The sequence below is a fragment of the Nicotiana sylvestris genome, chromosome 11, assembly GCF_000393655.2.
Source record: "Nicotiana sylvestris chromosome 11, ASM39365v2, whole genome shotgun sequence".
Taxonomy (NCBI): domain Eukaryota; kingdom Viridiplantae; phylum Streptophyta; class Magnoliopsida; order Solanales; family Solanaceae; genus Nicotiana; species Nicotiana sylvestris.
In genome coordinates this window covers 95,861,101-95,933,189 of record NC_091067.1, presented here as the reverse complement: position 1 = coordinate 95,933,189, position 72,089 = coordinate 95,861,101, and the positions used below count along the sequence as shown (strand labels likewise).

The 72,089-nt window shown below is 37.4% G+C and overlaps 3 protein-coding genes across 6 annotated transcripts; 1 reads left to right on the top strand and 2 right to left on the bottom strand.

Annotated features, from left to right (window-relative positions):
- Window positions 1-41,340: 41,340 nt before the first annotated feature.
- On the top strand, window positions 41,341-48,183 carry LOC104241745 (serine/threonine-protein phosphatase PP2A-2 catalytic subunit). The gene is made up of 6 exons (XM_070162422.1): window positions 41,341-41,799; window positions 43,998-44,112; window positions 46,353-46,461; window positions 46,543-46,620; window positions 47,251-47,442; window positions 47,569-48,183. The coding sequence occupies exons 1-6, from the start codon at window positions 41,547-41,549 to the stop codon at window positions 47,740-47,742; spliced, it is 921 nt and encodes a 306-aa protein (XP_070018523.1). The 5' UTR covers window positions 41,341-41,546; the 3' UTR covers window positions 47,743-48,183.
- A 391-nt stretch (window positions 48,184-48,574) lies between these two features.
- On the bottom strand, window positions 48,575-63,755 carry LOC104241730 (uncharacterized). Of its 4 annotated transcripts, none has more exons than XM_070162280.1 (9): window positions 63,380-63,601; window positions 62,598-63,283; window positions 54,807-54,906; window positions 54,532-54,588; window positions 52,927-53,044; window positions 51,009-51,088; window positions 49,557-49,618; window positions 49,376-49,472; window positions 48,575-49,156 (listed from the first exon to the last, which is right to left on the bottom strand). In XM_070162280.1, the coding sequence occupies exons 2-9, from the start codon at window positions 62,957-62,959 to the stop codon at window positions 49,100-49,102; spliced, it is 933 nt and encodes a 310-aa protein (XP_070018381.1). In that variant the 5' UTR covers window positions 62,960-63,283; window positions 63,380-63,601; the 3' UTR covers window positions 48,575-49,099. The 4 variants fall into 4 exon arrangements, with proteins under 4 accessions (XP_070018381.1, XP_070018383.1, XP_070018380.1 ...); XM_070162282.1 differs by lacking the exon at window positions 63,380-63,601 and adding an exon at window positions 63,646-63,755 and having other exon boundaries at window positions 49,125-49,286; window positions 62,598-62,943; XM_070162279.1 differs by having other exon boundaries at window positions 49,125-49,286.
- A 6,519-nt stretch (window positions 63,756-70,274) lies between these two features.
- On the bottom strand, window positions 70,275-70,721 carry LOC104218906 (uncharacterized). The gene has a single exon (XM_009769507.1). The coding sequence runs from the start codon at window positions 70,719-70,721 to the stop codon at window positions 70,275-70,277; it is 447 nt and encodes a 148-aa protein (XP_009767809.1).
- Window positions 70,722-72,089: the final 1,368 nt, after the last annotated feature.

Genomic DNA, 72,089 nt, shown 5'->3' with positions numbered 1-72,089 from the left:
TGGGATGTGCAAATTAGAATTACCAACCATTCCGTCCTTTCCTGTAGATAATGAGTTTCCCGATGCTTTTCCCAATGAGCTTCTAGGTCTTCTGCTAGAGCGAGAAATTGAGTTTGTTATTGGCCTACTACCAGATACTCATCCAATATATATATTCCCCCCCCCCCATAGAATGGCCCCTGCAGGGCTGTAAGAAATAAAGGAACAACTAAGAGACTTGCTTGAAAAAGGTTTTATCAGATCTAGTACTTCACCGTGGGGAGCACCTATTTTGTTTGTAAGAAAGAAAGATGGTTCTTTACAAATGTGTATTAATTATAGGTAGTTGAATAAGGTGACGATCAATAATAAGTACCTGCTCCCGAGAATTGATGATTTATTTGATCAATTGCAAGGTGCCAAGTGTTTTTCAAAGGTAGACTTGAGGTCCAGGTACCAGTAGGTAAGGGTTAAGGATGAAGATATTCCTAAGACAGCATTCAGGACAAGATATGGGTACTTTGAGTTTTGGGTTATGTCGTTCGGTCTGACCAATGCCCCAGCAGTATTCATGGATTTAATAAACCGTGTATTTAGGACTTTTTTAGATCTATTCATAATTGTATTTATTGACGATATATTGGTATATTCTCATTCAGAGGCTGAGTATGCAGATCATTTGCGTAATGTGCTCAGAGTTCTACAAGAAGGGAAGTTGTATGCAAAATTTTCTAAATATGAATTTTGGTTGAACTCTATAGCTTTCCTTGGGAATATTATTTTGGGTAAAGACATCGGAGTGGATACACAAGAGACTAAGGCAGTGAAGACTTTTGCTATACCCACAACACCAATGAAGGTTCGTAGCTTCTCCGTTGACATGTTATTACAGAAACTTGTAACGAAATTTTCTTCTCTTCTAAGCACCTTTGACCAAAGTGGTATGTGGTGTCTTGCTTGATGTTCCAGAATAACATAAGGAAATCTATGGTGCAAGCAAGTTAAAGAAAGGTTGCGAATAAGTATAAATAGATATGTGTAAGTAGCAAGCTAAAGTATGGTAGAGCGACAAAGTTCTAGGAAGACAGGAGGAAGGATAAGAAAAGATGAGTAAAAACGTAACAAGATTGGATGTGTCCTTGGGAATAAGTTCATTAGAAAACTGATGATTTCTCTAAGTTACAGAAGGCTCAATATAGCCTGAAAGAACTTAAAGGAGTCTAAGACTAGTAACGTTTAGAATAGATGAAATACTACCCTAATAGTGGTATAAGGGCGCAATTGTGAGGGATAAAAGATGAAGTTTGGGCCTCCGAAGAGGGGAATTTCCTGAATTGTACAAGATTAGGATAACCATGTAAGTTAACTCAGAAGGGAACTAGGTTTCAATAGACCGACGCTTGCGAACGGAGTTTTTCAGGCCTTAAAGCACAGATTAACTTCAACACCAGTTCTAACGCTTCTAGAGGGGACCGATGGTTACATTATCTATTGTGACGCTTCACGCATTGGGTTGTGTGTTGATGCAGCATGGTAAGGTTGTGGCTTATGCTTCTAGACAACTAAGAAAGCACGAGAAGAACTACCCGACCCACAATTTAGAGTTATCCGCGGTGATTCATGCACTAAATATATGGAGGCACTACTTGTATGGCATTTATATTGATATCTATACGGATCATAAGAGCCTCCATTACATCTTCAAGCAGAAGGAATTGAATCTACATCAAAGGAGATGGTTGGAGCTACTTAAAGATTATGACATTGATATTTTATACCATCCGGGGATGGCGAACGTAGTAGCCGACACCCTCAGTCGTAGATCTATGGGTAGCCTGTCGTATTTATAGCCAGAAAAGAGGAGAATATCCCATGAGGTTCATAAGCTAGCTAGTCTTGGAGTTCGATTACTGGACTCAAGTGACGTTGGTATTACTCTTCAGGATACGGCAATATCCTCTTTAGAAACTAAAGTAAAGGAACGCCAGTACAAAGATCATGTGTTAATTCATTATAAGGATACCACCCTTCAGAAGGAGAAGATGTCGTTTGAAATTACAAAAGATGGGGTCCTCAGATATCGAGGACGATTATGTGTGCCTAATGTTGTAGGGCTACGTCGGTAGGTTATTAGAGAAACTCATTATTCTCGTTATTCTATCCATCCAGGAGCAACAAAGATGTATCATGATATCAGGGAAGTGTATTGGTGGGATGGAATGAAAAAGGATATTGCAGAATTTGTTGCCCGGTGTCCTAACTATCAGCAGGTTAAGATTGAGCATCAAAAACCCGGAGGATTATTGCAGGCTATGGAGATTCCGACTTGGAAATGGGAAATAATCAATATGGACTTCATCATAGGCTTACCTCATACCCAGCGTAAGTTTGATTCGATATGGGTGATTGTTGATAGGCTTACAAAGTCAGCCCATTTTCTTCCCGTTAGAACTACATAATCCTCAGAGGACTATGCGAGGCTTTATATCAAGGAGATAGTACGACTGCATGGTGTTCCTGTGTCTATCATCTCGGATAGAGGAGCTCAATTCATAGCTAACTTGTGGAGGTCCTTCCTAAAAGGATTGGGGACTCAAGTAAGTCTTAGTACAATATTTCATCCCCAGATAGATAGACAGGCTGAGCGTACTATTCAAACACTGAAGGATATGTTACGAGCTTGTGTAATAAATTTCAAAGGTAGCTAGGATGATCATCTGTCGCTTATTGAATTCGCATATAATAATAGTTACCATTCCAGTATTCAGATGGCTACATACGAATCTCCTCATGGACGGAAGTGTAGGTCACCTATAGGGTGGTTCGATGTTGGGGAAACTACGTTAGTAGGACCAGAATTAGTACAGCAGGCAATCGAGAGAATTAAGCTTATATAGGAAAGGTTATTGGCAGCTCAAAGCCGTTAGAAGGCTTATGCGGATAATCGACGACGAGACTCGGAATTTCAGGTGGACGACTGGGTATTACAAAAAGGTATCATCGATGAAAGTTGTCATGAGGTTCAGAAAGGAAGGAAAACTTAACCCACGATATATTGGGCCTTATAGGATCATTCGGAGAGTGGGCCAAGTAGCTTATGAGTTAGAATTGCCCTCAGAATTTGAGCTTGTCCATCAGATTTTTCACATATCTATGTTACGGAAGTGCATTGGCGATCCTACCCGAGTGGTGCCCAAGGATGATGTACAGATTATAGAAAACTTATCATACGAGGAAATTCTGGTTGCCATTCTAGACCAACAAATCTGCAAGCTACGAAATAAGGAGGTAACCTCCGTGAAAGTACTTTGGAGGAACAACAATGTGAAAGAAATGACTTGGGAGGCCAAGGAATACATGAAATCTAGATATCCCTACTTATATCCTCCTCCAGAGAAGGGTCCGACTGAGACGTCATAACCTCAAGGTGCATGTACGAATTCTTGTGCTAGCTATTGTTATTGGTCGTATGAGGCCATCATCGTTATTAATGATTGTGGTCCTATGTGGCGTTAAATTACCGGGTTTCTACAAGAAAAGTTGGTAGTAGCATTGTTACAAGGGCGACTCTACCAAGGTTATATAAATCCCGGAGAGTTAAACATTCGAGGACGAATGTTTCTAAGGGGGGAAGGATGTTACATCTCACGTTTTCGTAAGTTAAAATTTCGTTTTCAGTCAACCGACGTAGACTCAGGGATGAGATCATCTTGATGTTAACATACTTATGTTATTTATAACAAGCGATAAATAAGTGTTATGAAGGATAAAGGGGTACACAGATTAAATAAAACGAGTTTCGTTAAAAGTGGCCAATTTGGAATAAAATATGGGTCGAGTTATAATACCCGATAATTAAGAACTAGTACCATGCAAGGTACCATATGACCACGGTAGTATAATGTATAAAGCATATATAAAGAATATAAAAAATAAGTTAAATTTTAAGTAATTTAGGAAAAACTTCACATTCTTGAATTCTTGTCATGCGAATCTGTTGATTCTAGTACTAAACTTTTGTAATTTTGTTCTCTCACAGATGGTGAGGACACGCCCTACCGGTCAGGACGGACAACCACTAGTACTACCAGTTGGGACCACTAGAGGTCGAGGTCACAGTCGAGGTCGTGGTAGGGGTAGGGGTGTAGCCCACATAGCAGTTAGGGCAACACCTGCAGATCCACCAGCCGCCCCAGTTCATGATCAGGCTCCAGCGGAAGATGCTCCAGCAGTGTCAGTTCAGGCACCGACTGTGCCTATTGTTATTCCGGTTCTCTAGGAGACCTTGGCTCAAATCTTGACCGTGCGCACTAGTCTCGCTTAGGCGGTTGCAGTTTCTACTATAGCAGCTACTTCTCAGGCCAGGGGAGGCACTCAGACCCCCGCCGCTCGTACACTCGAGCAGGTTATGCAGGGACTCCAGACACCGGAGGCACCACCAGCCCAGCCGGTTGCACCTGCTCAATATTATATGGTTCCAGTTATGCCTGATGATGAGTAGTGTCGATTGGAGAGGTTTGGTAGACTTCAGCATCTGACTTTCAGTGGTGCGGAGGGTGAGGATGCCCAGGGTTTCTTGGACAAGTGTCAGAGGATGTTACGTACATCGGGTATTCTAGAGACTAGTGGGGTCTCATTTACTACTTTTTAGTTTTCTAGAGCTGTTTTTACTTGGTGGGAGGTTTATGAGAGGCGTAGACCTATTGGTGCAGCGCCCCTTACCTGGCAGCAGTTCTCTGCTCTCTTCTTGGAGAAGTATGTGTCACAGTCCCGTAGAGAGGAGCTGCGCAGACAGTTCGAGCAGTTGTGTCAAGATGATATGATTGTGATGCAGTATGAGATGAGGTTCTCTAAGTTAGCCCGTCATGTTGTTTGGTTGGTACTTATAGACAGGGAGAGGATCAGGAGATTTGTGGATGGCCTCTCTCATCAGCTACGGATTCTTATGACCAGAGAGTGGGTGTGTGGTGCTTCTTTTGAGGAGGTGGTCGACATTGCTCGAGAGATAAAGTCGGTTCACCGCCAGGAGCGAGTTGAGAAGGAGACCAAGAGGCCTCAGGGATCTGGTAGTTTTGGTGGTGTTCCTTGGGGGTTAGTTTTAGCACGGCAGAGGCCGTCCATTCAGACATGCTCAGCTAGCCCGTTCGGGCCACCATGGTGGATCATCTGGCCATGGCTCTCACAGTTCACAGTAGGGTCACTCGTCTCTCAGTGCCTTTCCAAATCAAAGTTCGACTCAAGCACCATCAGTTCAGGGCTAATCTATGCCTGGTTCTTTTAGTGAACATCCTGGTGCGCGGGGATCCCTTCAGTCCCCATCGTCATTTGTCGAGAGAGTTTGCGTCGAGTGTGGAGATTTGAGTCATATTAAGAGGTTTTGTCCCCATCTTATGGGAGGTTCATCTTAGCAGAGGAGTCAGCCTTCGACTTCAGCACCAGTTACTTCCCCACCCGCTCAGTCAGCTCGGGTGGAGGTCAGTCTGCTAGGGGTCGCTGTAGAGGGGGAGGTTGATCAGGTGGTGGTCAAGCCCGTTTCTATGCCCTCCTAGCCAGACCAGATATTATTGCTTCAGATGCTATGATTACAGGTATTGTCTCAGTCTGCCATAGAGATGGCTTTGTATTATTTGATCCTGGTTCCATATTTTCATATGTGTCATCATATTTTGCTCATTATCTAGATACGTCCCGCAAGTCTCTTGTTTCATCTGTTCATGTATCTATTCTAGTGGGCGATACTATTGTTGTGGACCGTGTATATTGATTGTATGTAGTGACTATTAGGGGTTTGGATACCCGAGTGGATCTCTTGTTGCTTAGTATGGTTGATTTTGATGTGATATTCGGCACAGGGTTGCCACGGATTGAGTGGTGAGGTTCGACTGATTGGTAATTCTCAGAATGTTTTATCTCTGTGTTTTCAGGACTTTTGTGCAGAAATATGCTGATGATTGTGTGTGTGTGTATGAGTGAGTGCTTTTCTTTTTATAGAGTGTACAAAAAGGCATAAAAATGGAATATTCTAACCTAAATTCTGAAATCCAGAATAGTACAACATCTTTTTACAGCTGTTTGTCCTTTTCCCACCCAATTTCAACATATTTTGATAAAAATGAGGACAACTGTCCTAAGACCTAGAACCTTCTAATATTTAACCTATTTAAAAACCCCAATTTTACCCTTAGAATTACTGACTATTTAACTTTGACTTATATTCTGACTCCAATTCAATTCCAACAATTTTAGGACCATCTGGAAACAGCCAAGTGATTAGGTTGCCTAGGTTATTGCATTTTATTTTTCTGAAATTAAACTAAAGTTTAGGCTTCAATTTAGAGGTTTAAACCTAAAAGAAAATTTAGCCAACTAATCCTAAACAACTAATAAATGCAGAATGCTCGATGCAAAGAAAACCTAGAAATTATCCTAATTATCTTCAATTAAACATATTAAACAGACTAACGCTAAGGTTGTCACGACCCAAAATTCACTAAGGACCGTGATGGTGCCGGACACCATTTTCAGGCAAGCCAACACTAAATAACTAGTAGTTTCTCGTTCTATATATATTTCTGAATTCACTTCTTTTATACATTTAAACAATAAGGAATAAATTTTCACTGAATAAATAATGATATCTTTAACAATTTTCAAAATACTGACTACTTCCATAGACATTCCAGAACCCGGTGTCATGAGTGCATGAGCATTTACTAGGGAATGGAATAAAATACAGTAACTGTCCGGGATACAAGTGGACAGAAATGAAAATACAGTACAATAGTCTGAAGAAGACTCTGTTGGCTACGATCGTCTTGATAAATACAAATCACCTAAGTCTCTGAATCAACCATGCTTCTATGCCACTAAGCCACTAGCCATATATGAACCTGTGCAACGAAAATGCACAGCAAGTGTAGTATGAGTACGAAAACAACGTGTACCCAATGAGTATCCCGTCTAATCTCAAAGAAGTAGAGATGAGAGGTCGACTTCGACACTTACTAGTGGTCCAATGATAATATAGTAAAAATGTGAGGAGATCAGGGAATTTTATTAAAACAACAATTATAATTCATAAAGCCAGATAGCAGGTAAACAACTTCCCAAATAACAATGGATTTCCAAAGATTTACTTTTTATTATCTTTATCAATTTATCTCCGGTCAGGAAAGGCAAATGTAAACATTTATAAATCTCAAGCAACAATACAAACATGCACACATCATGCCGAGGTCGTACGGCCCGATCCAACATAAATGTAAAATGTGCACTGCCGAGGGTCGAACATCGTGAACCGTAGATACATCTATTACCCCGCTCGCGAGTCATCCATGTGATGCGGTCAACATAAAATAAACAAACACCCTGCTCGCGAATCATACATGCGACGCAGGTGCACATAGAATCACATATTCAAATAGTTAATCAAGACTTCATTAGGGAACAACTATCCAAGGAAAATCCAAATTCTCCTTTTAACGATTTAAGAAAAAATGAAGTTTAATCCTTTTAGAAATTCATTTACCAATTCGATATAATTTAAGAAATTTAAACCATCAATAGGATTACAAATATTTCCAAGTACAGCATGTTTTTGGGTCCTAGACTACCCGGACAATAGCACAATAGTAGCTACTCACGGACCCTCGTCACCTCATGTGTACGTAGCCCCCACAAATAGGAGCACATAACCAATTATTTCACCTATGGGGACAATTCCCTCTTACAAGGTTAGAAAGGAGACTCACTTCGCTCGGAAGATCCATAACAAGCATTTCACGCCCTTCCGAAGACTCGAACCGATGCACAGTGCTCCAAAACTAGCCAATAATTATGTAGATCCATTAATATATGTTCAATTACTCATTACAATCCAATTTATAACAATTCCTAACCCCGATCGAAAAGTTGACAAAATTGCCCTCGGGCCCACATGCCCGGATTCTGAAATTTTTTGAAGATAAAGTTTACCCATGAACTCACGAACTCAACTATATGATTTTCTCTTAATTTCATACCCAAAATCGTGGTCAAAATCCAAGAATATCAATTTTCTAAGTTTTCCCTCAAACCCCAAGTTTCTACAAATTTTCCTGCTCAAATCCGTAACAAAACCATGTATTTTACGTCTAATGAGTGGGAACAACTTACCTTGACATAGATGAAGAAAATCTCTCTTCCGAAAGCTCCAAATTCGTCCAACCCGAAGTGAAAATGGGTGGAAATGAACTAAAACTCGATTTTTAAAAGAGCTCACTACCTTCGATCCTTTTGCACCTACGGTCTCTTGACCGCTTCTGCGGTCCCGCAGGTGCGGACCAATTGTCGCTTCTGCGGTATGGGGCTCCCAGCCCCTTTTCCTCTTCTGCGCTCCTTCTTTCGCAGGTGCGGTCCCGCTTCTGCGGTGACCTGACCGCATCTGCGATCCCAACCTTCACCCTTCACCACCGCATTTGCGCCCTTTTGGCCACTTCTGCGGCTCTGCACCTGCGGCCAAAACTTCGCAGGTGCGGTTATACCAGATATCAGCTGCTTCAGCTATTCTTTCCAACCCCAATTCAATCCGTTAACCACCTGAAATTCACCTGAGGCCCTCGGGCCCCCAACCAATCATACCAACCAGTCCCAAATTACATTAAGGACTTGCTCGAGGCCTCAAATCATATCAAACAACGCTAAAATCATGAATCGACCCCCAATCCAAGCTTAAGGAACTTTAGAATTTCAAACTTCTACATTTGATGATGAAACCTATCAAATCGCGTCCGATTGACCTCAATTGCACATAAGTCATATTTGACATTACATACCTACTCCAACTTCCGGAATTGGATTCCGGCCCTGATATCAAAAAGCCAACTCTCGATCAAACTTCCCAAAAACCTTCAAATTTCTATATTTAGCCAAATAATCCCAAAATGACCTACGGACCTCCGAATTTACTTCCGATCGCACTCCCAATACCATAATCACCATACGGAGCTATTCCCAGACTCGGAATCTCAAATGGACATTGATAACCCCGAAATGAACTTCGATCCAAACTTATAAGATTCTTCCAAAAATGCTAACTTCCACAATAGGCGCCGAAACATTCCCGGGTCTTCCAAAACCCAGTCCAGACATACGTCCAAGTCTGAAATCATTATACGAACCTGCTGAAACCTTTGAATCTTGATTCCGAGGTCGTTTACTCAAAAATCCAACCTTCTAAATAATCTGAGTCTGATGCAATCGAGACTGAGCTTCCAAAAGATTTAGCATGCTTATGCAAAGAGAACAAGAAATCAAAACTAACTTATTTTAACTAAACGAAATTGAATCAATGCTAAAGCTAAAACAATCAGGAATTAGCTAAAATAGGCAATTAATTAACCTTTAATCCTATCCTAATTACCCTAATTGATACTGAAAACAAACTGCCAAGAAGAACAAACATGAAAGGAAAAAAAATCAAAACAAACAGATTATCAGAAACTAAAATGCTAAACCTAGGCAATTAATTCCTAATGATGAAATCTAATACATGCAATTGATGAAACTAATAGTCGAAGAAAAGAAGAGAGAACCCAAATCAAGCGGCTAAATCAGAAACAATTAACATGAAGGGGAATCAACCAAAAAGAGGGAAAAATAAAGAAAAAGGTAAAAGAAGTTACCTATATTCGTTTTTTTAAAACCAAACAGGACCAATCTAGACGAATCTTGACCAAGCTTCGAAAAAAGGGTAAGATGAACATTGAACTAACATTAACCGACTGGTCTCAACAAGAATAGTCAGTTAATGAAAGTTTGGGGTTCAAATGACCAAACTTTGACAAGAAAACCAACAAAACGGAGAAGGGTACAAGATTAACGTTCAAAAGATTTCAGATCGGAAGAAATTGGCTAGGATTTTCGGGACCTTGATTGTAGTTTAGGGTTCAGAGGGGTGTGAGGGATGTAGGGTGTGATTTTGGGATCGTTTGGGTGATTTAGGGTTTTGGGATTCCGAATTTAGATCTAAAATTCGAAGCTTTTGGTAAAGATTTGGAGGCGATGGCTTGGAGATTTGGAAAGGGTAGGGAAAGGGGATTATAGGGTGTAATTTTGGTGGGGTTTGGGGTGTCACCACCGCCGTAGGCAATTTCCGGCGGCGGTTTAGGGTGGAGGTGAGAGATGTGATATAGACAAAGAGTGAGAGGGCTTTTGGGGGGTAGGGGGTCTGTCTTCGGACAGTTACAAGGTAATGGGGTAGGGAGTTCATGGCCATTGGATTGGAAAATAATTGAGGGCTGAGATTGATCTAAAATAAAACGTCGTTGTTTCATATAAGTGGGGATGGACAGGGTAAGGCTATTTCGGGCCTGGATCTGGGTGAATTTTGGAGAAAATTGGGTCGATTTTAGTATAAACATTAACCCAAATTCATATTAAAACCCTTTTCTTCAATTACCCCTTTTATTCCTTTTTTCTTTGTTTTTCTTTTTCTTTTTCTTTAATTAAAAATCCTAAATTAAATTCCTAAACTAACCTAAATTGTAAAATTAAGCCAAATATCTAATTATTAATTTTAAACAATTACGTGATCCTAAACTAAAATAGAAAAATCACTAATCTAAGAATTAAAAATAAAAATATAAAAATGAGTTATTTTTTGTGATTTTTATTTTTAATAAAATAAATAATTAACTAATTATTCCTAAAAATGTAAAAATAAAACCTAAATGCAATGCATGGTATTTTTGACATTTTTTCATGATTTTAATAAAAATTAAACGTGCACAACAATGCAAGCAATTAATAAAAAAACCTACAAAAATCCTATAAAATGGAAAATAATTGGAAAAAATCTATCTTCTTGGATTTTATAGGAGTATTTCATATAGGGCAAAAATCACATGCTCACAAAAATGATAGTAATAACTCAATGAAATCTCATAATCAATTCGTACATAGTATAGAAATATAGACATGCTTTTCAGTTTAACAGTTTAAGCTCAATACTTATAAAATATGCCAAATATAATGGATATAAGGAATGTTATATCTCTATGTCTACATGTCAAATGTGCATGTCACATGTAATGCATCACAGATAAACTCATGTACTCACACTTTCAAAGTACTCAATCTCATTGTCTCACACTTCCCATTCATCACTCTCAATCACTCAGCATTATACTGTACCTGCGCTCACTGCTGGTATGTCAGACTCTGGAGGGGCGGATCCTGCCCAAGCACTAATAAAACCTGTTGTGGCGTGCAGCCCGATCCCATCATGAATTAATAAAACCTGTTGGGACGTGCAGCTCGATCCCATTATGAATCAATAAAACATGTTGCATCGTGCAGCCCGATCCCATCATGAATCAATAAAATCTACTGCGTTGTGCAGCCCGATCACATAAATATCATTTATAATCTGGCCATCAGGGCCCAACTCAGTCATCAATCTCTCCAGTCTCTCGGGCTCACAAATCTCATGTCAATCAGCCCAAACAGTGATAACATGATGTAACAATAAATGTCAACAGAGACTGAGATATGATATGCAATGATAAATGTGACTGAGTATAAAATTGCAGTTTAAGCAAATAATCCAGTAGCAGAAATAACCTCAGCGGATCCCAGCAGAATAAGCATTTAGGCTAAACATGATTTCTAACATAGATTGCAGCTCAATTACTCTAACACGTAGGTATTAATGAATAGCAACAAGGTTTGATAACAGCACAGTATCACGGAATTAACCGAGTCATAATTTTCACGGTGCACATCCATATGCCCGTCACCTAGCACGTAATTCACCTCAACACCAACCACATAACACGTATTTCAGGGATTTATACCCTCAGTACCAAGTTTAGAAGTGTTACTTACCTCAAATCGCACAAATCCCTACTACAACAAGCCCTTGACTTGAGAATCGGCCTCCGGGCGACTAGAATCTAGCCATAAACAACTTAATACAATCAATACAAGCTATAAAAATCGATTCCATACGATAAAGCTAAGTTCTTTAACCAAAGTCAAAAAGTCAACCCCGAGCCCACGTCTCAAAATCCGATAAAATTCATAAAATATGAACACTCATTTAATAACAAGTCGAACCATACCAAAATCATCCAATTCCGACCTCAAAATCGCCTTTCAAATCCTCAAAACATAGCTTATGAAGTTTCCATAATTTTTTCCAAATTTTCCAACCCAGAACACTAATTAAATGGTAAAAACACTTATAGATTCATGTATTTTAATCAAATCCAAGTTAGAATCACTTACTCCAGTCAACACTTTGAAAATCGTCAAAACCCTTGATTTTGAAATAGTATACTGTTGCCCAGTTGTCCTTCATCGTGAACGCGAAAAGTGCCTCGCGTTTGCGAAGCACAAAATCCTCAGCTGCCCAATATCCTCTTACGTAAATGCGAGACCTCCCTCGGGATCGCGATGACGAATGAACACATGCATATGCGTACGTGAACCAACTCCCACGAACGCGAAGGCTTACAGGCCTGGTGCCCCACCTGCATCATCCTTCTACGCGAACGCGAGTCCTCTCTCGCGATCGTGATGCACAAACCCCCTATACATTCGCGAACGCGTGGCCTTCTTCGCGAATGCATAGAACAAACTTCACCAGTCATCCAGATACACTTCGCGAATGTGAGACCTATCTCACGAACGCGAACAAGGAAACTAGACACCAGAAATTATGCAGTCCAACAATCTACAATCAATCTGAATCTCACCCGAGGCCCCCGAGACCCCATCCAAACATACCAACACATCCTAAAACATCATACGAACTTAGTCGAGTCCTCAAATCACATCAAACAACATCGAAAATATAAATCACACCCCAATTCAAGCCTAATGAACTATTGAACATCCAACTTCTAAAACCAATGCCGAAACACACCAAATTAACTCCGATTTACCTTAAATTTTGCACACAAATCATAAATAATACAACGAATCTATTTCAACTTCCGAAATCAAAACCCGAGCCCAAAAATAACAAAGTCAACTCTTGGTCAAATTTTTCAACTTTCCAACTTTCGCCAATTCAAGCCAAAATGACATACGGACCTCCAAATCAACATTCGAACATGCTCCTAAGTCCAAATTCACCATACGAAGCTATCGAAACCATCAAAACTTCATTCCGGAATAGTTTACTCATAAGTCAATATCTGGTCAACTCTTTCAATTTAGGCTTCCAATTTTGGGACTAAGTGTCCCATTTCATTCTAAAATATTCCCGGAACCAAACCAACTACCCCAGCAAATCACATAACAACAAATGAACATAGAATAAGAAATAAATGAAAAAAAAAAAAAGAATACAATATTCAAAATGACCGGCCGGATCGTTACAAAAAAAATATCCCAACAAACGTGGGACTCAAGGTAGATGTAAACTGAATTTGAAGTTTTGAACTTTGTGAACTTTTGTAAACAAAAAAATGCACAATGAAAATCTGGAAGCTTTAAACTTTGTGAACTGTTTTTAACAAATAAAAATAAACCGCACAAGAAACATGGGACTCACATGTTAAACTGCATTAGCATATTTTTAAATTTTTATTTTAAATTATTTTTGAACCTTCAAATTAGTTGGAGGTTTGTCCTAAAATTGGACACATGTTTAATTTCTTTTTTGACATTTAGCACAATAACGTGAATTTGCTTCTCCTATTCTATATAGATAGATAGATTATTTGTAAAATCTATGTATGTAAGGTTATATAAACAAAACTTTAAAAACGGCCAATTCCAAATATGGGAGTCAATTCCAGATGTGGATCAAAGTAATTTTTTATTAACTTTCTAGTTTAACAAATTAAAAAAAAAACATCCCAACAAACGTGGAACTCAAGGTAGATGTAACTGAATTGGATGTTTTAGATTTTGCGAACTTCTGTAAATAAAACAAAAATGCACCACAAACATCTGGAAGTTTTAAACTTTGTGAAATTCTTTTACCAAATAAAAAAAATCGCACAAGAAACATGGGACTCTGGTGTAAATTATTTTAACATTCAAATTAGTTGGAGGTTTGTCTTAAAATTGGACACATATTTCAGTTCTGTTTTGACACTTTGGCACAATAATATGAATTTTCTTCTCCTATTTTATATATATAAAATACAAATTTTATATATATATATATATTGTCACGACCTAAAAATCGATCCGGTCGTGATGGCGCCTATCGTGAAACTAGGCCAGCCGATACAACTCTCGAACCAACTTTTTTCCAATAAAAGTTATTTTTATACCATTTATAAATCAATAATGTCATAATGAAATTTAAAAGAAAAATGCGGAATAATTACACAAGCCCGACATCGGGGTGTCACTAGTCATGAGCATCTACCAAGTTCTAAATACAACAAGAGTCTAAAAATATACTAACTACAGTAATGAAAATGAGGGGAAGGAAAACAGTGATGCGAACGTCGTGCAACCACCTTGCTAACTCCGATGACTCCGCCTCTGAGCAATCAACACCCGCTACCGGGTTTCGAAATACCTGAATCTGCACACGAGGTGCAGGAGTAATGTGAGTACTCCAACCCAGTAAGTAATAAGAGTAAATAAAGACTGAGCAGTAAGAAAACATGTCAACCACGTCATAGCACCACAGTGATTACAACATGTTCCCAAATCAGGATACCATTCAAATCGTTTCCTTAAACTCCCAACTTCAGTAAAATCCTTTAAAAATTATCTTCCTAACCTTTTCAATATAGGTTTAATGAAATTTATATATATATAGTGAAAGTGATGAAAATCATAATCGGTCCCTCGGGCAAAACATAGTTCGTATAAAGCCTCTCGGCAAAACAGAAATCCATACCTATTTCATAACTTAAAACTTCAGTTTAAATGAAAGTCCTTTAAAGCATTTGTTCAACATTTTCAATAGAGGCTCGGTCTAAAGATGAGTAAAAGCAATAATTAAATCAACACATTCGATAGAAACTCACTTTAAGGAGGAGTGAAAAACACTAAGTTCATAACCAAGCCTCTCAGGCAAGCATCACTCGTGTACATGTATATATATAGCCCCTCGCGCAAGCCTCTTAGTCACTCGTGACGCAACTCTTACCAATCAGCGTTCACACTCAGCACTCACACTCAATAGGTACTATGTAGTAATCGTTGCAGCGTGCAGCCCGATCCATATATCGCTGCGGAGTGCAACCCGATCCATATATATAGTCGACTGCGCTCACTGGGGATATGCAGACTCCGGAGGGGCTTCTACAGCCCAAGCACTATATCGCTCCTACAGACTCCGAAGGGGCTCCTACAACCCGATCCCTAAATATATAATCCTCACAACCTGGCCCTCGGCCTCTCTCAGTCATTAACCTCACAATCAGACCCTCGGTCTATCTCAGTCATCAACCTCACAATCAGACCCTCGGTATATCTTAGTCATCAACCTCACGATTACTCGGACCATTCGTAAAACAGGGAACTCAGCCCAAACAGTTTTCACATTTTAAGAAGTAAAGTGATAAAACCAGATTTAAATAATAAACAGGTAAAACATTACTGAGGATATGCTTTCAACACAAATAGATTGAGGAAAAAATAGTGAAAGTACCCCTAAGGGTCTCAACAGGTCGGCACAAGGCCCTAAACATAGCATACAACCCAAAATATAATATCAATCTCTAAAATATGGATATCATAAGATTTCAAATCAAATACGTGACTTAACAGACGTACGGGACGGACCAAGCCACAATCCCCGACGGTGCACGACTCCACGCTCGTCATTTAGCGTGTGCGTCACCTCAAAGTAGCACAACAATGTGAAATCTGGGGTTTCAAACCCTCAGGACAGCATTTACAATCATTACTTACCTCGATCTGATCCAAACTCTAGCCTGCGATGCCTTTGCCCTCAAAAATTGACCTCCGGATGCTCCAAGTCTAGCCACAATCAGTACATAACCATTAAAATATGCTAAGGGAACAAATCCACTCGAAAATATCCAATTTACATCAAAAATTTCGAAATTACTCAAACCCGGCCCTCGAGCCCACGACTCAGAATCCAACAAGAATTACATCGATAGAATACTCATCCTCGCACGAGTCTATGCATATCAAGAACATCAAAATCGGACCTCAAATGGCCCTTCAAATCCCAAATCATAAGTCTCTAATTACAAACCCTAGTTCTTTAATATTAGGCATAACATCCATGATTAATTAGGTAGAATTCACATAAGAATTGAGTATAAAGTCCATGAATCTTACCTCCAAGTGTTCCCTTGATTCCCTCTTCAATTCTCTTCAAGAAGCTTCAAAATTGCCCCAAAATGGAGTAACATAGCCTCAAAATTGCAAAAATGAGCTTTTAAAACATTCTGCCCAGCACTTATAATTCCTTAATCGCGATCGCGGGAAATCTGTCACAATCGCGAAGCACAAACTCTGCTGGCCCAAAATTTCCTCTGCGCGATCGCGTATATACCCACACGAACATGATGCTCATGGTCTTATACCTACACGATCGCGAATGAGCCCACGCGATCGCGACACACAGAAACATACACTTATGCAATCGCAACCCTCTCTACGCGAACGCGAAGAATAACCTGGATCCCCCCTGAGATAGCTCTATGCGGTCGTGAGCCTCCCCACGTGATTGCGATGAAGAAAAGACTTGCAACTTTTAACATGCAATTTGATCCGTTCAACCACCCGAAACTCACCTGAGGCCCTCGGGACCTCAACCAAACATGCCAACATATCCCATAACATCATTCAAACTTGTTCCAACCTTCGGAACGCTCAAAACAACATTAAAACACCAAATTTGTATCGAATTCAAGCCTAAGAATTCCAAAATCTTCCGAATTACGCTTTTGATCAAAAATCCAACCAAACCACATCCGATGACCTGAAACTTTATACATGCATCCCAAATAACACAATGTAACTATTGCAACTCTCGGAATTCAATTCCGACCCCTATATCAAAATCTCACCTATCAACTGGAAAACGCTAAAATCTCAATTCGCCAATTCAAGCCTAAACCTTCCACGGACTTCCAAAATGCATTCCGATCACGCACCTAAGTCCCAAGTCACCTAACGGAACTAACCAAATCATAAAAATTTCAATCCGAGGTCATCTACTAACAAGTCAAAACTTGGTCAAATCTTTCAAATTTTAAGCTTCAAATTGAGAATTGTTCTTCCAAATTCATTCTGATTACCCTGAAAATCAAAACCAACTATTTACATAAGTCATAATACATCACACGGGGCAAGTCATGCCCGAGAACCAGCGAGCGGAGTGCAAAAGCTCAAAACGACTGGTCAGGTCATTATATATATATATTTATGATTATATTTTTTTCTTTTTCTTGTTCCATATTTTTTGTAATTGTATTTTTAAGTATTTTATCATATGATTATTTGGCTGAATAAATCATTTTGAAATTCCTAAAAATAAAAAATCAATGGTTAATAAAAATATTAAATTAGAAAAGAAAAATAAAGCGATAACACATAAAAGTAATGCCCGGAATATTAAACCATTTACAAAAGCTTTACTAAATCATACCTTAATTATTGCGGCCTCAACATTGACCCCAAAATCAATATCTGAGGGGGGATTTGTATCTATACCCGCTTTTTTTATCACGTTTTAACTTGTGCCCGCTTTGCAAAAACAATTACAAGCGTACTTACTTTTTCACATAACTTCAGCATACGGGGCTGAAGTAGCAAAGGCAATCACGCAAAACTTCAGCATTCTAGTAGAGCAAGTGTGGTGAACCAAGTGTGCTGAAGTTTTTATTTGTAATTGCTGAACTTAAGCATAGTAGCTGAAGTTTTATTCTCTATTTGCTGGAGTTTTTGTTTGTAATTGTCACGACCCAAAATCCTCTAAGGGTCGTGATGGCGCCGGACACCACTGTCCGGCAAGCCAACACCAAGAAGTTAACTAAATTCCCATATTGAAATCATTTCTTTAATACATTAACCAATAAATAATGAAATTCACTGAAATAAAAATGATGTTTTTAACAAACTTAATATTGAATAATCACATAATCATCCCAGAACCCAGTGTCATAAGTGCATGACAATTTCTAGGATTTAAAATAAAATACAATACGATAACTGTCCGAAATACAATTGGACAGAAAAGAAAATACAATACAGTACTTTGAAGGAGACTCTACTGGTTGTGGGTCGTCTCGAGGAGTGCATCTCACCTAAGTCTTTGCATCGACCATGCCGCTGCGCCAAACTAGGCCACTAGACATACATGAGTTTGTGCAACAAAAATGCACAACAAGTGTAGCATGAGTACGAAAATAATGTGCACCCAGTAAGTATCCCACCTAATCTCGAAGAAGTAGAGATGAGAGGTCGACTTCGACACTTGCTAGTGGTCCAATAATGACATACCAATAATATAATAAATCGAGAATTTTATAAAAAAATAGTTGTCACTCAATAACATGAAGCAAGTAAACAGTTCTTTCATTAATAGGGAATTTCTCAATTTATTTTTCAAATTCGTTTTCATCATTTATACATTTATTTCAAGCCAAGGAGGCAATATCATTATTTACAACTTGCAAGTCAAGCAAATACAAGCATGTGCAAATCATGCCGAGGTCGTACGGCCCGATCCAATAATATTTAAACTGTGCACTGCCAGAGGGTCGAATGGCTTGAACCATAGATGCATCTATTTAATCTACCAAGGCGTTCGGCCCATTCCACAATAGATAAACACATTCAAATAGTCAAATCAAGAATTCATCAAGGAGCAATTATTCAGGAAAATGCAAGCTTCTCTTTTAAAAGTCAAGAAATGATGTCTAGCCTTTTAGAAATTTATTATACGTTCGTATGTTTTAAACATTTTTAAGTTGACAACAAGGTTGCAATATTACAAGTAAAGCATGCTTTTGGGCCCTAGACTACCCGGACTTAAGCATAATAGTAGCTACGCACGGACTCTCGTCACCTCGTGCGTACATAGCCCCCACAAATAGGAGCACATATCTAATTAATTCACCTATGGGGACAATTCCCTCTTACAAGGTTAGAAAGGAGACTCACCTCGCTCCGAAGTCCAATAACCGGCTTCTAAGCCCCTTCCGACGACTCAAATCGATGCTCCAACGCTCCAAAACTAGCCAAATAACGGGCAAACCAATGAAAATACACCCTAATACTCATAACAATTCAATTTATATAAAATCCCAACTCTGCTCGAAAAGTTGACAAAATCGCCTTTGGGCCCACGTGCCCGGATTCTGAATTTTTTCAAAGATAAATTTTGCCCATAATCCCACAAACTCAAATATATAATTTGCTCTCAATTTCATGCCAAAAATCATGGTTAAAATCCAAGAATACCAAATTTTTAGGTTTTCCTTAAAATCCCAAATTCCTACAAATTTCCATGTCCAAATCCGTATATAATCATCTATTTAACTCAAAACTAGCATAAATTACTTACCTCATACTTGGTGGTGAAAATGACACCTCAAAGTTGCTCCAAAATCGGCTCCAATGGAAGAAATGAGGTTGAAATGAACTCAACTCCGGATTTAAAAACACCTCACTGCCTCCAACATTTCCGCACCTGCGGTCACTTGACCGCTTTTGCGGTTCCGCAGGTGCGACCTACCATCCGCTTCTGCGGTCCACCTCCAAGCCCTCAAATTCCGCATCTGCGCTTCTCCCTCCGCAAGTGCGGTCCCACATCTGCGGTCCCAGCCTAGCCGATCCATTTCTGCTTCTACGACACAAAGGCTGCTTCTGCAGCTCCGCACCTGCGGCCCAAGCCTCGCAAGTGCGGTTACACCAGAAGGTAGCTGCTTCATTTCTTCTTTAAATTCCAAATTTGATATGTTAACCATCTGAAACACACGCGAGACCCCTGGAACCCCATCCAATCACACCAACCAGTCCCATAACATATTACGGACTTGCTCGAGACCTCAAACCACATCAAACCACGTTAAATCATGAATCACCTTGCAATCCAAGCTTAATGAACTTTAGAATTTCAAACTTCTATATTCAATGTCGAAACCTATCAAATCACGTCAGATTGACCTCAAATTTTGTACACAAGTCACATTCGACATTACAGACCTATTGCAACTTCCGGAATTGGATTCTGACCACGATATCAAAAAGTCCAATTCCGGTCAAACTCCTCAAAAACCTTCAAATAATATATATATATTAGTCAAATGACTCCAAAATGACCTACAGACCTCCGAATTCACTTTCGATCACGCTCCCAATACCAGAATCACCATACGAAGTTATTCCCAGATTCAAAATCCTCAAACGGACATTGACAACACTGGGATGCACTTTAACCCAAACTTATAAAATTCTTCCAAATATGCTAACTTCCACAATAGGTGTCGAAACGTTTCCGGGTCTTCCAAAACCCGATCCGGACATATGTCCAAGTCCGAAATCATCATACGAACCTGCTGGAACCTTCGAATCCTGATTCCGAGGTCGTTTACTCAAAAATTCAATCTTAGTTAATTCTTTCAACTTAAAGCTTCCGAAATGAGAATTCTCTTTCTAAATCAACTTCGAACATTCCCGTAATTCAATTCCAACCACGTGTATAAGTCATAATACCTGAAGTGAAAATGCTCATTGCCTTCAACTATCGAACGATGCGCTAGAGCTCAAAACGACCGGTCGGGTCATTACAGTAATTGCTGAACTTAACCATAGTAGCTGAAGTTTTGTTCTCTATTTGCTGAAGTTTTTGTTTGTAATTGTTGTACTTAAGCATAGTAGCTGAAGTTTTATTTTCTATTTGCTGAAGTTTTTGTAAGTAATTGCACTAAATAAGCTGAAGTTTTTTTGTCCTGGATTTATTAGTTTTGTCATTAAGCTTTTTCAAAAACTTCAACAGAAGATGCTGAAGTTATTTAGTTCATTTATAAAAACTTCAGCACTAAATAAGCTAAAGTTTTTTTGTCCTGGATAAGCTTTTTCAAAAACTTTAGCAGAAGATGCTAAAGTTATTTAGTTCATTTGTAAAAACTTCAGCACTAAATAAGCTGAAGTTTTTTGTCTTGGATTCATTAGTTTTGTCATAAAGTTTTTTCAAAAACTTCAGCAGAAGATGCTGAAGTTATTTAGTTCATTTGTAAAAACTTTAGCACTATATAAGCTGAAGTTTTTGAAAAAGCTTTCTAACATACTAGATAAATAATCACCTTATTCTTTCATAGTATATTACTACTATAAAATAATCAGATTTCCAACAGTATCTAAATCATAAATTTTGGAAATAATAAACTTGAAAAGAACAGAATTACGTGGAAATATTCATAAATTATTGTCTAATAACTTACGTAATTATTTATAATTTATTTTTAAATAATCTGATAAACATACTTATGGCAATCATCCCATGAACTGAAGTTTCATAGCAACACCAACTGCAGCATAAGAAAGAAGAAGAAGAAGAAGAAGAAGAAGAAGAAAAAGAAAAAACATAAAATAGGAAAAAAAATCATAAACTATCTCAATATAAAATAATAAAAAAATAACAACCAGTGTTACCTTAGTAATGGAAAGAGAACTAAAATCCTCATTATCATTAATAATTGATGCGTCATCTTCAAACGAAATACAAAAGAACATAAATTGTAAAAAATATAAATTAGTGAAGTTGCTCATTGCCTCAAACTATCGAACGATGCGCTAGAGCTCAAAACGGCCGGTCGGGTTGTTACAGTAATTGCTGAACTTAAGCACAGTAGCTGAAGTTTTGTTCTCTATTTGCTGAAGTTTTTGTTTGTAATTGTTGAACTTAAGCATAGTAACTGAAGTTTTATTCTCTATTACTGAAGTTTTTGTTCGTAATTGCAGTAAATAAGTTGAAGTTTTTTGTCCTGGATTCATTTGTTCTGTCATTAAGCTTTTTCAAAAAGTTCAACAGAAGATGCTGAAGTTATTTAGTTCATTTATAAAAACTTCAGCACTAAATAAGCTGAAGATTTTTGTCCTGGATAAGCTTTTTCAAAAACATCAGCAGAAGATGCTGAAGTTATTTAGTTCATTTGTAAAAACTTCAGCACTAAATAAGCTGAAGTTTTTTGTCCTGGATTCATTAGTTTTGTCATAAAGCTTTTTCAAAAACTTCAGCAGAAGATGCTGAAGTTATTTAGTTCATTTGTAAAAATTTCAGCACTATATAAGCTGAAGTTTTTGAAAAAGTTTTCTAACATACTAGATAAATAATCACCTTATTCTTTCATAGTGTATTACTACTATAAAATAATCAGATTGCCAACAGTATCTAAATCATAAATTTTGGAAATAATAAACGTGAAAACAACAGAATTACGTGGAAATATCCACAAATTATTGTCTAATAACTTACGTAATTATTTATAATTTATTTTTAAATAATCTGATAAACATACTTATGGCAATCATCCCATGAACTGAAGTTTCATAGCAGCACCAATCGCAGTAGAAGAAAGAAGAAGAAAGAAGAAGAAAGAAGAAGAAGAAGAAGAAGAAGAAGAAGAAGAAGAAGAAGAAGAAGAAGGAGAAGAAGAAGAAGGAGAAGAAGAAGAAGAAGAAGGAGAAGAAGGAGGAGGAGGAGGAGGAGAAGGAGGAGGAGAAAGATGGCTAAAGTTGTTTAAAAGTGGGTACAAGTTAAAACTTTTTAAGAAAATGGGTATAGGTTAAATGGGGGCGACAAAATAGGGTGCCCCGTGCCATTTTTACTATCTGATGAGACTCTAAATTTCTAAAAATTGCAACAAAAACATAAAATAAGAAAAAAAATCATAAACTATCTCAATATAAAATAATAAAAAAATAACAACCAATGTTACCTTAGTAATGGAAGGAGAACTAAAATCCTCATTATCATTAATAATTGATGCGTCATCTTCAAACGAAATACAAAAGAACATAAATTGTAAAAAAATATAAATTATAACATAAAAATCTGATAACTTCTTTAGAAACGATTAAAGAAGAAGAATATGTAATTAATGTAACCTACATTTTTCTGAAAATAAAAGAGGCAAAAATGTGTTTTATTAGATTTAAATATTTTAAACGTTGAGATAAGAGAAAATGGTGCAAACATTTCGGAACTCTCACAACCAAACAACTGATTTTGAATTTGAATTTAAAAATAATTAAATAATTAATTTAACTAGTTTTGTCCTAAAACTATTACATGTCTTTCTCCTGCGCTGCCATTTGTCATAATTCAACGTTAGACTTTCAAAATTACTACATTTACTTGTCATAATTATAGGCTAGACTTTCTTCCTTTTAATAATAATAATAAATAATAATAACAGATAATTTTTTACTACTTCACACTATATATTTTCATTCTCTTAGTTAGGACTCAAGATAAATTGCCAAAGGCAAAAAAAGGATCAAGCCATTTATGGGACCCATGATTTGCGCATGATTCATTCTATTTATATAAGTGATTACTCTCGTTAGAGTAGACTAGACGTATATTGCTTTAAAAACATAACATATGTTAATATTTTACCTTCACGACACGGATTTCTCATCCTCGGGAGTCGTGATGGTGCATATTAATGTGAGCTAGGCAAGCCAATTATTGAACATATTACATTTATCCATTTTTATACCCTTTTAGCATTTATAAAGCAATAATGTGAAAAACAGCGAAAATTTTATTAAGCGGAAGAAATGTAATAAAATATCTGAAATATGAATCTAATACAACTTTTTAAGCCTTAATCACCCAGAACTGGTATCACAGTACCACAAACGATCTAAGAGTGCTAAATACAAAGTCTGAAAATAAAGATACACTGTTTCCGAATCAAAGAAAAGAAATAGGAAATAAAGGAAAGGTAGGAGGTGACCCCAAGGCCCGCGGACGCCTGCAGGACTACCTCGGGTCGCTTATCGAACTGAAGGCAGCAACCTCACTGCGGTCCGAAGTCTACAACACTAGGATCTGCACAAAAGAGTGCAGATTGTAGTATCAGCACAACCGACCCCATGTGCTGGTAAGTGTCTAGCCTAACCTCGGCGAAGTAGTGATGAGGCTAGGACCATACTACCAAATAAACTTGTGCAGTTATATCATAAACAGCGGAAATAGAAACAGATAATTGCAATTAAAATTGGGTTGGGGAAACATGCTTTGGAGAATAACAGATAACAACTGAATATCAAGAGAATATAAAGAAACCAAAATCCAATTACCAACACGGATAGAGAAAATAAATGCAGAGTTCACTTTCATTTCACATCTCGTTGTAGGCGTGCAACCCGGTCCCATTTCATGTATCTCGTTGCAATCGTGCAACCCGATTCCATTTCATATATCTCGTTTCATGCGTGCAACTCGCTCCCATTTCACATATCTCGTTGCAGGCGTGCAACCCGCTCCCATTTCACATATCTCGTTGCATGCATGCAACCCGGCTCCCATTTCACATATCTTGTTGCTAGCATGCAACTCTCTCCCATTTCTCTTATCAATACCAATCACAAAAAAGGTTCCGGCAAGAGAACAATAATATCAAAATAAACATCCCGACAAGGGAACAATAATATGACAATAACATTCTGTCAAGGGAACAATAATGATAATAATATCCCGGCAATGGAACAGTAATGATAATAACATTTTGGCAAGGGAACAATAATGATAATAACATCCCGGCAAGGAAACAATAATGATAATAACATGTGAAGCATAATAAACCACATCGGAGTCATAATAATTACAATACAAGACTCACGGTCATGCTTGACACCAACGTATAGATACTCATCACCATGCCTATACGTCGTACTCCACAATTAACACGTAGCAAATAAGACACCACTCCTAATCCCTCAAGCTAAGGTTATACCAAACACTTACCTCGATGCCACGAACACAATTCACGTCTCAACTATCGCTTTACCCGTTGATTCCATCACTAATTCGCTCGAATCTAGCCACAAGTTACTTAATTACATCAATAAAGTCAAAAATCGCCCCCGGGTCCACATGATCAAAACTCGAGGTCCGAACCAAAACCTGATTACCCATTCCCCCCACAAACCCAAATATATAATTTGTTTTGAAATCGGACCTCAAATCGAGGTCCAAATCCCCAATTTTTGAAAAACCTAGGTTCTACTCAAAACACTCAATTTTCCCCATGAAAATCATTGATTTTGAGTTGAAATCATGTTAAAAGATGTTAATGATTGAAGAAAATGAGTAAAATTGACTTACAATCGATTAGGAAGAAGAGTTGTTCTTGAAAAATCACCCTAGAGAGTTTGTGTTTTGAAAAGAGGTGAAAAATGGTTGATTTTCGGCTAAGTATAAAAAGTTGCAGGTTGTAGGTATGGGAATTGCGAACAGGGTTCGCAATTGCGAACACCGACCCCTACTATATTTGCATTTGCGATGGGGGTTTTCGCATTTGCAAGGTGGGAAATGTGAATGATGCATCGCAATTGCGACGACTGGCTTAAAGGGAAGGAATCGCATTTGCGATAGAATCCTCGCAATTGCGAGGATAGGCTGGCCTGGGCCTCTTTCACATTTGCGACATGCCTCTCACATTTACGATCTCGCATTTGCGAGCCAGGCTTCGCAAATGCGAAGCCTACAGGCCTGCAATACATCAGTTCAAAATCTGCAACATCCTAAGTCAAAATTTCACTCCGTCGCCTATCCAAAACTCACCCGAGCCCTCGGGGATCCAAACCAACCATGCACACCAACTTAAAAACATCATACGGACTTGCTCGTGCAATCAAATCGCTAAAATAACATAAAAACTATGAATTTAGCATCAAAATCATGAAATTTCTTAAGAACTTCAAACTTGCCAAATTTCTCAAATAAGGTCCGATTCACATCATTTCAAATCCGTTTCTTACTAATTTTCACAGGCTCGACTCAAATCATATATAAGATCTGTACCGGGCTTCGAAACCAAAATACGGGCCCGATACAAATGGTTTCAAACACATTTCTCTTTCAAAAACTCATAATTAATTCAACAAAACAATTTCTTTCAAAAATTCATTTCTCAGGTTTGGGTTCTCAGAATTCGATTCCGGGCATACGCCCAAGTCCCATATTTTCCTAGGGACCCTTCGGGACCGTCAAATTACGGGCTCGAGTCTGTATACCCAAAATATTGACCGAAGTCGAATTAATTCATTTTAAAGTTAAAATTCATCATTTTTCACAGATTTTCACATAATGGCTTTCCGGCTACGCGTCTAGACTGCGCACGCAAATTGAGGTGAGTCATCACCTCAATGCAGAATTCATTTTAAAAATAAGTGGGTCATCACATTCTCCACCTCTAAAACAATTGTTCGTCCTCGAATGGACATAAGAAAGAAGTACCTGAGTCGGGGAAAAAATGGGGATAACGGCTCCGCATATCAGACTCGGACTCCCAAGTCGATGCCTCAGTGGGCTGACTTCTCCACTGAACACGAACAGAAGGAAAACTCTTCGATCTCAACTAACGAACCTTCCGGTCTAGAATAACTACCAGCTCTTCCTCGTAAGACAAGTCCTCGTCCAACTGGACAGTGCTGAAATCTAACACGTGGGATGGATCGCCGTGATATTTCTGAATCATGGGCACATGAAACACTGGATGCACGACTGATAAGCTCGGTGGCAACGCAAGTTTGTAAGCCACCTCTCCCACTCGATCAAGAATCTCAAACAAACCAATAAACCTAGGGCTAAGCTTGCCTTTTTTCCCAAATCTCATCACGCCCTTCATAGGCGACACCCGAAGCAATACCCGCTCACCGACCATGAATGCTAAATCTTGAACCTTACGGTTGGCATAACTCTTTTGCCTGGATTGAGCTGTACTAAACCTATCCTGAATAATCCTGACCTTGTCCAAGGCATCCTGAACCAGATCTGTACCCAACAACCGAGCCTCTCCCGGCTCAAACCATCCAACTGGCGATCGACACCGCCTACCATACAAAGCCTCATAAGGAGTCATCTGGATACTCGACTGGTAGCTGTAGTTGTAGGAAAACTCTGTTAAAGGCGAAAACTGATCCCACGAGCCTCCAAAGTCAATGACACAAGCCCGGAGCATATCTTCCAAAATCTGAATGGTCCGCTCGGACTGCCTGTCTGTCTGAGGATGAAACGCTGTGCTCAACTCAACCCATGTACCCAACTCTCGCTGAACTGCTCTCTAGAAATTAGAGGTAAATTGCGTACCTCGGGCACACCATAAAGGCGAACTATCTCCCGGATATAGATCTCAGCTAACCTCTCGGAAGAGTAGGAGACTGCCACAAGAATGAAATGTGCTGACTTGGTCAGCCTATCAACAATAACCCACACTGCGTCGAACTTCCTCCGAGTCTGTGGGAGTCCAACGACGAAATCCATAGTGATTCGCTCCCACTTACACTCGAGAAGCTCAATCCTCTTAAACAAACCACCAGGTCTCTGATGCTCGTACTTAACCTACTGACAATTCAAACACCGAGCCACATACGCAACGATATCCTTTTTCATTCTCCTCCACCAATAATGTTGCCGCAAATCCTGATACATCTTAGCGGCGCCCGAATGAATAGAGTAACGAGAACTATGGGCCTCCTCTAAAATCAACTCTCGGAGTCCATCCATAACAGGTACATAAACTTGACCCTGCAATCTCAAAACTCCATCATCACCTAAGGTAACCTGCTTGGCACCACCGTGTTGCACCGTATCTCTAAGGGCACATAAATGGGGATCATCATCATACTGCCGATCACGGATACGCTCCAATAAGGAGAATAAGCAACTGTGCAAGCTAACACACGGCTGGGCTCAGAAACGTCCAACCTCACGAACTGATTGGCCAAAGCCTGAACATCCAAGGCAAGCGGTCTCTCACTGACCGGAATATAAGCAAGACTGCCCATGCTGACTGACTTCCTACTCAAAGCGTCGGCCATCACATTGGCCTTTCCCGGATGATATAAGATGGTGATATCATAGTTCTTTAATAGCTCCAATCACCTTCTCTGCCTCAAATTTAGCTCCTTCTGCTTGAACAAATACTGCAGACTCTTGTTATCCGTGAACACCTCACATGCCACGCCATACAGATAATGCCTCCAAATCTTCAACGCGCGAACGATGGTTGCTAACTCTAAATCATGAACTGGATAGTTCTTCTCATGAATCTTCAACTGCCGTGAAGCATAGGCAATGACCTTGCCGTCCTGCATCAACACCGCACCAAGTCCAAGACGAGATGCATTACAATAAATTGTATAAGGCCCTAAACCTGTGGGCAAAACCAACACCGGTGCCGTAGTCAAAGCTGTCTTGAGCTTCTGAAAGCTCGCCTCACACTCGTCCGACCATCTGAACTGGGCACCCTTCTGGGTCAACCTGGTCATCGGGGCTGCGATAGATGAAAACTCATCCACAAACCAATGATAGTAGCCTGCCAATCCCAAGAAACTTCGGATCTCTATAGCTGATGCTGGTCTAGGCCAGTTCTTGACTGCGTCAATCTTCTTTAGATCAACCTGAATACCCTCTGTTGATACAACATAACCCAGGAATGCAACTGAACTCAACTAGAACTCACATTTTGAAAACTTGGCATACAACTGACTATCCCTCAAAGTCTGAAGAACCACTCTAAGATGTTGCTCGTGCTCCTCCCGGCTATGGGAATATATCAAAATATCATCAATGAAGACTATCACGAACGAATCCAAGTAAGGCTTGAACACTCGGTTCATCAAATCCATAAAAGTTGTTGGGGCATTTGTCAACCCGAATGATATCACTAGGAATTTATAATGCCCGTACCGAGTGCGGAAAGCTGTCTTAGGGACATCGGATGCCCTAATTCTCAACTGAGCTTAGCCAGATCTCAAGTCAATCTTCGAAAATATCTTAGCACCCTGAAGCTGATCAAACAAATCATCAATCCTCGGCAATGGATATTTATTCTTGATTGTAACCCTGTTCAACTGTCGGTAATCAATACACATTCTCATCGATCCGTCCTTCTTCTTAACAAACAACACTAGCGCACCCCAAGGCGAAACACTAGGTCTAATGAAACCTTTCTCAAGCAAGTCTTGCAACTGCTCCTTCAACTCTTTCAACTCAGGCGGGGCCATACGATACGACATAATAGAAATGGGCTGGGTGCCCGAAGCCAAATTAATGCAAAAGTCAATATCCCTGTCGGGTGGCATACTCGGCAGGTCTGAAGGGAATACCTCAGGAAACTCACGAACAATGGGCACAGAATCAATAGAAGGGACCTCAGTATTAGAATCATGAACATAGGCCAAATAGGCCAAACACCCCTTCTCGACCATACGCCGAGCCTTCATATAAGAGATAACACTACAGATAGAATGACTAGGAGTCCCTCTCCACTCTAAATGAGGTAAACCCAGCAAGGCTAAGGTCACAGTCTTGGCATGACAGTCCAAGATAGCGTGATAAGGTGATAACCAATCCATCCCTAATATGGCACCGAAATCAACCATGTCCAGAAAAAGCAAATCTACACGAGTCTCAAAACCCCCAATCACAACTATATAAGAATGATAGACTCGATCTACCACAATAGAATCACCTACCGGTGTAGACACATAAATAGGAGCACTTAAAGAATCACTAAGCATGACCAGATACGGTGCAAAATAAGATGACACATAGGAGTACGTAGATCTTGGATCAAATAAAACTGAAGCATCTCTGCTACAAACTAGAACAGTACCTGTAATAACCACATCGGAAGCCTCAGCCTCGGGCCTGGCTGGAAGAGCATAACATCAGGCCCGGGCCCCACCACCCTAAACTACATCTCTAGGATGGCCTACTACTAGCTAGCCTCCACCTCTAGCGGTCTGAGCTCTACCTCTAATACCTCTACCTCCACCTCTAACACCTCTACCCCCACCTCTATCTGGTTGCACGGGCTGTGGAACACTCAGTGCCTGAACCATGGCACGAGAACCCTGCTGCTAAGAACTGCTTGGTGCTCGAGGGCAATATTTAGCAATGTGCCTCGTGTCGCCACAAGTAAAACAAGCCCTCGGTTGCTGGGGCTGACGACCATGGAAACTCTGAAGCGGCGGTGCACTAATAGGAGTTGGTGGTGCACTATAGGTCTGCTGATCAGAATACTGCATATGAGAACCACGGCTACCTAAAGCACCATGAGAAACCTGAAGTACTGACTGAAACCTCTACCATACGAATCTCTGCCTCCAGACGAGGTACCACTGAATCGGCCTGAATGACGAGGCCTCTTGTCAGACCCCTGACCACCTCCCTACGATAGAACTATCTCAACTCTCCTAGCCACATTGGCCGCCTCCTGGAAAGAAATCTCACTCCCAGTCTCCTTGGCTATCTGAAGTCGAATCAGCTGAATAAGTCCCTCGATAAACCTCCTCACCCTCTCTCTCTCTCGGTGGGAAGTATGATAAGAGCATGACGGGCCAAGTTGATGAATCTGTCTCATACTGAGTAACTGTCATGGAACCCTGCTGGAGAGACTCAAACAACCTCCGATAGATCTCTCTCTGAGTAATAGGGAGAAACTTCTCCAGAAATAGCTGAGTAAACTGCTCCCAAGTCAAAGCTGGTGATCCGGCTGGTCTAGCCAAGCAATAATCTCTCCACCAAGTCTTGGCGGATCCAGACAAACGAAAAGTATCAAAATCGACCCCATTGGTCTCAACTATCCCCATGTTCCTGAGAACCTTGTGACAGCTGTCTAGATAATCCTGGGGATCCTCAGAAGATGCACCGCTGAAAGTAGTAATGAAGAGCTTGGTGAACCTTTCCATTCTCCACAAAGCATCGGCAGACATAGCTGCTCCATCACCGGTCTGAGCCACCACACCCGGCTGAACTGCTCCAACTGGCTGAACTGCTGGAGTCTGAAACTGGGGAGCTACCTGCTCCGGAGTGCGAGTAGCAGGAGTCTGGGCTCCCCCTCCAGTCTAAGAGACGTCTGGTGCTACAGGGAGCAAGCTTGCTCGGGTGACACTCTCCATAAGGCCTACTAGGCGGACCAAAGCATCCTAGAGTATGGAGGTAACAATAAACCCCTCTGGGACCTGAGATGGGCCCATCGGAACTGTCTGGGCCGGAACCTCATCATCAAAGTCAACCTGAGGCTCTGCCGCTAGTGCTGCTACTCTAGGCTGAGCTCTGCCCCTACCTCGGCCTCGACCTCGCCCTCTGTCCCTCGTAGGAGCTGCTGTTGGGGGCTCAGGCTACTGGTCAGTAGATGAGGAAGCACGTGTTCTCGCCATCTGCGAAAGAACAGAGTAGAAATTCAATCAACATTGAGAAACCAAACTGTAGGACAAGAAGGAATAAATGTGAAGTTTTTCCTAACTCTGTAGCCTCTGGGGGATAATACAGACGTCTCCGTACCGATCCCTCAGACTCTACTAAGCTTGTCTATGAACTATGAGACCCATGTAACCTAGAGCTCTGATACCAACTTGTCATGGCCTGGATTTCCCACCCTCCGGAGTCATGATGACGCCTACTAATGTGAGCTAGGCAAGCCAATTATTGAACAAATTACGTTTATTCATTTTTATACCCTTTTAGCATTTATAAAGCAATAATGTGAAAAACGGAGGAAATTTCATTAAGCGAAAGAAATGTAGTAAAATATCTGAAATACGAATCTAATACAACTCTTTAAGCCTTAATCACCTAGAACTGGTGTCACAGTACCACAGACGATCTAAGAGTGCTAAATACAAAGTCTGAAAATAAAGATACACTGTTTCCGAATCAAAGAAAAGAAACGGGAAATAAAGGAAAGGTAGGAGGTGAAACATACTTTGGGGAATAACGAATAACAACAAAATATCAAGAGAATATAAAGAAACCAAAATCCAATTACTAACACGGATAGGGAAAACAAAAGCTGAGTTCGCTTTCATTTCACATCTTGTTACATGCGTGCAACCCAATCCCATTTCATGTATCTCCTTGCAGGCGTGCAACCCGATCCCATTTCATATATCTCGTTGCAGGCGTGAAACCCGCTCCCATTTCACATATCTCGTTGCAGGCGTGCAACCCGCTCCCATTTTACATATCTCGTTGCAGGCATGCAACCCGCTCCCATTTCTTTTATCAACACCAACCACAAAAGGGCCCCGACAAGGGAACAATAATATCAAAACAAACATCCCGGCAAGAGAACAATAATATGACAATAACATTCCGGCAAGGGAACAATAATGATAATAATATCCCGGTAAGGGAACAGTAATGATAATAACATCTCGGCAAGGGAATAATAATGATAATAACATCCCTGGAAGGGAACAATAATGATAATAACATGTGAAGCGCATTAAACTACAACGGAGTCATAATAATTACAATACAAGACTCACGGGCACGCTTGACATCAACGTATAGATACTCGTCACCATGCCTATACGTCGTACTCCACAATTAACACGTAGCAAATAAGACACGACTCATAATCCCTCAAGCTAAGGTTAGACCAAACACTTACCTCGATGCCACGAACACAATTCACGTCTCAACTATCACTTTACCCCTTGATTCCACCACCAATTCACTCGAATCTAGTCACAAGTTACTTAATTACATCAATAAACGCTAAATGAATCAACTCCAATGCATGAAAATGAGTTTTTCCAATTTTTACCCAAAAGTCAAAAATTGCCTCGGGGCCCACGTGGTCAAAACCCGAGGTTCGAACCAAAACCCAATTACCCATTCCCCCACGAACCCAAATATATAATTTGTTTTGAAATCGGACCTCAAATCGAGGTCCAAATCCCTAATTTTTGAAAAAACTAGATTCTACCCAAAATAACCAATTTCCCCTATGAAAATCATTGATTTTGAGTTGAAATCACGTTAAAAGATGTTAATGATCGAAGAAAACGAGTTAAAATTGACTTACAATCGATTTGGAAGAAGAGTTGTTCTTGAAAAATCGCCCTAGGGAGTTTGTGTTTTGAAAAGAGGTGAAAAATGGTCGATTTTCGGCTAAGTATAAAAAGTTGTAGGTTGCAGGTATGGAATTTCGAATTGCGAACCCCGACCCTTGCTATGTTCGCATTTGCGATGGGGGTTTTCGCATTTGCGAGGGGGGAAATGCGAAGGATGCGTCGCAATTGCGACGACTGGCTTAAAGGGAGGGAATCGCATTTGCGATAGAATCCTCGCAATTGCGAGGATAGGCTGGCCTAGGCCTCTTTCGCATTTGCGAAGCCTACAGGTCTGCAATACATCAGTTCAAAATCTGCAACATCCTAAGTCAAAATTCCACTCCTTGGCCTATGCAAAACTCACCCGAGCCCTCGGGGCTCCAAACCAACCATGCACACCAACCTAAAAACATCATACGGACTTGCTCGTGTATTCAAATCGCTAAAATAACATCAACAACTATGAATTTAGCATCAAAATCATGAAATTTCTTAAGCACTTCAAACTTGCCAAATTCTCAAATAAGGTCCGATTCACATCATTTCAAATCTGTTTCTTACCAATTTTCACAAGCTCGACTCAAATGTACCGGGCTCCGGAACCAAAATACGGACCCGATACTGATGGTTTCAAACACATTTCTCTTTCAAAAACTCATAATTAATTCAGCAAAACAATTTCTTTCAAAAATTCATTTCTGAGGCTTGGGATCTCGGAATTCGATTCCGAGCATACGCCCAAGTCCCATATTTTTCTACGGACCCTCTGGCACCGTCAAATCACGGGTCCGGGTCCGTTTACCCAAAATATTGACCGAAGTCAAATTAATTCATTTTAAAGTCAAAATTCATCATTTTTCACAGATTTTCACATAATGGCTTTCCGGCTACGCGCCCGGACTGTGCAAGCAAATCGAGGTGATACAGAAAGAAATTTTTAAGGTCTTGAAAAGCAAAATTCATTTTAAAAACAAATGATGACCTTTAGGTCATCACATTTCAATTGATAATAGTAAAAAACGAATCAGTCCATCAATGAGACACATGATTTGGTCGTGATTTAATCTGTTTGTATAAGTGGAATATTGTTAGATTAAACTGGATTTATATCACTTTTAAGAACATAAAATCTATTACTACTTCGCCTTATATATTAACATTCTCTTAGTTACGATTCAAGATCAATGCAAAAAAAAAAAAAAAAAAAAAACAATCAAGTCATTTATGAGACACGTGATTTGCACGTGATTCAATCTATTTATATTAGAGTGTTAATCTAATTAGATTAGAGGATTCAAGATCTATTAAGAATAGCAAAAGAACAATCACGTCATTTATGGGACACATGATTTGTACGTAAATTAATCTGTTTATATTAATGGCTAATCTTGTCAGGTTAGATTGCATATTATCACTTTTCAAAAAAGAAAAATTATTACTATTTCACCTTATATGTTAGAATTCTCTTATTTAATTGATAATAGTAAAAAACGGATCAGGCCATCTATGGGTCACGTGATTCGGCTGTGATTAAATCTGTTTATGTAAGTGATAATCTTGTTATATTAGACTGGATTTACATCGGTTTTAAGAACATAAAATCTATTGCTGTTTCACCTTATATATCAGTAACATTTTCTTAATTACGATTCAAGATCAATTGAGACTAGCTAAAAAAAATTTAAATCATTTATGGGACACGTATTTGCACGTGACTCAATCTGTTTATATAAGAGATTATTCTTGTAAGACTGGAGGATTCAAAATATATATTAAGAATAGCAAAAGAACAATTATGCCATTTATGAGATATTGTGATTTGCACGTAATTCAATATATTTACATAAATGACTAATTAGATCGCATATTATCACTTTTCAAAACATAAAAATTATTACTACTTCACTTTATTATACTATATATTATAGCCATCATTTTAAAATTATTTCGAGTTTTTCTCAAACTTAGTATGGGAGGACAAAAAAATTTCACAAGCTACAAAACAAAGATACAACTTACAAGACATATAATCTTATCGTCAAGCCTTATAATCTAATGATATTGGTAAGAATTTTCAGAATAGGTCCAGGTTCGATTCGACTTTTCCCATTGCCTTCTCATTCCCAACCCCTATGTAATGGAAAAAAGTAAAAACTTACAATAAAATAAAAATAAAAAAATTATAAAAATAATTTAAGAAAAGCACATACAAAACCCCAGTTATCTTGTTTGTGTTATGAAATAAAGATTATAAAGTAAAGACAAGTATAGAGAGAAACTGATATATTATTCGAATTCAAACTCATGTACATAATGAACTGAAATCTCTTCTATTTATAGAAGAAAGGAAGCTGCTCTGTAAGCTGCTACTACAAGCTGCAGTGTAAGCTACTATAAGCTGCTGTGTAAGCTACTACTACAAGCTGCTACAAGCTGCTGTGTAAGCTGCTGCTGTACCAGATATGGATAATCTTCTACTGAGAGCAATATTTATCCATAACGGAGTACTTAATGGATAAGCTTATTATATCCGGTATGGATAATCTTCTACCGGGGGTAATGTTTATCCATAACCGGGTACTGAAAAGATAAACTTATTATACCCGATATGGATAAACTTCTACTGGGGGTAATGTTTATCCATAACCGGGTACCGAAGTGATAAGCTTCTTCAGGAAACTTATTTCCAATATAGTACTAAATAGATAAATATATTTACGGTGGAGTCCCATATGGATAAGCTTCTTCAGGAAGCTTATTTACAATAGAGTACTAAATGAACATCCATAATATAATATATTTATAACACTCCCCTTGGATGTTCATTAAAAGATAATGTGTCTCATTAAAACCTCACTAGGAAAAACCACGTGGGAAAAAAAATCTAGTGAAGGAAAAAGAGTACACATATTTAGTAATACGCATTGTTAGGTGCCTCATTAAAAACCTTATAAGGAAAACCCCATGGGAAAAAACCTTAGTAAGGGAAAAAGAGTGCATTGCGTATTTTACTCCTCCTGATGAAAACCTTGTTTCAAATATTTGAGTCTCCGCATTCCAATCTTGTATACCATCTTCTCAAAAGTTGAAGTTGGCAAAGATTTAGTGAATAAATCTGCTGGATTATCACTTGAACGGATTTGTTGCACATCAATGTCACCATTTTTCTGAAGATCGTGTGTGTAGAATAATTTTGGTGAAATGTGCTTCGTTCTATCTCCTTTTATAAATCCTCCCTTCAATTGGGCTATGCATGCAGCATTGTCTTCGTATAAAATTGTGGGTCTTTTCTCACATTCCAAACCACATTTTTCTCGAATAAAATGAATTATTGATCTCAACCATACGCACTCCCTACTTGCTTCATGAATAGCTATTATCTCAGCGTGATTTGAAGAAGTAGCAACAATAGATTGCTTTGTGGAGCGCCATGATATGATAGTACCTCCATATGTAAATACGTAGCCGGTTTGAGATCGAGCTTTATGGGGATCAGATAAATAACCTGCATCTGCATAACCAACAAGGTCTGCACTATCTTTGTTAGCATAAAACAAACCCATATCAAGAGTTCCCTTTAAATATCGCAATATATGCTTAATCCCGTTCCAATGTCTCCGTGTAGGAGAAGAACTATATCTTGCTAGTAAATTAACAGAGAATGCTATGTCAGGCCTTGTAGCATTAGCAAGATACATTAGTGCACCAATTGCACTGAGATAGGGTACTTCGGGACCAAGGAGTTCCTCGTCCTCTTCTGGAGGTCGGAACAAATCCTTATTCACTTCAAGTGATCGAACAACCATTGGTGTACTCAATGGGTGCGCTTTGTCCATGTAAAAGCGTTTTAAGACCCTTTCTGTATAGGCAGATTGATGGATAAAGATCCCGTCTGCTAAATGTTCAATTTGCAGACCAAGACAAAGTTTTGTCTTTCCAAGATCTTTCATCTCAAATTCTTTCTTAAGATATTCAATTGCCTTTTGGAGCTCTTCTGGAGTTCCAACAAGATTTATGTCATCAACATAAACAGCAAGTATAACAAATTCTGATGTCATTTTCTTTATAAAAATACATGGACAAATAACATCATTTATGTAACCTTCTTTCAGCAAATATTCACTAAGGCGATTATACCACATGCGCCCAGATTGCTTTAAACCGTACAAAGATCTTTGTAATCTGATTGAATACATTTCCTGAGATTTTGCTTCAGGCATTTTAAATCCTTCAGGAATTTTCATATAAATTTCATTATCAAGTGAACCGTACAGATAAGCTGTAACTACATCCATTAGATGTATTTCAAGCTTTTCATGTAGTGCTAAACTGATGAGATATCGAAATGTTATGGCATCCATAACAGGTGAATATGTTTCATCAAAATCGACTCCAGGTCGTTGTGAGAATCCTTGTGCAACAAGGCGAGCTTTGTATCTTTCAACTTCATTTTTATCATTCCTTTTTCGCACAAAAACCCATTTATGACCAACTGGTTTTATACCAGCAGGTGTTTGGACTACTGGTCCAAAGACCTCTCTTTTAGCAAGTGACTTCAATTCCGATTGAATTGCCTCTTGCCATTTTGGCCAATCAGATCTTTGTCGACATTCTTCGACAGATCGAGGTTCAAGATCCTCACTATCTTGCATAATATTAAGTGCAACATTATATGCAAAAATATTATCCACCACTATTTCAAATCGATTTAAATTAATCCCATCACCGTTCGAACTTATTAAAAGTTCCTCACTCACATGAGCTTCAGGTTCATTGATTTCTTCAGGAATCTCAGAACTAATCAGATTTTGGGTCTCTTCAGGGGATCCCTTCATAGTATCGTTTTGATCATTTGTCGATTTTCTTTTTCGAGGATTTCGATCCTTAGAACCCAAAGGCCTACCACGCTTCAGGCGTGCTTTAGGTTCACTAGCTCTCATGCTAGTAGATGGTCCTACTGGGACATCAATTCGGATAGGCACATTCTCTGCTGGGATATGTGACTTAGTTATCCTTTTCAAATCAGTAAATGCGTCTGGCATTTGATTTGCTATATTCTGTAAATGGATGATCTTCTGGACCTCCTGATTACATATAGGGGTACGGGGATCAAAGTGAGATAATGATGAAACTTTCCACACAATTTCTCTTTTGATTTCCTTTTTCTCTCCCCCTAATTGTGGGAAATTTGTTTCATCAAACCGACAATCTGCAAATCGAGCAGTAAATAAATCTCCTGTCAATGGTTCAAGATAGCGAATAATAGAGGGTGATTCAAACCCAACATATATTCCTATCCTTCTCTGTGGTCCCATCTTACTACGTTGTGGTGGTGCTACTGGCACATATACAGCACATCCGAAAATTCGTAGATGGGCAATATTTGGTTCATGACCAAAAACTAATTGTGATGGAGAATATTTATTATAATGTGTCGGTCTAAGACGGATAAGTGATGCTGCATGCAAGATAGCATGGCCCCAAACAGTAGTGGGCAATTTTGTTTTCATAAGTAGTGGTCTTGCTATCAATTGCAAGCGTTTAATAAATGACTCTGCAAGGCCATTTTGAGTATGAACATAAGCTACAGGATGTTCAACTTTTATCCCAACGGATAGACAATAATCATCAAAAGCTTGAGATGAGAATTCTCCAGCATTATCAAGGCGAATAGCCTTTATAGGATAATCTGGGAATTGTGCCCTTAATCGAATTATTTGGGCTAATAGCTTTGCAAACGCCAGGTTGCGAGATGATAGTAGACACACATGAGACCATCTTGAAGATGCATCTATTAGGACCATAAAATATCTAAACAACCCACTTGGTGGGTGAATAGGTCCACATATATCCCCATGTATACGCTCTAAAAAGGCAGGGGATTCAATATCAACCTTCATTGGTGATGGTCTAGTGATCATTTTTCCTTGATAACAAGCATCACAAGAAAATTCGTCATTTGTAAGAATCTTCAGGTTCTTTAATGGATGCCCACTCGAATTTTCAGTAATTCGTCTCATCATTATTGATCCGGGATGGCCCAAACGGCCATGCCAAAGCACAAAAGTATTTGAATCCGTAAACTTCTGGTTTACGATAGAGTGTGCTTCAATTGTACTAATTTTTGAATAGTATAAGCCAGAAGATAAAGTTGGTAACTTTTCTACAATGCATTTCTGGCCAGAAATATTCTTTGTAATACAAAGATATTCCCTGTTCATTTCATCTATTGTCTCTACATGATACCCATTTCGGCGGATATCTATAAAACTCAACAAGTTTCTTCGGGACTTGGAGGAGAACAATGCATTGTCTATAATAAGTTTTGTTCCCTTAGACAGAAATATTATGGCTCTTCCGGAGCCTTCAATCAAACTTATATTACCAGAAATTGTTGAAACATTTGCTTTTTCCTTATGCAAATAAGAAAAGTATTTCTGATCGTTGAATATGGCATGTGTTGTTCCACTATCAATAACACACATATCTTCATGATTTGTCTTTGATCCAAACATAATTTGAGGGTTATCCATATTCTTCAAAATAACATAAATAAAATATATTATAGTAAATATCATTATCAAAACATAACTTTTATTTATGTACAATAATTACATAACCATACTATTTATTACAAACAACAAAAATTAAAATATTTACATTTCTACAGATTCACTACCGATTACATGACTTATTTCTCCTTCTGGGAGTGCAAAGTAATCAGCTACATCCAAATGCATGAAGTCTAAATTATCTTCAGAAATAAAATTTGCTTCAGCATTTTTCTCTGTCTTCTTCAGGGAGGCTTGATAAAGCTCAACCAGGTGCTTTGGCGTACGACAAGTACGTGACCAGTGCCCTTTTCCTCCACATCTATAGCATGCATTTTCTGCATTTGGCGCTTGCACCGCTTCATGCTTTTGTTCCTTCCTTTTCCACTGCTGGTGGTGAGGAGGCTTCTTTGGTGCATTATTATTACCATGATTGGGGTTTCTTCCCCGACCACGGCCATGACCACGACTGGGGCCACGACCTCTTCCACGTTTAGCTTGGTGGAAGTTCGTCTCATTCACTTCAGGGAATGGACAAGAACCAATAGGTCGACTTTCATGATTTTTCATTAATAGCCCATTATGTTGCTCTGCTATAAGAAGATGTGAGATAAGTTCAGAATACTTTTTAAATCCCATCTCTCGATATTGCTGCTGCAGGAGCATATTCGAGGCATGAAAAGTGGTGAAAGTTTTCTCCAACATATCATGATCAGTAATATTATCACCACATAATTTTAATTGGGAAATAATTCTGAACATAGCAGAATTATACTCACTGATAGATTTAAAATCTTGTAGCCTTAGATGAGTCCAATCATAACGTGCCTGTGGAAGAACGACCATCTTCAGGTGGTCATATCTATCTTTCAAATTATTCCACAGTATGACTGGATCTTTAATAGTGAGATATTCCATTTTCAGGCCCTCATCAAGGTGATGGCGTAGGAATATCATTGCTTTGGCACGGTCTTGGTTTGATGCCTGATTTTTATCCTTGATGGTGTCTGCCAGACCCATCGCATCAAGATGAATTTCAGCATCAAGCACCCAAGACATGTAGCTTTTGCCCGATATATCCAGGGCTACAAATTCAAGTTTAGAAAGATTTGACATTATTTAGGAAAAGAAAGTTCTTACCTTAGATACTTTCAAAATATTTGCTCGAGATGGTAGAGCTTCGTGCTGATAACGTGTTATGAAATAAAGACTATAAAGTAAAGACAAGTATAGAGAGAAACTGATATATTATTCGAATTCAAACTGATGTACATAATGAACTGAAATCTCTTCTATTTATAGAAGAAAGGAAGCTGCTCTGTAAGCTGCTACTACAAGCTGCTGTGTAAGCTGCTACTACAAGCTGCAACTACAAGCTGCTGTGTAAGCTGCTACAAGCTGCTGTGTAAGCTGCTGCTGTACCAGATATGGATAATCTTCTACTGAGAGCAATATTTATCCATAACGGAGTACTGAATGGATAAGCTTATTATATCCGGTATGGATAATCTTCTACCGGGGGTAATGTTTATCCATAACCGGGTACTGAAAAGATAAGCTTATTATACCCGGTATGGATAAACTTCTACTGGGGGTAATGTTTATCCATAACCGGGTACCGAAGTGATAAGCTTCTTCAGGAAGCTTATTTCCAATATAGTACTAAATAGATAAACATATTTACGGTGGAGTCCCATATGGATAAGCTTCTTCAGGAAGCTTATTTACAACGGAGTACTAAATGAACATCCATAATATAATATATTTATAACACTCCCCCTTGGATGTTTTCCACTTTTATCGATATTCAATCTCTTTGTATTTTAGTTTTTTTCCTGCTTAATTTTAATTTTCGCTACGTATTTTTCATTTGATTGATATCAGCTGGATATTCAATCTTCGATCGGTTCGATTCTCTGATCGGTCGGCGTGAGAGTTTCAGATCGGAGACGAAAGCTCTTTATAAATCTCTAGAAAATTCTAGAGCAAAAAATGCCGTCGCATGGAGATCTAGATCGGCAAATCGCACAATTGATGGAGTGCAAGCCGCTATCAGAAGCGGAGGTGAAAACGCTGTGTGATCAAGCGAGGGCTATACTTGTAGAGGAATGGAATGTTCAGCCGGTGAAATGTCCGGTAACTGTTTGCGGCGATATTCATGGACAGTTTTACGATCTCATTGAGCTCTTTCGGATTGGCGGCAACGCTCCTGATACTAATTATCTCTTCATGGGCGATTATGTTGGTATGTTTTTCGATATAGATTTTAGTTATATGCTTTGACAGTGTAATGAATTTTCTTACCTTATATGTGTTATTTAACATGTTATAATTGGTTACTTACAATTTATTGAATATTACCTATCAATGCTATTAAATAGAGTTACCTACAATTGCCTTTTAATTGACTCGATTATGTAAAAAAAAAAAATATTGCGTCAGTGCATAGAACTTAAACTCTTTGGATATTTGTTTCTGCATTGGGGGATTTTGTGGTTTGTTGCATTTATTCGGGCTTTGGATTCTCTAGACATGAATTGGATTGTACAAGTAATTTTTTGTGGTATAATTTTTGTTTAAATTGCAGTTGCTAATCGTGCCTTAGATTTCCTATTGAAATGTTCATGTTTGTATGTCTCTAGAAAATTAGAGAACCTTAAGTGATAGAGCTCATAATTGAAATTAAAGTATGAAACACGTATTGGGATGAAACGAGTCCAAATAGGGCGGAATAGATTTTGAGGATTCATATAATTGATAGTTTGGGACAGAGGTGTAGTTGTTGTTGTGTTATCATTTGGGATGGACAGAGATGGGATGTATGGTATTGGTAACAAGTACTAATGAGAATTCCATTAATGTGAATGGTGGTTAGTCTTGTAACATTGTATATGAGATTGTGAACGATACCTTTTATGCTGAACACCTATGGTTTGTTGCCAGCTCTAATAGTCATGTGAGTGGTTTTGCAAAGAGTAAGGTTGCCTCAAAGGAAGCCACGTGGGGGCTGTTCATTTGTTATTTCAGGAAGTGGACGACACATGATTGTCCGTTCATTAATGTGGTGGAGTTATTATGGTGGTCCGTTTTTTATTTTGGCAATTAACACTGAAAACATCTTTGTTATGACAGGCTTTAGTTTGAACTGTTCATTGTTTAGCTTCGAAGTGATGAATTATTGTTTCGATGCAAAGTTGAAATGTACTTTTGGTTGGGATTGGTCAAAAGTAAGATAATGCCCTTGATGGCCACAGGTGGTACAGAAGTTCATTTGGCAAACTTCGTTGGCCAAGATATTTGTACTTGTCAAAAGTTGCTTGGTTAAATATCCTGTCAACACATGCAGGGTGCTAATTGGGGAACAGTAGTTTAGCCAACCAAAACGATGAGTGACTAAACTTAGTTTTTAGTTATTATTTACTTTATCTGACAATATTGTTGCTTGTCGTCTGTGTATTGTCCTTTTGTTAAGCTTGCTCAAGTGCGAGAGGACAGGGCTGGATGGGGTGAGTGTTGGGTTGTTGGATTTACTTTCGCTTGTTGTCCACGTAGATTGTCCTTTAGTTAAGCTAATTTAAGTGTGAGAAGATAGGGCTTTCAGGAAAGTGAGTGCTGGCGTGTTTGATTTTATTTCCTGTCTCATAAATTCGGTAAAAAAATGTGCTAAGATTTATTACCTGTGATAAAGTGTTCTGTTCTGGCTTTTCTTTTACAAAACATTTTTGTAAGTAGAAGTGTCTCTCATCCTATGTTGCTCGGACTCGGGTGCGGTTATCCGATCTAGGTGCGGATCTAGAGGTCGAATCCTTCATAATATGAATTTTAAGATTCGGGGGTACGGATCTAGGTGCGGATGCGGGAATTCGGCTAAAAATAATTCAAAATTCTAAAAATAAATCTATAAAGATATCCTAAAGTATGCGAGATATTCTGTGAAAAACTAATAGGTTATGGAGTGCAGCAAATAATTCAATCTTTCATTTTGAGAATTTCTCAAGTTGTAGGCAGTAGGCACTACGCATAGCAGGCAGCAGCTAAAATTCAATTTTTCATTTTTCCTCAAATTTGTCCGGGGATTGCGGTCAAAGTACCCGATCTCGATTGACCACACCCGGTACGAACCCATTCCCTTATCAGTACAAGTGTCGTGTCGACACGGGTGCGTAGGCTAAACTGAAGAGTCCGTGCAATACAGCTCTCGTCACCGCTTTGTACTCTTTATGTAAAATATGTAAAAAAAAGATTCATTTTAGCCTAGTGGAATACAACACAAGAAGTGTTGTCACGCTGTCAACTGACACCGACTCATCCCAAACTTTTATGAAAACTTTTGCCTGCCCAAGGTTGTCTTTAATTTTTTTAATAACTTGCACTTTATCAGTTCTTGTGTTGGTCAAGTATTTTATAGTTGTTTATCGTTGTATAATTGTTTAATCAATGCAGACCGTGGATACTATTCGGTGGAGACTGTCACACTTTTGGTTGCTCTCAAAGTCCGTTATAGAGACAGAATCACAATTCTTAGGGGAAATCATGAAAGCCGGCAAATCACTCAAGTGTAAGTCTTTTTAATATTTCTTTGAGTAATATTGTTAGTTTAATTTGGGGTGCTTAGAGATGGTTTATCTTTCGCAGAGGTTAGATTCAAAGAGCTATCCTTTTCATAGTTCGATCATTTGGTTTATAGATGGGCCTGTGGACTTTTTAGTGCGTCTGTTATGATATTTTTCTCGCCTCTTTGTATTTAGCTATATGAGATTATATGGCAGTAGAAAAATATGGAGGTCTAGTACTTCCTATTTTTCTTCCTATTATTTTTATTGCACAATATGGGCTTTTAACTTAATTGGAGGTCAGTGAGGATTCAAATAGCCAACCCCAACTTACTTGGAATCGAGGCATAGTTGTTTGTTGTTGTAGTCTCCTTTGTGTTTAGTTTTTAAATGTAGCTCGGCTGCTGTATGCTCTGATTTTTGTTTTTGTACATGCCCAGAGTCGATGCAAACACGGTTAGAAGAATGTTTAAAACCTTCTTAATCTACTCTGCCATGAAGTCCATGGAACATGTTTCATGAACTGACCAGAGAGTCTTAAACTGCCACTTGGCAAAGAAATTATTTCCATTCTAGTTTTGCTTCAAAAACAGTTCTTTTCTCTTTAATGAGTTATTGATACGCAATCAGCCCATATCCCTTTGCTCTTCTCGTCATTCCAGTTTTAGAAAATGATCTTGAAATAAATTAATCACTGGTTCTCTACCTTCTTCTATTTTTGTCATTATATTAAGGTAGGATTCAGGATAGACTATGTAGCATGATGCACTTGTGTGTGTGTGTGTGTGTATTATCATTTACTTTATCAGGTTAAGGAACGACATTGTGCTTGTTTGGACTCACTTTGTTGTCTTCCCACATGAGAAATGCCCAAAAAATGAGGTGGGGTTAAAAATTTCTACAGGAAAAGGTGGAAGATCTCTATTTTCTCTGGACAGTTGGAGTTTAAAATGGAAGAATAAGAAAATCTGCATGTTTATGGGAATATATTCTACTATTAATAGTTTGTTAACATGATTTTTATATCCAGAAATTGTATTAGTACAGGAGGGAGGATGAACGTTGTTCCTGAGGCTACGGAGAAAAAGGAGTTTATTCATTTTTTTCCCCTTTTTTTTCAGGGGGTTGGGTGGGAATGGTTCCCAAAATTTATGAATGATGAGGAACTTCAGGACAATTCAAATAAGGATGTCCCACAGTTTGTTCTTCTTTTGGAGTAATGAGGCCAAATATAATTTGATGTTATTCTATTTTAGAAAACAATGCATTTGTTATATTTAATCAAACCCCCAATGAGATATTAGCCACGAAGTTGTTTTTCTTCTATGAAGTAAGTTGTTTCATTAGTGGCATCAAGAAGATGTGATGGTTGCAAAAGAAGTATTGTTAGCTCCAGTGCATTTGTCTATGTCTAAGGAATGGCTTTAACATTTATACACTAACAGTATGAAGACATTATCAAGTTGCTTAAAAGCCAATTACGGGTAATTGTCTGTAGTAAATGTGAGTTAATGTGTAAAAATTGGTAAGTAACCTCTACCATTGCTTAAGCGTTAAACTACACTATAATGTAAAAAATCTTTACACTGTTTGGGATGTAATTTAAATCAGGAAACTGGGCTTTATCTGGAAAGAGTTGTACAACAACCCAGTAAAATCCCATAAGTGGGAAAGAACTATCTGGAAAGATATATATATATATATATATATATATATATATATATATATATATATATATTGGAGAAAATTTTCATTCAAGTGAAGCAAAGTCTTGGTACATGATCTCCGTGAAACTTGCTCTCTGAAATTACTGACCCTTATATAGCCTGAAAACAAGCTTCAAAACCTTTGTCATGCCTGGACAAACTTCAATCATATACTATACTAAAGAAGGATATGTATGGAGTATGAAGATGATGTCATTTGGAAGCTTGGTTGTTAAGTTGCTACATCTTTAAGAAGTCTTCCTTCTTGCACTGGCCTTGGTAATACTGTGTGATTGAATACTTCCCCACTTGTGCGTGGTATTTTGGACTGTACTAGGCTGCTAGCTGCACCTCAATGTTTTGCTCCTTAACTACTCCTACTAGATAAAGTTCAATTACCTATCAACAAGAATTCTCCTTTTTGGGGATGAGCTATTTATGCAATTGATAGTCCACGCCCCTCAGCTTTGGTTTATGAAGGACCATATGACTGATCAAGTCATGGATGGAGTAATTTGATATACCTCTTTTCCTTCCAGGTATGGATTTTATGATGAATGCTTGAGGAAATATGGCAATGCGAACATTTGGAAGTATTTCACCGATCTTTTTGATTATCTACCACTGACAGCACTTATTGAGAGTCAGGTTTGAGCTCTTACTGTACTGACTTTTCATGTGAACAGAACTGCTGGCTGATATTACGTGCATTTTATCAATTTATTGTAGATATTCTGTTTGCATGGAGGACTCTCGCCTTCTCTGGATACACTGGATAATATCCGAGCGCTGGACCGCATACAAGAGGTACATAAATGGTTGTGAGATTTAAGCATTTGTATTTCGATGATATGTAACATAGTCTCTTTAGTATTTTGTCACTAGTGGCTCCCCTCCTGCTTGATCAATCTGACTCCTGCAGTTTTTTCCCTCCAAATTTTAGTGGCTGTCCTCGAAGAGATAGATCCTACAGCAACGAAGTTTAATTTCCTGTTTTACCTTCCAAAAAGTTTACCTCTTTGGTGCAACGACTTTCTTCCCATGACTCTGTTAACAGTAGTTCTGCAGAAATATCCAGTAGGACTACAAAGTCGGATCTGGAGATAGCAGTTATGACAGTTTGATCTACGGCTACCTCTATGTATATATACAGCAGCATTAATAACCTTTTGCTGCTATGCTATGCATTGGTATATCTATTCTGCTTAGAGACTTAGAGACGGCAATTAGTACCTTTTATCATCTGATATCTCCCTGTTTCTCATTCTGATGAAGTCTGATATCTCAGTTTTCTTATAGCTGCTCTGTTAACTTTTTGCTGAACCGTGCATATTTGCATCAGTGGTTTCCGTTTTCTCTTATGTCTCATGATATCAATTCTATGCACGTTAATGTTGCTGCCCTCATTGCTTATGCCTCTTATTTGGTGGTTATTAGGTTCCACATGAAGGTCCAATGTGCGATCTCTTGTGGTCTGATCCAGATGATCGGTGTGGTTGGGGAATATCACCTCGAGGGGCTGGTTACACCTTTGGACAGGATATAGCATCTCAATTCAATCACACCAATGGTCTGACACTGATTTCTAGAGCTCATCAGCTAGTCATGGAGGGTTTTAATTGGTGTCAGGTTTGTGGACCGAAACTGACGCACCACCTGCCATCCCCCTTTTGTTAGTTCTGTGGAACTTGATTTTAGAAAGCAGTTTGTGTTTTTTATTTTTTAACATGCTATTTGGTGGTGTAACTTTGGCAGGATAAGAATGTTGTGACAGTATTTAGTGCTCCAAACTATTGTTACCGGTGTGGTAATATGGCTGCCATCCTAGAAATAGGCGAAAATATGGAGCAGAATTTCCTTCAGTTTGACCCAGCTCCTCGGCAGATAGAGCCTGACACCACACGGAAGACTCCAGATTACTTTTTGTGATCCCAATACTTGCACTGATCGCCTGCAGGTATGTTTAACAAGAGGAGTTTTGCTGGTTGAGTGTTCTCGGCATCATTCTTTTGTTTGGAGCTTGACTACCTATGCCAGATGCTCATCAGAGTTGACAAAACGCCTTAATTGGCTTTTCATGTATATTTTCCCGAAAGGACCACATGCTCTGTAATTTTGAAATTTACCGTAAAAAGCAGGGGGGTCTCTCCCAAAGTTAAATTACCAACTCGTAATGTCTGTCATTCCAAATTGCATCTGGATCTCTTGATTTTAGAAAGGACATTCTAGTTTCCAGAAGAGATGAATTGGTGGTAGTAGGCATTTGTTCGTACCTTTAGTCTTCTGTAGTCGTTTTAGACGCAAAGATACTTTTCACTTTGTCTCTATTAGGATCATGTTTTAAATTTATTCTAATGATTACTTTCCAGACGAAGGTCTAATATTTGCAATATCCGAGGTTAATATTAGTTTCAAGTGCGATAAATTAAAAAAATTCCTGACGGTTAAGGAAATGCTTAAAGACCTTTATGAAGTTCTCAAATACATTTATGCAATGTCATCTGATGGGTCCTTTATTCTTCTTTCCATGATCGAATTTGAAGGAATTTAAGGTAATTGTTTTACATCTCTTGCCGAGAGGAAGATGCTGTTTTCTTGTTTCCTTTTCTTCCTATAGCTTTCGAGTTTCAAGGTGGAGATTTTCACTCCGAGGGATGTCGCGAATGAATCACCAATGTAATTCGAAATACGACACAGAATATCCTCAATATGTAATGGGTGGAGATTTACCTAAGAAAATGGAACTAAGTCAATAACACAATTGACATGAGAACAGCAAAGAAATAGCTTCAATTTTTTTTCTTCTTACACCTCGTTTCTCTTCTTAATACTCATACCAAATCAAGACAGGGTATTCAATAGGAAATCAAGTATTATTTGCCCTATGAAATACACACCTAAAGTGGAACAAACTCAACACAACATGAGAATCGCAAAGGCATTATAAAGCTAATAGTTAATTAAGCACCACGGAACTGATTTTGAAGATCGATTTATCCCCTAAATTTACACACAGAAGGCTGAAACAAGAAGAAGAAAAAAGCTTGTAAGTGAAGTATCAAGATAACAGTTTCCCCCCTGATATGCGATAACATGAGGCTGCTATTTCCTGGTGCTCGTGTTCAGATGTTCAGCTTCCAAAAACGGGTTCTGATAAATGTTCTTCCCGTGGAACCCAGTCGTATACCCAAGCTGCAAAGACCGGCCAGCTTTTTATGCATTTACAGCAAAAAATTTGGTGTACTACACAAGCTAGTAATCCAAATTTAACACCAAGCGTTCTGCATCAGCAGCCTGGCTCTTGTTTCAGCTGGATTCCACTTGTGGAGCCAAACATCATCGGCTAGAAAAACAGAACAAACTATAAGCATTACGACATGTTTGGAAGAAACACAGTTTCAGCAAAAACAGAGATCAATTTTTGTTAATTGCTGAGGTAGTCGCATTTCATTATAGTTAGAAGGGGGCAATTCCTGTTACATGGTGAAATTCGTATTAGGTGAGAGATTTAATAAGATTAGCAAACTAAATCTAAAATAGCATGCAAAAAGCCTGATTTTACCTGAGTCATACTAGGCAAAACACTACTAGCAAGTTCCTCATTCAACAAAACTGGGAGGGGTGGCATTTGGCTCATAATCCCTGGCATATTTCTCATGCTGCAGCATAAACAACACTATCACTACGTGAATTGTAATGACATCTAAATTCAGCCTGTCAAATATAAAGAATGACAACATTACTCGTTTAAAACTGCCTTTATATTATTTCTCGTTCGGATGAAGAGATCAATGTTGTCCTGCAACTGCCCATTCACACATTTTGATGTCAGATATCAGCTGATATGCATAACTGAATACGGTAAAGTATTGACAAACCCCTCTCCGTACCCAAAAGTTGCAACCAGAAATAAGACATAAAAATGAAGAAAAAAACGCAGTATGACATGCAGAATGAATTTGATGCAATCTTTTTCCCTCTTTTCAGGGAAATAGGTACACAGTACTTTTGCTTTGATATTTCACTGTTCTTTTTCCCCTTTCACCGGCTGAGGTGCAGGCAGGAGGAGGGCAATAAGCTAATTCTCATTTATTGTTTTTCCTGTTACGATAAAGAGATGAAAGAATCAAAAAGAAAAGACACGAAATAGAGATCAGATTAGGGGGCCAGGGGTAGATAGACTGAAGAAGCATCACCAGTCAGTTCTATTATACAATACAAATTACACATAGGTAAAGTAGCAAATATCTGTATTCTCTTGGTAGACAAAGTACCATACAAATAATTAATCCCTTATCATGAGCTAATCTTGAAATTCCCAACTGTTTTTTGTTAGAATGCATTCCTCGATAATCCTTTCATTTGAAAGGCACATAGTAAGTTGTTACATCCCACACAATTTGCAGAATTGCTAAACTTAACACAACAGTATAGGCTAAAACAAACAGAAAGGTAGGTGGTTTCCATCTCTTATGCATTCTGGACTTCTATTATTGCAAAAGACCAAGAATTTACATATGAACTTGCAAAGACAGAGTCGGGGTCTTATTACATCTCTTGTGGACTACATAAAAAGGACGGATTACAAGACATTATATTTCCACTGGAATAGTAAAAGTCCCGCAAATTATGGCGAATATCCTCAAGGAAACCAAATTCTTATTAGAAAATTTAGGAAAAACCTTTTTTCCAAATCTTTAATGGCTACTTGGACCTCTCCTGATTTCACCAATTCAGACTTCTACCACTTCACAGTGACCAGCTTCAGCGAAAATCCCAAGAGAAGGCTAACAATTAAGCACTTTCACAATTACTTTATTAAGAGTCACAGTTTTTTTTTTAATTAAGTTCAGTAAGAGTCGCAAAGTTAAGACTGTCTTGAAGGACAAGTTTAAATCCCACAACTTTTTTAGAAGCTGTTGAAACGCTTCGTAAATACTGGGTTCTGGGTGATTAATGCTCCAACTTATGACTTATATATGAGAATAAATAGAGGCAGGGAGCAAGCTGGGCCTGAACACCACCGTTGTAAAATAAAATGAAATAAAATAAATAGAGGCAGGGGAATGAATACGTTATCTTTTAATGCAAGGACCCAAGTAGAAATATATGTAGTACTCCAACATTTAGCATCTTACATTTCCTTTTCCCTTTCAATTATCAAGACTCCTACTACAAGAGGTTGAGATTAATACCTTGACTGTTGAAAGGTTGGCCGAAATTTGATTGAGAGCCTGATTGTTTTCTTCCAGTAGATGTCTTGTTCCAAGTAATGCTGTAAGCAACAAAAACCAAGTAAGTTTGTGAATAGGAGCCAATTGAAAAAATGAGACACACAATATGAACAAAGAATCACACAGAAGAAAAAGGAAACCATAAAGTGGCAAGAAAAAAGAAGATTTGAAGGCAATCAATTCTCAGCAAAATTTTTACCACATAACACTTAGTGACATCTTTTACATGTCAAATAATATTTACTGAACACCGTACCTTACAACATTGTACTAATCAACTTTTTAGCTTTGACACAAATAAATTTGTCGAATAGCTCTAGATTAGCCAATACATCTATGTAAGTGTCAATAAATCTTTTTGACTGATAAAAAGTAGGGTTCAGTGCATTCAAAGAAACTACCAAGATTACATTTTCACTTCCTGCTTCTATTAATTCTGATATACAATTCCTGCTTTGCAACACTTGAGTTAAATGTAAAAGGAACCCACACATAGGTGGTGGGACAGTTAGAGTAAGTTACGGGGCCTACATTTAGGTTTTTGGTCCAAATACAAAGTAGTTTGAATGTGAAACAAGCTTTTGTTTGTTTTTAAATTTTGCTGAAAACCAAACTAAGATTTCATAATAGCCCGCGAGGTTTTACAGGGTATCACTTGCACGCATCTCCTCTCCAGAAATATCTATATAAAATTATAAATTTAACTTTTTCACCTCATTATTATTTTTCAAATACACCTTCTGTTTTTATTTCAATCTATGTTTTTTTTTCCAAAATGTTGTAGGACAACACACACCACGTGGATCCCACCACAGGGAAAACTTTCTTGCAGATAAAGTCAAGTTGTAAGCACCCAAATTCTTCTGATTTCAAATTTTGAACATTCCTTTTCCATCCATTGGAACAGAACCGAGATAATCTTTAACCTGCTCCTCACCTTTATCAAGAAACTAATAATATCAAAATAAAACGCATAGTGACTCTTGTATAAGAAAAAAAGCTAGTAATGGTTAGCTTTAGCAGCTAAATAAATAAGTGGATTCTAAGCACACTTTTTCAAAAGTGTCACTAACTAGACACATATTATTACATTACTTTTAATAAGAAAAAGAACAGTCATCATTGAAGTTTTATCTCCAAGTATACCAGAGGTATCAACAGATGGTTACTTTTCTTTCGCTTGCCCAACTCCTATGAATTAACAGACATTAGCATTAGCATTCTTCCAAGGTTTGCCCAAAATCAATTTTTGACAAAGCAACTTTACCATCACTTCTATGTCTTTCCCTGTTTGAAGTAAAATAATAAATTACTCCCTCCGTTTCAATTTACGTGACACACTTTCCTTGTTAATTCATTCCAAAATGAATGACAAATTTTATAATTGGAAACAATTTAACCTTAAAATTTTAATGTTATCCATTTTCTCCTTAATGAGAAGCTTTTATAGCCACAAAAATGTTACGGACCCACAAAACTTTTACCCTTTAAGCTTTTAAGACCACAAGTTTAAAAAGTCTTCTTTTTTTTCTTCCTTAAATTTCGTGCCGAGTCAAACTACCTCACATAAATTGAAACGAAGGGAGTAACTTATTTCTCAAATTTCATCAATTGCATACACACAAGAAGCTTAATGAAATCTTGTTAGTATACTGTCACTATATGATAGTACTTTTCTGTACCATGTGAACCATAGATAAATCAAAAATGGTATATATTTTTTTCAATACATATAGTATTGAGCCATCATGGATGAAAGTTCTTTTACTCCAAGTAAAACCAGAAAGCAGTTTGTTCAAATTGCATGTTAATACAATTTATTTCTGTCAAAGAAAAAGCAGAACACGTTGATCCCTACAGCCAAACAGATGACACTAACCTGCCGAAGGGATATTTTCACCATGGTTACGATGATTTGAGGAGAGTGAATATGGAATGAAGCTCAATGGCGAAGCTGAGGATGTACCATTTTTCATGGATGCTTCTGCTGATTTATCCTGAAGAAAAATGAACTTCGTAATGTTTATCTTCTCAGTTAATGTAACACATACATAAGTGTGTGGTAACACATACACCTACAGACATAAATAAATGAACACGAGTACAGACAATTAATGACAAGTATTGTGAAATATTTAAAAAGGACAGTAAAACAAGAACTTCCAAACGATTCCAAAGAACTGTTTTCAGTACAAATTGAAGTATTACCAGTATAAATTTACCAGCAGGGGGTGTAAAACTAACTCCATATTCTACAGATTTAAAAAAATTTATTGCTCTTTTTCATATGACGGAAATTGTAATGTCTTGCTATAAGGACAAAGAGAAAAATCCATCTAACAAATCCTTGCCTGACACACACCAACACCAGTCTTGCTTTTAATATTCGGTAGATGATGTAATAGATACTATGACGAGCCATCTGTTTTCAGGGTATTAGTTGCACCTATCTTGCTCTTATCAACAAATTTATTCACCAATTGAGAAAGATGTTTGTAAGCTTAAAAACTGATATGATTGTATGAGCAACAACAACAACAACAACCCAGTAGAATCTCACTAGTGGGATCTGGGGAGGGTAGAGTGTACGCAGACCTTACCCCTACCCCGAAGAGATAGAGAGGCTGTTTCCAGGAGGCCTTCGGCTCAGAGACAATAGATCCATAACAACAATAGAAACCACAAAAAATAGTATCCGCATCTTAAAGGACAACAAATAAATGGAAAGGCCAAAAAAGAAAACACAGTGTGAAACACAACAAAAACCGCTAGCACTAGACAAAATACTATCAGGCTAGCCGGCCTGGTTGATAAAGACAAACTGGTTGATAAAGACAAAAAGCAAGTCCAGGAAAAAAATATATAAACATTTAAGCAAGACATCAGATCTACTGATTTCACTCTAGATGCCACATTAAGTTATAAGGTCAACGTTTCAGAAAGGTCACAAGCAGAAAGGAAAAGACTTGGTCTTGAGAATCCATGAGATTTTCCATAGAATCCAACACTGAAATCTCAAGTCTATTTGGCATTTTATAGATAGAAATGATGGCAAAGCTGGAATACGTTGCTAGCACTACCTCGGTCCTCACATCTTTAAAATTAAAAAATACAAAATGTGTTAACACAATCAATTGTTCAACTCTCCAAATACTAATCATATCACGTCAAACCGAACAGAAAGCTAATAAGATAAAACAGCATGTTGCGATTTCTTCACCAAGACACGGACAAATGACTAATGTAACACCTTAAGTCCTAACTGATGATAAGAATTGCAAAAACCTCCAAACAATGATTCAAGATTCAAAGAATTTAAAGCCTAAGCAATTGACTTTCAATAGTTAAGTGTTTCTTTTTGCCCTTAGATAAGCTAGTCAAAGTCAACTTCTAAATACTAGACCAAACAAATAAAAAAGTCACTTCATAATACAATACCAGGAAAGGAAGAAAAGATGAAAAGAGAAAGTAGTTGCTGGCACACCTTCCTGTCTTTCACTTTCTTCCCCAAACTGTAGTCTTCCTGTTTTCTGCGCTTTCTCTGACAAACAATCAGTCAAAGCAAGTCTTGTTCAAAAAGCATAAGCCATCAACTAAAATTTATTTAGTGAAATTAAAAGAAAAGCATTCTTCAGATATTAATTACTACAATATTTAGAAAAACTCACCAAATTATACTGTTATTGCTATGGAAAGATACCACTAAAAAGTTTACTTTTTCAAAATAATAATAATAATAATACAGGTCCAGTAGCTCACCGTCATCCACCTACATCTTAATGCAACATCACGTACAGTTTTGTCGCGGAGTGCGGCTGCAATCTTAATATACTTCATTATACTGGGTTCATTAGCAAACCTATTATCAAAACACTGACAGTCATACATACACATCGATGGGGGAGAAAAGATGACATGAAACAGCATCGGACATCAAAACAGATTCTAATTCAAAGAAAGTTCTGATCAGTCCAAGGAGTATCAGGCTCGTGAAAAAGCATTTTCAAATTCATTTCCTTAATAAATTTTACAATTTTCATTTACGGTTTTCAGTTATTCATCAAACTAGCTTGGATATATATGAAATTTCCAATTGGGTAAGCAGAACAAACCCCAGCAGTGAACACTATGTGCCAGCCAATCATCAACTTACAGCTACTGAAGTCCTAATTAAAAGTCAAATGTAACATAGTTAAACAACCAACTAATTTGTTAAAAAATGATCTTGATTTGGTTCCAATTAGTTAACAATCAAACCCCGAACAAGACAAGATAAGTAGCAGTTTCTGACTCTTCCGCAAAAAGTGGGAATCTTTTGCTGCTTTTTGCTGGGTTAGGGAAAGTGATCATCTCATTGTTTTCATTTCACTACGCCAGCCCATCATTTGACTGTTTTCACCCCCCCCCCCCCCCCCCAAAAAAAAAAAAAAACCCAACTGCCTTGAGAGATGGATGAAAGAAATGTTCATCTACGGAGGAGAGTTACAGACAGCGCATAGTGAAACAAGAGATAATCATAATGGAGGAAAGGAAAAAGTTTTTTGACAATTAGGAGGAACGGGATAATGTTGTCAAGAAGATTGGAAGGGCTAAACAACTTTGCAAGGATGTTCTCTTTATATGGTTAAACCTGGAAAGCCTCAAATTCAAGTGTTCCCACTTGGCTCACTTTTGAAAAGTTACCTCAGAAAGAAGGGATGCTTCCTCCACCGAAAAATTAAAAAGAAAAAGAAAAAAAAGACAACGTAACCTACTTTCCATCATCTCGAGATATAAAATTTACAGTTGAATCTATGGCATTAAGAAGTAAAATTTGAAACTATGCAGAAAATATGAATCGCAAACAAAATGGGACTATCCATTACCTAAACCTAGACTCGTACTCCGGGTGCACTTGATCATAAAACAACTGATGGGCATTATAAATTGTGTTCGATCTTAAATTAATTTCATTCTCATGTATGTTTTATTTCCAGGGAATACAGATTCTTTAACTTCTATACTACACTAAAGTAAAGTGTCTGTGTGTGCAAGAGAGAGAGAAGACTTTACACGTGATTGAACCATAAAATAATTTGCTAAGAGATCTCTGTTCCCAAAGCTTCTAAAATAATTCTATAACCACTTTGACGAATTTTCCATCGCACTAACTATGTTCATGCAAAAAGAGGAGAACCGCATTAATTGATAGCTCAGACACTGACAGGAAGTTATTACCAAGAATAACCCAGACCAGTAGTCTTGAACGTGAAGTGAAAGAGAGTAGGAAGGGGTTGGAGTTTGAAAACACATCCGCAGTCACAAGAAGGAATTTTTCCAGAACACATCCCTCAGAGTTGGCAATGGTCTGCATATTAAATTCTGGAACGACTAAAGTATTGGCAGCACAACCCTACAGGAATCCTACCCAGGGTTATTATCAGCTTGGATATAACAAGGATGCTTTTATTGCCCAATATAGAGAAAACAATAGCTGAAACCCCACATTTATGAGAAATCTTCAAGATTGGAAAATCAATGAACTACTCACACTCCTTGCAGCCTTGGAAGACTATAGCTTTAATCCACATCAACCCACTCCTTGCAGCCTTGGAAGACTATAGCTTTTGTGAGAAGGCACGGGAGAAAATATGATATATTGATATTGTGTGTTCAATACAATACAAGAGGTCCTTATTTATAGCTATACTATACAAGGACATACTACTCCTATTCCAATGTGGGACAAGACTACATTATGTACATATCTAACACTCCCCCTCAAGCCGGTGCATACACATCATATGTACCGAGCTTGTTACACATGTAACTAATACGAGAACTAGTAAGAGACTTAGTGAAAATATCTGCTAGTTGATCATTCGACTTTACAAACTTTGTAACAATATCTCCTGAAAGTATTTTTTCTCTGACAAAGTGACAATCGATCTCAATGTGTTTAGTCCTCTCATGAAACACCGGTTTTGACGCAATATGAAGAGCAACATGGTTATCACACACTAGTTCCATCCTGTTGATTTCTCCGAACTCTAACTCCTTGAGCAACTGCTTGACCCAAACTAACTCACACGTTGCCATAGCCATGGCCCGATATTCCGCTTCGGCGCTAGATCGAGCAACTACATTTTGTTTCTTGCTCTTCCACGAGACCAAATTACCTCCTACTAGAACACAATATCCAGATGTCGATCGTCTATCAGAAGGTGATCCTGCCCAATCAGCATCTGTGTACCCAACAATCTGCTCGTGGCCTCGATCCTCGAATAGTAATCCTTTGCCTGGAGCTGACTTTATATACCGAAGAATACGAACAACTGCATCCAAGTGACTATCACAAGGAGAATCCATAAACTGACTTACAACACTCACCAGAAAAGAAATGTCAGGTCTAGTCACTGTGAGGTAATTCAATTTTCCAACCAACCTCCTATATCTCGTAGGGTCTCTAAGAGGCTCCCCTGTCCAGGCAGAAGCTTAGCATTCGGATCCATAGGAGAGTCAATAGGTCTACCCATCATTCCAGTCTCCTCAAGAATGTCCAAGGCATACTTCCGTTGTGAAATAACAACACCTGAGCTAGACTGAGCGACCTCAATACCTAGAAAATACTTCAGTCTGCCCAGATCCTTAGTTTGGAAGTGCTGAAAGAGATGCTGCTTCAGATTAGTAATGTCATCCTGATCGTTGCCAGTAATAACAATATCATCAACATAAACCACCAGATAAATACACAAATTCGGAGCAGAATGCTGATAAAACACAGAGTGATCAGCCTCACTACGAGTCATGCCGAACTCCTGAATAATTGTGTTGAACTTACTAAACCAGGCTCGAGGGAACTGTTTCAAACCATATAGTGACCTGCGCAATTTGCATACACAACCACTAAACTCCCCCTGAGCAACAAAACCAGGTGGTTGCTCCATATAAACATCCTCGTCAAGATCACCATGGAGAAAAGCATTCTTAATGCCTAACTGATAAAGAAGCCAATGACGTACAACAACCATGGACAAAAAAAGACGAACAGATGCTACTTTATCCACGGGAGAGAAAGTATCACTATAATCAAGCCCAAAAATCTGAGTATATCCTTTTGCAACAAGACGAGCCTTAAGCCGATCAACCTGGCCGACTTTGACTGCATAAACCCAACGACAACCAACAGTAGACTTACCTGCAGGAAGAGGAACAAGCGCTCGCATGTAAAGCAGACATCTCGTCAATCATAACCTGCCGCCATCCAGGATGAGATAATGCCTCACCTATAGACTTAAGAATAGAAACAGTGGACAAAGAAGATATAAAAGCATAATGAGGTGACGACAAACGATGATAACTTAGATCAACATAGTGGGGATTAGGATTAAGTGTGGACCGTACACCTTTGCGGAGTGCAATTGGTTGACTAAGAGGAGACAAGTCCGTAGTAGGTGCAGAATCTGATGCAGGACGTGAATCACCTGGGCCAAATGTTGGATGTGGACGGTGATGATAAGTCAAGAGTGGCGGAGCTGCAGAAGGTTGAACTGGATTATGTGGGGAAACATAACAGAGAATGAAACTTGGTTCTGGATAGCTGAAGATGGCATACGATTAACAAGATAGCAAGATGTAAGAACTGCATCCCCAAAAACGCAATGGAGCATGAGATTGTATGAGTAGGGTACAAGCAATTTCAATAAGATGTCTATTATTTCTTTCAGCTACCCCATTTTGTTGAGATGTGTACGGACAAGATGTTTGATGAATAATCCCATGAGATTTCATAAACTGCTGAAATGGGAAAGACAAATACTCTCGGGCATTATCACTACAAAATGTGCGAATAGAAACCCCAAATTGATTTTGAATTTCAGCGTAAAAGGTCAGGAGAATAGAAAACAACTTAGATCGATTTTTATCAAAAATATCGAGGTGCACCTAGAATAGTCATCAATGAAACTAACAAAGTAGCAGAATCCTAAGGTAGAACTGACCCGACTAGGACCCCAAACATCTGAATGGACTAAAGTAAAAGGTGACTCTGCTCGATTATCAATACATCGAGGAAAATGAGAGCGAGTATGCTTACCGAGCTGAGAAGACTCACACTCTAGAGCTGACAAGTGAGATAAACTAGGTACCATTTTCTGAAGTTTTGACAAACTAGGATGTCCCAACCGTTTATGTAATAAATCTGGTGAATTAGTAACAGGACAAGTTGTTGAAGGAAGACAAGATGTGAGTCCATGTGATTTAGCAAGGATAAGGTAATAAAGTCCATTTGATTCACGCCCGGTACCAATGATCCCCCCTGTACTGCGTTCCTGTATAAAAACATGATCATCAAGAAATAAAACGGCACATTTAAGTGATTTGGCTAGGCGACTAACAGCTATGAGATTAAAAGGACTATTAGGGACATAAAGAACTGAATCAAAAGGTAAGGAAGGAATTGGGCTTGCTTGACCTATTGCAATTGTCATGGTTTGAGACTCATTGGCCATTGTGACTCTTGGAAGAGATTGAGAATACGAAATAGTAGTGAAAAGAGATTTGTTACCAGAAATATGATCTGATGCACCTGAATCAATGGCCCAAGACTCAAAGGATGAAGATTGAGAACGCAAGTCACGCTATTACTTGTTTGAACAACGGAAGCTATCTCAGAAGATGTCTGCTTACCTGCTTTGTACTGAAGAAACTCAAAATAATCCACTAAAGAAATCATCCGACTATTTGAAGTATTGGTTCCCATGTCGCTACAATTAATAGTAGTAGGGTTAACTTGAAATAGTGAAAATTAGTAACTCCTTTGGGAAAATTGAAGAAATCGCTGAGAAAACACTGTTTACAGCAGGAAAACAGAACACTGTTCTACGCCGGAAAACACTATTCACGCCAGAAATACTATAGCTCTCGGAATATTACTTTAGCAACCGGAAAAAATTCAAAGTGGTTAGGATCGGAATTACCAGACGACCCAACTGTTCTGAAGAAACTTTTTTCCAAAAAATGGCCGGAAGTCCACTTCTGAAATCACTATTCACGCCGGAAAAATATAAAAGTGGTCGGAATTTGGTGTAACTTGGATGGGGTAGGCTCGGAATTGCAAGGGAAACAATCTGTCCTGAAGAATCGTCGCCAAAAAATGGCCACAAGGTGGCCCACACGACGTCAGAACTTCGCCGGAAAATTTTCTTCCGACCGCTACACTACCGCCGGAGATTTTCACTGGGGTTTGGTCGCCGGACAATGACAACTCTTGTGGTAGTGTTGGATTTTGCACAACACTAATCGAGACAAAGCAGACGCAAAACAACTTTGAAAAGTCGCCGGAAAAAAGGGTTTCGGTGACTGATTTCACTTCCCGGAATCGCTGGAATTTATGCACAGCGATAAATCTCTCACGATAGCTCTGATACCATGTGAGAAGGCACGGGAGAAAATATGATATATTGATATTGTGTGTTCAATACAATACAAGAGGTCATTATTTATAGCTATACTATACAAGGACACACTACTCCTGTTCTAATGTGGAACAAGACTACATTATGTACATATCTAACAGCTTTAATCCACATCAACCTGACAAAATCTTGGGGGGAAGCTCTAAAGAAGGGAGGTACACCATCAAAGATGGTTATCATCATTTGTGCTCTCAGAATGGCATCCTTGAGGATTGGCCATGGAAGCATGTGTGGAAGATTAGACTACCTCTCTAGCACTTAATGGAGCATGCCTAACACAGGACAACCTCAATAAAAAAGGCATAACCTTAGCAAACAGATGCTATTTGTGCCACCATAGTTCAAAGAATGTCAGCCACCTATTTCTACACTGCCCACACACAGCTGATCTCTGGAACTTCTTCCATTCTATTTTTGGTTTACATTGGGTCATGCCTCATACCATCAACGAAGCATTTATTAGTAGGCATTTTTGGAGAGTTGATAAACCATCAGAAGAATCTGGAGGATGATCCCAGCCGTAATTTTTTGGTGTGCCTGGACTGAAAGGAATAGCAGGTGCTTTGATGGGATCTCAACTCCAACTTACACTCTTAAGGCCAAATGCTTGGTTAGATTGTTTAGCTGGCATTTTCATTCCCCTGTAAACAATGTTGATAATTTTTTGAATTGTTAGCTCCCTGATTCTAGCATAGACATCATTCTGGAGCTAACTTTTTTGCTACCTTGTATTTTGCATCTTCTGATGCCTTTTATTAATGATAATTACTTGCTTCATCAAAACAAAACAAAAAAAGAGTAGGAAAAGAAATGTCGCATGGAACAAGAATTTGGTGGTAGACATTAACATGCACAAACCAAATAAGCTTTCAAGGACAAGCTTCTACATGTATTATTCACAGGGATGGATTTTATATGGATGTGGAAAGCAAGGGATATAAATTAAAAGAAATTAAATGTTTAGAAGATTGATCAGTTTTAGGAGCAGTATAAAAGGTGGAGCTACTCATATAGTTTTCACATGCATTTACATACTTTTGCAACTTTTTCAGTATAATGTGCTTCAAGATTCTGTTAAAGGAATTTTCATTAATTTTTTGACTCCTCTACCGTGTAGAATTTTCTGGAATAGTATTTCAAACTCTTTATGGTGAAACTCATAGTTCTACTAATTTGGATTTGTTTAGTCAAAGCATTAGAGGTATATTATCTATTCTTCATTGTTTTCGGAATCCTTATTTTTCTTTTGATAAGTTGATTTATAGATTTCTTTTTTTATATCGGTGTAACTAAGCCACCAAAACTTACACAGACCAGAACCTAGTGCATTTTTCTTTTGTCTTGCTGAAATTTGAACCCTGATCTTATAGATTCCTTTTCTATGCACTATCAGCCTCAGTCAATTAGAAAAAAAACTACATATTTACTTCATGCGCCGGCTAATAGAGAATTTGAATACACAATTATATGATGCAAGTCTAATCTTATCTCCAAAAAAAAGTATATATTTCCCATAAATGCTTGGACTACAATTTGTAGGGATAAGGTCTGCGTACACTCTACCCTCCCCATACCCCACTTGTGGGATTTTACTGGGTTGTTGTTGTTGTTGTTGTATTATACGAAAATTCATTTAATCCTCAAGTGAAATTAACGACAAGAAATCCTATGAAACTCCAGAAAATAATAACTAGTGAAACTCCTTCCCATTTTATATAACACTCTTTCTATTTCAGGACATTTGAAATGTTTGACATGCGTCAGTGATAATATATACGACATTCAACTTTCAAGAGTTCAAATACATTTAACTATTCAAAATTTAAATTGATGTAATATTTCCACTAACAAACTAACTTTATTCAGCCTTACTGCACTATTTTCTACCACTATCACTAATATCTATATATACAAATCAAATTAACATGTAAACTCCATGCACAATAAAATGGTGTCAAACAAAAATGGAACGATGGATTACCAAATATATACAGAGATGAAAATTTTTGCAGTAAAATGTAACAAACATGGATAAAAGAAAATGCACATCTCAGCATACACACACACATCCAGAGACCTGGAAGAAACTACCTACTTGATAAGTCCTTCATCCAATTTGTACTGTTCCTCAAGGGTCCACTCTACCGCCAGCCCAGTGTCATGCTTGAGCCCCGGCACTGAATCAATAAGAAAAGAACTCGAACAACCTCCAGATTGACCCATTACTGAATTATTGTTGCTACTCCGGCCACTGTTTGTCATCACACTTGGATTCCCAGAAAACAACATCCCTCCTCCTCCTCCACCATTATTATTTACATTGAAATTCATTCCGAGGTTATTGTAGTAATTGCCCATCAAAATCATCTCAGACGATGAGCTCCCCAACGCCCCCGATTGAAACGATAAAGCTTGGTGATGAAACCCTGTATTAGAAGACTCTGCAGCCATTCCCATACATATACACCTGTTACCTAACTCCTAAATCCACTCAGAATCTACTATTGCGTACAATAACATTCTAACAGAATAAAACATCCGATCATAGCTCCAAAACCCCCAAATAAACAAAACCCTAATTTATCAAAAAGTGTTTCCGGTACACAAAATTGGACAATATAATTGAACTACAAAATAGGGGAAATTAGGTTAATCAATCCGTCCCACGACACGATTGTCCCCAAAGCTTCCTTTTAAAATCTCAACTTTTGGCAAACTGATAGTTGAGAAAGTTAACCCATCACTGAATGCAGCAGACTCAGTGAATAAAAAAATGAAACCCTAACCAAAACAGAATGAAGAAAATAGCAAATGTTTTAGTGGATGTACAATGAGAAAAGATATTTAAAATTGACATAAGGGAGAAGAAGAATATACCTTTTTTCTGAGTGCAGAATTTTATCTTTTTTGTCTAAGCCTTGTTTATATTTTCAACCACAAATAATAGTAAAAATATAAGTTGGATGGGTGTCAAGTGTGTGATGTTAGTGGTACTGTTTACAACTTTTAGCTCAAATGGGTTCTCTCTCTCAACTGTTTCAATATCCACTGGGGAGGAAGAAGAAGAAGAAGATAATTGTGGGGGGGGGGGGTGTTAGGGGGGTGGGGAGGGACGTGCAAAGATAAATAATTGAAGGGGATACCCTTTGTGGCAGATCTTGAAATGTTAGCAGCAACAAAGTGCGAATCCCAATAAGCAGTTGATGCAATTATTGTGACAGTTCACTCTACCCTTTTCATATTTTTGTTTTACTCCCTCTTTTGTGTTTTCTTCTTCTTGTTGTTGGTTCTTGTTGTTGTTGGTGCCGTGGTGGTAACAGATGAGCAGGTGAAGTCAGGAATTTTATTTAGAGTGTTTAAATTTAAAAAAAAATAATAATAATAAAGAGTGTTTAATATATATTATATATTTTATTTATATACTATACAATTTTTCGATGAAATATAGTCATTTGACCATCTTTAGACTACGTAGCTTCGCCCCTAGTGAATGGATTAGTACTCCACTTTCGCCTTACCTGCGTTTCATAGAAATGCATGTAAGAGTATGTTGTGGTAGGATAGTAAATACCAAGGGTTCATTTGGTGTGCGGAGAAGGTGGGATAAAGGTTGGGACTAAGTTTATATTATATTTGGTGATGATATAAATTTATATCGTCAATCAAACATAATATAAACTTAATCCTAGACTTATTTATAGCATGTTTCGCCAAGCTTATCCAAGTTGAAAAGCATTTTTTTTTCGTGGAAAATGCTTTTTCGAAAGTTGAAGTGTTTGACCAAGCTTTTAGAAGAACAAAAAATGCTTTTGAATAAAAGCAAAGCAATTTTGGAGAAGCGGAAAAAAATAGCTTCTTTCCATAAACACTTTTTTAAGAAGAACTTTTGAGAAAAATACACTTAAAAGTATTTTTTAAAAGCTTGGTCAAACGCTAATTGATGCTTAGAAGTACAAATCAAATTAATTAGCCAAATACAAAATACTTCTCACCAAAAGTATTTTTAGAAAAAGTGCTCTTAAAATATTAAAAAAAAAAAAAAACTTCTCAAATTAAGCTGATTTTTTCAGCCTGGTCAAATAGGCTATTAATCCCAGATATCTCATCTTATCCCACACTTATCCCATCAAACTTGGTATTATTTTATCTCACCTTTGAGGCGGGATAAATTAATTTAGGGATTATAATCCCGGAATCATTTAGTTCGTGTACCAAATGACCCCAGAACTTGTTTGGTACGAAAGATAAGGAATAATTAATTTTGGGATTAAATTTGAGATGAGCTTATCCCAGTTTGGTTGGAATAAAATCGTGATATACCTAATTATGGGATTACTTATCCGGGGATTATAATATTATATATATCCTTATGAGAGGGTGGGATAACAATTCCGGAATAATTAATTCTGGGATAACTTGTTTCTCGTCAACGACCCATAAGTATATTTTCATTTTCAGTAAGAAGTTTTGAATTCAATCTTGACAAAAAGTAAGTACATAACATTCCTACATCTAAGGTGAAGCTTTTCGATGCGAAATCCAAATTCAAGTTTAAGTGTGTAATGTGCACTTGATATTTATGATAGTTTTTTTTCAAAAAAGAGCTAAGAAAAATATTGAAGACATTTGACCGCATTTAATATACTAGAATTTAGTGTATTTAAATACTATAAAACAAAATACTACTCCTAACTAGGAAATGTTTAAAAGATAGGAAAATATTCCTAATTAATGTTAAAAGATAGATTTCTTAATCTGTGTAAAAACAATCAAAAAATTACTTATTTTGGACCGGAGGAAGTACCAAATTTGTCAATTTATTAAATTTTTTTGTAAGGATAAGAAGCAAAAAAAATGAAAACTTTATACTAATATTGTGTCGCTTTAGAGGGAGATAACTTTTCATAGACCAATCACAAGGACACCAATGAAAACGACATCAAACGCACCTAACAAGATGAGTTCTCCTTTTAAAGCACTAATTAATTAATTAATTATATTTTAAGGGCTGTAAGTATCCTAATTCCTAGGTCCAATTGACAGTGACGAAAATGTTGTTCATAGCAATTTTATTTTACAAGTTTTGTAGGATAAAATTTTAGTATTTATATATTGTATATAGTACAGAGGATATGCAGGCTGGAGAATAATTATTTGAGTATCTAAGGTTGACAATAATATTGTTGCAACGTAGCTTAAAATAAGTGACGCGGCGTACGGACTATGAGAATTGTTCTCCCTTTTTGATTAAAAAAATACTCTTTTAAATAAAATATTTTCCGCCAATTCAATGTAAATGGAAGATAATTTCAGTAAGGAATTAATATATTTTTTTTTTTGGGATAACGTATTCCGGTCATACCATTCACAATTCACACCAACGTAAAATATGGCTTATGGATTTGCTAGATGAAGATGCAATTATGAGCATTAATGGAATGTTTGATTTCTCCGCAACATTATTTTTGGGCAAAGTACACTTTTAGTCCGGGAGCGAAACTATTAATATTCAGTAGGCATACAAGTATATAAAATTATATATACATATATATATATATATATATATATATATATATATAATACACAAAAATTATATATATTTTGACTATTATTTTGGGAGCGGCTATACAATGTCATTTTTATATTTTTTTCTTAGTTGGGTTTATCCATTCAGTGTCTGATATGTGTATATTGGAGTCCGATTATATTCGGATTCGTGCAGTGTAAGGCTCATTTAATGGGGAAGCGCTCCCTAATATAATTTTTTTTCGTACCCAAGGCTCAAACCACATACCTCTGATTAAGGATGGAGAGATTTTATCTATCTCACCATAATGCGTGTTGGTTGCGCAAATAACATTGACTTATGTAATATATGATGATTTGCTACCTATTACTTTGAAGAATCTAATAATGCACAATTTAAGAATATTGCGTTGTTGTTTATTCCGAGCGCAAGGCTGTTTGCACCCTAGGAAAAACATAGGGAGTAGATACTACGAACCATTTAGGAGTCGTCTGCAATACCTTATAATAACCAAATAATCCCAACATAAAATTTTGTATAAGTTGTACAATATTTGATTCGTCATACAAGAAAAAATCATTGCCCTATAAATTAACACGACATTTGGTTAGCGTTATTAAACTTCAAACTGTTGATATCACCATAAGTTGTGGGAATTTAAGAATTATATTTTATGCGATGATGGGTTCAACCTATGGATTCAAAATCAATAAACTTATTATATTTTTATAATTATAGGTTTAATATCTAATAAATATTTCTGATAATTTTAGTGACTTTTGCATACTTCTTATGCTTCGTCTAAAAAACATAGGGTTAAGCTAAACAATATAACCATACTGTCCATTGTTATGGACGATATAACATGAAATAAGAATACGTTAATAGAATCATCTACGGACAAAAAAGAATCTTTAATTTAAAATAAGTAATTCTCGCATAATCACCCATAAGGGTGTACATAAGCCGGGTTGGTTCGGATTTTACAATTACCAAACCAAACCAATTGTATCGGATTATTAAATCTAAAGACCAAACCAAACCAATAAAACTCGGGTTTTTCACTCTTGGTTTTTCTCGGGTTTTCGGGTTATTCGGATTTTTTCGAGTTTTTTTTCCAGTAAAATCTTCGTAGAACAAAACATATAAATTATGGTCCAAATATTTCTTTAGTCCTAGTAAGATACAACTATATAAAGTATTTTTCAAGAAAATAATAAAAAATATGAGATATGTCATGGCATTATCCTAAAATATTCAACAATAAAGACAATAAAATTATGTAATATAAATATTGCTAATTAAAAAGCCATAATAAAAATAAACATAATCTAAAAGTAATAAGTCATGCTAAAATAAGTAGACTAATAAGGGAGTATTAAATACATGACTAAACGCTAAAGAAAAAATAAAAATAGGTTATGCATTTTTATCTAAATTATTGCAAAACAAAAAATAGATATTCAATACATTCTCGTTCGTAGTATTGAATTAAATGCTTTTTGTTAGCATTAGTATTGATTTGATTTTGGTTTGGGCTTTTGTTAGCACTATTTAATTTACTAATGTTAATGGCTATAAAACTTATTGGAACATTCAAAAGTTCTAAGTCCAGCATTAAAATAATATCTCAAAAGATAAAATTATGAAATCTTTTAAGATATATTTATAAATTACATCACAATAAATATATTTATATATTAAATATATCTAAAATTTCTATATATGTAATGTCGGGTTTCAGGTTGGTTTGGTTTCAGTTTGACTTTCTTTAGTTAAAACCAAACCAAACCAATTATGGTCGGGTTTTTTTTCCACCACCAAACCAAATCAAACCAACCCATAGTCGGATTTTTTTTCTCGGTTTGACTCGGATTATCAGGTTGGAGCGGTTTGTCGGTTTTCTTTGTACACCCCTAATCACCCATATACTAATTTTTTTATACGTGTCACTTCTTCATACAAGAAGTTAGCTATAGCTTGTCATTCTCATCATGTCCCAACGCCCGTATATTAATCATTATTCAAAAGAATAATAATCGTTGTGTTGTATTATGAGTCCTTGCATAAATAGCATATCAACTAAACAATACTTCAGATAATTGGTGCTCGGGGACTTATAAAGTCATATGTAAATCAAAAAGGTTGTTCCACGATTATCAGGATTTATGGCTCTTCAATGTAGGTTTTCTGTTGCCCGCTTGAATAGGATATCCTATTGAAGAATGTAATGGGATGGAAAAATCCTTCGTCTTTAACTAGATGTCAAGTTCAGAGAACGAAGAAATATCTAGTAAGAAGCGTTTCTCTTTTAATAAGTCTTGTGCAAATTTAAATTAGTCATCGATGGGTAACGCTGAATACAAGTGGTGAATCTAGATTGTCACTTGTGGGTGCTCAAACACCCATTATCTTTTACTAGATTTAGTAAATTTACAAAGAAAATAAAAAAAATTAGATAAATATTGAGTGAGCACCCATAATTAAACTCATTTTCTTCTTCTTTTAGAAATTTTTATCGGCGAGCACCCACGACTTTAAAATTCTGGATCCGCCACTGCTAAATACCGAATATGATTAAAAAAAAATTGAATAGGATAGGATGTATCCCTCTTCTTTTCTCATCATTCTATCATTAATGTAGTGAACTTTTATATTTGAAATATTTATTTGAAGAGTAATTTCAAAAGATAACCATTTTTATTCACAAATATTCAACTTCTTTTTCTAAGTGCAATTCATGTCAAAACATAAAATTCTATTTGCAAATACCCTTTTTCATAGTGAATACTTTATTTTTTGAATTCAATCAAATATTATCCCAAAGCCTAGAAAATTTCTGAACATCTTAAGCAGACTTCTTGGACACAATATCTAGCTAGATTAAAGTCAGGGCAGTTATTAAAAGATTCTAAAATCGGATTAGAAAATGGTCAACTAAAGAAGAACTCATTACTTTAGAAATGTATATGACTTTTTCAAAGCAAAAATATTAACATTAGATGGTTGGATGTATAAAGAAGATGTTAACCCTACTTTTTTCACGATGTGACTAAAGATATGGAAATTACATATGATAAAGAAAGGCGATGGGGAATGAGTTGAGTGAGACAGGAAATTAAATTTTTCCTGTTTTGTCTCATTTTTTTTTAGCTCCTAGACGTGTCACTCAAGAACTGGTGACATCTAAAGTACAGATATTTCACCCTCAATTAAATGATGGACCTTTCGAAAATGAAATATTCATTGAGGGAGAATGATTTGTTTCAAGTTTAGAGACAAAAACAAAAGAAAGTGATGTGGGTAAAAAAATTAAGTATATATGTGGGTAATTTACTCGTCTAACGAAAAAGAAACAGAGGATAATATGTACATATAGGAGGGGTTGGTAAGGATTTTTCTTATGGTAAATTTATATTTTACCCTCAAGCTAAATGCAGTTAATTGTATGATTAATAAATTAACTGAGAGAAGGCCATTGCTATCTTGATGAGTTAGAGTGGTCGTTATTTTTCACTTTACTGATACGTGTTGTCATTTAATAGATTCACATGGCGAGTCTATTCTCCACTGATAGAAAAGCACCTAAAGAATAAATATCTATAAAGTTAAGGTATCATTCAGTACTATAAAAGAAGAAGAACCAATATTTAAAGAGGTCAAGAGTCTTACTATAAGAATTTGCCAAAAAAGCATGTCTTAAATTCCGATATTTTGCACGTAAGATTTTGAAGCTTCATATAAATAGATATAGATAAAATTGAATCATGAAGATTGAAACAAAGAGTTTTAAAGGTGAAATGAATGGTGAAAAATATCAAGTAATTAGATTTACAGCAAATCATTTAGTATATAACTTTTGTCTAATTATTTTATACATGTCACTACAATAACACATTTCACATGATATTTGTTGTATAACAAAACACCGGTAATTTCCAACCATTATTCAGCCTATAAGATTTCTCGTGAGGAGCATAATGATCCCACTTGGCGCCATTGCCCTCTTTAAACTCTTCTTCAAACCATTATTCAACCAATTAGCCATTGTCGCTAATTCGCTCGTGGTTATGACACATTGAGCCGAAAGTAATAAATTCAGTTGAACTCATACAACCCTCTCTGATTTCGGGTGTAGACATTTGCATGTATGTGTGTGTGTATATATATATATATATATATATATATATATATATATATATATATATAATTGTTGCCCTTATAAAAAATGGCAACGTAACGTGCTCATTCATGTTTTGTTACGTTGCTTGGAATTTTCAATTTTGAATAATTAGGAGGAGATGATGGCAATCTAGCTGTAAAATTCCTCGGGGGAAAGTCCTCAGTGTCATCAAAACTTGTTTCATTACTGTCCTCAAAATTCTTGGCATAACTGAGTTGATCATAGCTAAAATCTGCAGAAGAATGGCGACGATGTCGACCAAATCGATTCATAATATTCTTACATTTCACTTTTATCTGATCTGGAAAATGATCATGATGATTTTTCGAACGAATCCACGATTGATTAGGAGATTTCTTTAATTTTGGCACCTCATGTGTAGAAGACGATGAGGAGGAATCATGAGAAATATTATAGTTGCTCGAGAAAAAACATGAAACACTTGATGATCTTCTGTGTCTAGTAATACTCCTAAATGATGAGCTCTCTTTCTCATTCTCATTCTCCATTGACATGGACAAAGAAAAATGTTAACTTTTCTAGTCAAGCAATCAATTAAAGTGTAACCTAGGCAATGAAAAAGGGGCCCGATATATACTTCATCTAGAGGAGCGACTAGTTGGTTCATTAAACCCTAACGAAATATCTAATCCTCCTTTTCTCTGTCTGGTGTGGCTTTAAATTTTGTTGTACCTTTCCATTCAGGCAATAGCATATATTGCATGCTCTAAAGCAAGCGGGCTTCGCTTGTAATAGCCTCTAAATTAATCGACTAGCTTCTTTACGGCGCGTTAAAGCATAAACTGCTTTAATAAATTACATAGAGTGATCGCCAAAAACTATTCGCAAGGTTGTACACACGTGAAAAAGTTGAAGCTTTCTGAAAATGGAGAACCCGGAATCGTTTCAATACTAAATATATTTGGTTTACATGAATTCTTTATATTCGAATTGATGTTTTTTTTTTGGAAAAAGGGAAGATCGAGCTTTTTTTGATGAAAAGGAAAGGAATAAAAAGTTTAGAAGAAATTAAGGAGTTTGAGATGATTGGAGATGAATGCATATATGGGCATGTGACCTGCTTGCAAGGTTAATATTGAATGTAGAATGTGTCAAATTGCTAACATAAAATATGTTACTTTAAACATCCTCAACACTTGGATGGTTATACGTAAATTAAGGATAGATCTATCAAAATTCCATGTCTACTTTTGATACATTTAAGTTCACATATAGTTTTTTCTTTTCACTCTTTTAACGAGAAAGGGAATGGGGAAAAGATTCAACTAAAGTAATTACATTGCACATAATCTCTAAACTTAGTTGATGGTGGTTGTTACGATGTATTGGCGCGATGTCCTAAATCATATCCTAATAAACCCAAGCTTGTATGCGAAAGAGAAGAGAGCGTGTAGATAATATATTGTCTTTCGTATATTTTAATCGTATACCGTATATCTATTTATATTGGAGCAACTAGTTAACAGTAATTTATTTATTTATCCAAGTGGGCCTTAGGAGCAACTCTTATATGGGTGGACTCTTTTACCAACATTTCTGTTAACACATTTGGTCGCTTGGTAAAAATATTTACAACCGCTAACCAATTTGACTATATAGACTTGTCTCGACTAATCAAGCCCCAAAGTGCACATAAAAAAAGCTATCTATATATACTTTTATGGAAGACTTTAACACTCATGCTTAAAACTCATTGGCTTATTATCTAAGTGCAAGAGAAAAAAAAGAAGTCAAAATGTCTTTCAATTTAACGTCTCAAAATGCCTATAATGTATAATTGGAATTAGGAAACCCCTTTCTGATTTTCTCCAACTCTTTCTTCTAATATCATAATATGACCATAAATTACATGACCC

Bases quoted from the DNA above. Each gene is read 5' to 3' on its own strand.
- LOC104241745 (XM_070162422.1), top strand. From the start codon at position 41,547: ATGCCGTCGCATGGAGATCTAGATCGGCAAATCGCACAATTGATGGAG. The intron at 46,621-47,250 runs GTACATAAATGG...GGTGGTTATTAG, and splicing joins CGCTGGACCGCATACAAGAG to GTTCCACATGAAGGTCCAAT. The intron at 47,443-47,568 runs GTTTGTGGACCG...TAACTTTGGCAG, and splicing joins AGGGTTTTAATTGGTGTCAG to GATAAGAATGTTGTGACAGT.
- LOC104241730 (XM_070162279.1), bottom strand. From the start codon at position 62,959: ATGGGAATGGCTGCAGAGTCTTCTAATACAGGGTTTCATCACCAAGCT. The intron at 54,907-62,597 runs GTAGGTAGTTTC...TTTTGATAATAG, and splicing joins TTGGATGAAGGACTTATCAA to GTTTGCTAATGAACCCAGTA. The intron at 54,589-54,806 runs GTGAGCTACTGG...ATTGTTTGTCAG, and splicing joins TAAGATGTAGGTGGATGACG to AGAAAGCGCAGAAAACAGGA.
- LOC104218906 (XM_009769507.1), bottom strand. From the start codon at position 70,721: ATGGAGAATGAGAATGAGAAAGAGAGCTCATCATTTAGGAGTATTACT.